This window comes from Cervus canadensis, chromosome X, assembly GCF_019320065.1.
Source record: "Cervus canadensis isolate Bull #8, Minnesota chromosome X, ASM1932006v1, whole genome shotgun sequence".
NCBI lineage: Eukaryota > Metazoa > Chordata > Mammalia > Artiodactyla > Cervidae > Cervus > Cervus canadensis.
Genome location: NC_057419.1, coordinates 129,966,650 through 130,029,995, shown reverse-complemented (window position 1 = coordinate 130,029,995; position 63,346 = coordinate 129,966,650). Strand labels below are relative to the sequence as shown.

At 43.5% G+C, this 63,346-nt stretch overlaps 2 protein-coding genes and 1 non-coding gene across 8 annotated transcripts; all 3 read right to left on the bottom strand.

Annotated features, from left to right (window-relative positions):
- Positions 1-6,547: 6,547 nt before the first annotated feature.
- Positions 6,548-10,048, bottom strand: LOC122435174 (testis-expressed protein 13D-like). 2 transcript variants are annotated; one of them, XM_043459131.1, is made up of 3 exons: positions 8,386-10,048; positions 7,860-7,904; positions 6,548-7,605 (listed from the first exon to the last, which is right to left on the bottom strand). In XM_043459131.1, the coding sequence occupies exons 1-2, from the start codon at positions 9,359-9,361 to the stop codon at positions 7,873-7,875; spliced, it is 1,008 nt and encodes a 335-aa protein (XP_043315066.1). In that variant the 5' UTR covers positions 9,362-10,048; the 3' UTR covers positions 6,548-7,605; positions 7,860-7,872. The 2 variants fall into 2 exon arrangements, with proteins under 2 accessions (XP_043315066.1, XP_043315065.1); XM_043459130.1 differs by lacking the exon at positions 7,860-7,904.
- Positions 10,049-13,916: 3,868 nt separating this feature from the next.
- ATP1B4 (ATPase Na+/K+ transporting family member beta 4) lies at positions 13,917-52,652 on the bottom strand. 5 transcript variants are annotated; one of them, XM_043458829.1, is made up of 9 exons: positions 52,242-52,650; positions 48,061-48,319; positions 44,009-44,137; positions 43,635-43,739; positions 40,253-40,449; positions 39,556-39,612; positions 36,093-36,188; positions 35,238-35,364; positions 13,917-14,239 (listed from the first exon to the last, which is right to left on the bottom strand). In XM_043458829.1, the coding sequence occupies exons 1-9, from the start codon at positions 52,302-52,304 to the stop codon at positions 14,211-14,213; spliced, it is 1,062 nt and encodes a 353-aa protein (XP_043314764.1). In that variant the 5' UTR covers positions 52,305-52,650; the 3' UTR covers positions 13,917-14,210. The 5 variants fall into 5 exon arrangements, with proteins under 5 accessions (XP_043314764.1, XP_043314763.1, XP_043314761.1 ...); XM_043458828.1 differs by lacking the exon at positions 13,917-14,239 and adding an exon at positions 31,771-31,826 and having other exon boundaries at positions 48,073-48,319; positions 52,242-52,652; XM_043458826.1 differs by lacking the exon at positions 13,917-14,239 and adding an exon at positions 31,771-31,826.
- TRNAG-CCC lies at positions 20,853-20,925 on the bottom strand. The gene has a single exon. It is a non-coding gene; the product is annotated as a tRNA-Gly (tRNA).
- Positions 52,653-63,346: the final 10,694 nt, after the last annotated feature.

The following is a 63,346-nucleotide window of genomic DNA, read 5'->3' as shown; positions in this document are numbered from 1 at the left end:
GAGATAACTGAGGTTTGAGCTGTTATTTAACAAAAGTCCCACAAAGTAAGGGATGAAACTGACATTTGAGCCCAGTTCTGTCTGCCTTCAGAGACCGTGTTCTTCACCACCATGCATCTTGGCTTCTAAGAAAGAATAGATTTAAAAAAAAAACACACACATACCTTACATTAAATGGTTACAGAAATCTGACTTCTGTACTCTTCTGTCCTGCGTGTAGTCACCCTATAAATGTTCTTCAGTATTCTTAAAATAACTTGAGTTTAGTTCAGCCCAGTTGAAGTGAGAACGAATGTGGTGGGAGCATGCGTTGTGAAAGATCAAACCAAGGCCAGTTTGTGCTGCACCTTGTTAAGCCCTGAATGTCACTGTTTTTCAGAGTAGCCTCATCTAGTTATTCTGATCACGTATCATTATCATTCTGTCCTCAAACTGTTCTGCACCATGAATCATTCTGACCGTGCATTAGTATGTTTAAGAGACTAAATGGATCTGTCTCCTCACTTTACCTAAATTAATGTCATCCCTACCCCCCAGCCATCCCCTGACTTTTAAGTGCAGTGTAGCCCTGACACTTGGCAGTCCTTGCTGGGTGGGTCTGAGCCCCAGTATGCAGTTCCTCCTACTATCTAGAGCCTTTCTGAGAGGGCATTGAAACATGTATGTTACCATAGGTAAAATAGATAACCAGTACAAGTTTGATACATGAAGCAGGGCACTCAAAGCTGGTGCTCTGGGACAACCCAGGAGGATGGGCTGGAGAGGGAGGTGGGAGGGGGGGTTCAGGATGGGGGAGCACATGTACACCCGTGGCTGATTCATGTCGATGTATGGCAAAAACCATCACAATATTGTAATTAGCCTCCAATTAAATAAACAATTGAAAAAAAAAGAAATCCTCCTTCACATTTGTTGTTAGTCGCTCAGTCATGTCCGACTCCTTGTGACGCTATGGACTGTATAGCCTGCCAGGTGCCTCTGTCCATGGGATTTTCCAGGTAAGAATACTGGAGTGGGTTGCCATTTCCTCCTCCAGGGGATCTTCCTGATCAGGGATCGAACCCACGGCTCCTGCATTGCAGGCAGATTCTTTACTGCTGAGCCACCAGGGAAGCCCTTATTCGCCTACTTGTTTTCCAGACATAATGTGCAACTCTTCCGCACCCACCTTATCTACTCTCTTGTACTCCCTCCTCTCCAGCCATACTGGCCCTCTTGCTGCTCCTCAAAGACCCTAAGGGTGTCTTCCTTTCGAGGCCCTTGTGTTTGCTCTGCCTTCTACCTGGAAAGATCCCCTAGCTATCCTCATGGCTCATCCTCTAGTCCCATTTAGGTCTCTTCAAATGTCACCTAGTCAGGGAAGCTTTCCTTGACCACTCTATAACTCCAGTGTTCCCCCCACACCACTTCCCATCCTCTTTAGTCTGTTTCACTTATATTACTTACCACCCGTTACCATTTGACATGCTATTTGTTTTACTTGCTAATCCGTATTTCATGTATGCTTCCCACTAGAAGGTAAACTTCACGAAAGCAGGAATCTACAATGTTTACTAGGCTGTTCCAGTCTCTAGTACCTGACACACGGTTCACACTGAATAAATATTTGCTGATGGATAAGTGGTCATTTTTTGTAGTAATAGCTAAACACTTATTAACTCCTTAATACCTTGTTTTATCAAATCTAAGATGCTATCAGTTGTAAGATAAATAAACTGTGAGAGGCCTACTGTTTTCAAAAATGTAAAAAAAATGTACATCTTAGAGTTGATATGCATCAGGCACTGTGGAGAGTACTATTCCTGCATTATAACACCTACCATTAATCCACTGAATGCATCTGGGATTCAGACCCAAGCAGTCAGAGCCAAGCCGTAAGCATTCTACCATTACAACCTCCCTTCAGTATGACATACTGCTGCTTGTGTCATCTTCAATTCCAAAAGCAAAAGTCTGGCGGCTATGATTTTCCATTTTAAAGCAGACAGTATTTAATATTCATGTTTCCTTCTTTTTAAATGCTACATAGCATAGCATGGCAGGTATATCAGAAAAGGATTTGCATCCTTGCTTTTGACACACAGCAGGGTGATAAGTAACTTGAACAAGTTATTCAACCTCTCTAAGCCTAGATTTCTCCATTTGTAAGATGGAGATGGTACTATCTTCTTACTATCTTGTAAGGTTCTAAAGGGAATTAAATAAGATAATGCCACCAAATTTACAAAGTAAGCTCACATAAACTTGAGCTTTTAAAAAATCATATAGGTTGGAATCTTATATAGAAAGAGGAAGTGAAGAGAGAATAGGGCTGAGATAAAGCCTTAAGGAGCAGAAATCCACTCAAACTAGGTTATAAAAAGAGCAATGAATTATGAAGTGATTGTATAAGTCTCACAGAATCCAGTCGAAGAGGTACATTTGAGACACAGAGGAATAGAGTTAAATTATAAAGCTTCAACTGAGAATAAACAGGTGATAACTACCAAGAAGATTTAGAAAAAAATGAGTGATAACTTTACTGCATTTAACACATTTATTAAGATGTATTATAAAGCTCAGATCAAATGTTAGATGGATATAATAATAGACCAACAATTTAATGGACAACATATGTACACACACTCTATTTGGTATTTGATAAAGATGGTCCTTTCAGATCAATGGGGAAAGACTGGAACATTGAAAAATGATGCTGAGATACTAGGGTGATTATTTTGGGGAAAAGTACATTGAGACCTACCTCATAAGTACCAAGATAAATTCAAGGATGATTAAGGATTTAATTTTGAAAAACTGTAAAAGATACAGAATCAGATATAGGTAGTTGTCTTTTATCTCAAAGGCCTTCCTAAGAATAAAAGAAAATGAATAAATGACAATGGAAAAGATTTCAGTATATAAAACTAAAATACTTCTATCAAAATGCCACCACACACAAATTTAAAGATAATCTACAAACAAGGGAAAATACTTGGCATCCTAATGACGAAGGGTTAGGTTAATATCCTTCCTTACTATCAAATAAAAGCAAGGTGAGTATTCCATGAGTACACTTAGGACATGAATAAATCATGACAGAAGAAGTACAAATGGATAAGTAATTTCAAAAAATACTCCATCTTTCTATATAAGCAAAGAAATACAAATCAAACTAAGATCTTTCAAACTGGTTAAGATTTTTTAAATGATTATATTTACTGTTAGATTTTCTTCTTGTAGCTCAGCTGGTAAAGAACACCTGCAATGCAGGAGACCCATTGGGAAGATGGAGAAGGGAGAGGCTACCCACTCCAGTATTCTTGGGCTTCCCTGCTGGCTCAGTTGGTAAAGAATCTACCTGCAATGTGGGAGACCTAGGTATGATCCCTGGGTCAGGAAGATCCCCTGGAGAAGGGAAAGGCTACCCACTCCAGTATTCTGATCTGGAGAATTCCAAGGACATGGGGTCTGTGGGGTCACAAGGAGTCAGACACGACAGAGCAACTTTCACATTCATATTTATTCTTGGGCATGGTGCAGAAGACTCTGCACACTAATATTGTTGAGAGTGAAATGAAAATTTGAAAATAATCTAAATGCCCAATGAGAACTCCTTAAGTACAATAAATTGAAACTCTGACATGACAGCATTTTACATGACCATTTAAAGTTACATTCTCAAAATAATTCAAATATGAGACAGTGTGCCTTACTGCTAAGTGAGACAGATATAGGAAAGGAATATGTACTGAATTAATCTGTTTTGGTAAATCTCTATGTATCTGTAACTGTTCTGCCACCCAAAAAGTGCTTCTCAATTCCTATACCTTCCCCCATGTGGGGTGCAGAGCCCACCATAGAAGGGATCCAAATTTGAGTCACTACTTTTACAGTTGAGGAGGCTACAAAAAAGTATGTACCATATTGTGTCTTGGTGTATATAAATATGTGGTTCTATATACACCTAAGTGTGTGTGTATGTAAAGTAAATATAAACAATAGTTACCTCCAGGTTTGGGGATTGTATATGGTTTTAATTGCTTTTCCTACTTCTGTTTTGGTGAATCCAGTTTACTTTGATAGTCAGAAAGGGCCTCAGAAAAATAATTTCCCAAGAGAGTGAGTTATGAATCTCCTTGGTTCTCTCTTGCATCTTGCTCATAAATAAGTGTTGACTCTGTGAGAGGACAAAGCCTTCACTCCTGCCAGGTAGCAGGGCTCTGCCCTCATTTGAAACTTGTTTTTATTACAGAAAACTTGAACATTGCTCATTAGTCTGGCTAACTGGCATTTGCAATGCATTGGGCACAACTCTCACCTGCAGAGGGATGCAGCACACCTATCATGGAGCAGTCTTGTTGCCTCCTACCACAGCTGAGCGGGCTGCTCCCCATCCCTACACTTACCACTCGCTGCCTGCAGAGGCCCCCAGAGGAAGGGTCAGCTTGGAGCCACTGCTTCTGCAACTGTGTGAGACGAATGGGCGTGGAAGTGTTCATGGCAAGGGGCTCTATGGAGGCGGGGCGGGGAGCGTGGCAGCCACCCTACGCTGCTCCGCTTTCTGCATCACTCTCCCTGTAACTTTCAGCAAGCTGACACCCCTAGAAGCTATGTCCACACTCCTTCCAGCACCTTCTTTTGTAGCATCAACACTCCACAACAACCAACCCTGACTCTCTGACCCCCTCCACTCACTTCCCTCTCCACCAGACTGGCTCTGTGATTCAGAGTCCTTCCATTATAGCCAGATACATCCAGCAAGGTATTGACAGACCCAGTTCACTGCTAGTAACTGGTAAGGGTACAAGGTTGAGGTTCTGATATAGCAGAAAGGGCATGGAGTTTGGTGCCAGGCGACGGGTTAGAACCCATGCTTCACCAGCTCCCAACTAAATGACTTTGGGTAACTTACTGAGTTGCCACATTTGTTAAAATGGGAGTAAAATATCCTCCTTGAACAACTATTAACAGAGGCATCTGTTATACCTATACTTTACAGAGCTGTCACCAATGAGAGTAATAGCCATACAGTGTCACATGGTGGTCACTCTCTGGTATGAGAAGTCACACCAGGGGCACCCTTTATACCCATTACCCCGTCATCACAGAGATCCTAATGGTGGGGGAAGGGAGCCAACACTTTTTGGGGATCAGAGAAATTCAGTAGCTTGTTTTAGGTTACACAGCTAGTAATTGGTAGAGCAGGTGTATGAGCCCAGTCACCCAGGCTCTTAAACAACTTACTGCCTTTACCTGTGTGTGTCCAGCTTGGGCACAGCCAACCTTAATGATTCTGGCCAAAGCTTCATGCAGGTTGCTATGAAAAAAAGTCAGCCCTGAAACATTAGGTGATTATATTGAGCTACAGAAGAGTTGTACCTGGAGAATCTGGTTTCTTCCAGTTCTACAGACATTCCAATGGTCATCAGAGTGTGTTGTGGAGCCTTAAGTGAGCCAGCCATAATGAGATCCAGGGTGATTTGTTCCCATTACACTATGGGTACAAACAAAGGTTCTCAAACTTTAGTAAGCACCAGAAACACCTGTTAGACCCTACCCCCCACAACTTCTGGAGTCAGGAGGTCTGAGGTAGAGCTTGAGAATTTGCATTTGTGATGAAGTTCCCAGTTGATCCTGATGCTGCTGGTTCAAAAGCCATGCATTGAGAACCGCCAGATTAAAATGTACTATAATATTCCCATCTCATCTGTGTCCTGTCCTCCAGAGTTCCAGGGAGTTATCAGCATACACAAGTGTATCACAAAACCAGCTTCCAACCCAGAAAACTTAGCTTTGTGTTGATGCCCTCGACGGTCCCCTTCCTCCCCAGTACCCTCCTGAATAACCAAGGCCTCCCGGTTATCAGGACCCTGGGAGCGAGGACGCTGGTGGGGCAGCTTCATGTCTTTTCTCTGCCCCATGTGTCTCTACACCAAGCAGGGAGCCAGACTCTACCCCTTTTGCCTCCGGGAACATTCGCCATGTTAGCCGACTGGCTAAGCCTGGCTCTTCTCCAGAATCCTGAGCACCTTGATGGGATTGTGCATAGGAGGGAGGGGACAGTGCCTTGCAGGGCAGAAATTTCTGCTCAAGGCACTTCTGGGAGACAGGGCCTCAGAGAAATGGCTTCTTGGTGCAGGTAGGGAGGCTGGACACGAGGCACTAGGGCTCCCAGCCTAGGCAGAAGCCCCCTCCTCCCCTCACCTCACCTCTCCTCCCCTCTTGTGCCCCATGGGCCCAGGAGTAGCAGAGGAGCCCACCTTCAAGGACTTGGACAGTGAGGGGAGCAGGGACAATCACAATGGACTGAAGACCCGACAGAAGTCCCTCCCCCCAATTCTTGAGTAACTCGCAGGAAGAGGAGGGGCCCTTCAACAGTGAATGAGATTGAATTCTCCAGTCACCTCAGTGGGATGGAGGGAAGAGGTAGATTTAAACCGCTGCTTCTGAGCAAACCTGCCCCTCGGTACACACAACACAGAAGACACAGCTGGTAAGTGAACATTCTTTATTACTAGTTAGAAGCAGAAAACCTCTGACAAAGGCTGAGCCTTGTGAGCTGGAATCTCCTGGGGGAACTCGAGGACACCTCTTGTTCAGACTGGAGCCTGAATTGACTTCCAGTCTCTGGGCAGACCTTGGCTCCCTCTGGATTGCAGCAGCCGCCTCAGGGGAGCAGAGCACCTGAAGACACCAAGTGGAAGAGAAGGGCCCAGGGGCGTTCTCAAGAGTGCCTATCCCAGTTCAGTTCTATTTTTAATCTAGTTCAAGAAAGCACAATTCATAGCACAATGAATGTCCCAGAAAACACAGTTTATTCTTCATCTACTCTTGACTGAAAAAGGGCTTGGGATGGGAGCAGCCTGAGGCTGAGGGCTTGAGTGTGTAGCAAGACAACCCAGTGGTCTTTCAGAAAACCAGGAAAATAGTTGTCCCTCTCAGGGGGGAATCAGCAGGAGTATGAGAAAAGTCCTGCTTGTACTTTTGTGAGGCTACAATATATGCCCCTGCTCATTTATTTCCACTGGGATTAATGTGATGAGCAGTTCAGTCATTCAAATTCTTCCACGAAAGTCTTTTTGATTTTGCCCCCAGAATTGTAGAAATGAATCTTGACTTTATTTCAATTGGGTTTACTTAAAAGCCACACTATATGTAAGGCAAAGAAGTCATACCTGATATAATTGGTATGCCAAATTAGGCTCTCTCCTGTCATGTAGCCTATTTCCTCCAATTGAGTTAAAATGTGTGCACCAGATAACAACATACAGTAGTAATTCTTAGTACATACTAGACAATAAATAACTGCTTGTTCAATGAGTTAATGAATGCAATTTGACAAACTTGCTAAATCCCTAAAACTTAATACTACCCTCCCACCCCTCTTTGAAACTCTGTCATTCCCTTTTCCTCAACAGACGCATTAAGCTTAACAAAATGTCTGCCCTCCCTTGTTACAAGATGTGTGTCAGAATGTCTTCTTTCCTCTGATTCTTCATTCTTTTTTTCTGCTCCAGTCAGCTGAGATCTAAGGCGAAGGTTGCTGCGAGCTGGAAGGGCATTTTGTGGCAATTCACACATGGGGAGCTGGACCTTCTTCAGCCTCACACGGAGGTCCTGGAGCTTACAGACACAAAGAACAGGCCCAAACCAATGAATGTTATAAAAACAAATCAAGGAACAAATATGAACATGGCTGCAGTATACAGCATAACGATAGCCTTCTCAAGGAAAAGCAGTGTTCCTAGAATAAAATGTATCTTATGTTCTAAAAGCATGGTTATTCTCAGCCAAAGACCTGGTATCATGGGAGAGAGAGGCTAAGAAGAATACAGGAAGGAGAAAAAGAGAATGTTTAATTACATCAGTCGGTATACCTTAAGGTGTCAATCAATTGGTAGTCTCCATCAACAGTCCACCACCTGTGAATTTAAATGCCATTGGAGAAATTTTCCTTTCAAAATTAACATATTCATTAGAATCTCATCTTTCTTTGAAACAATACACATATATACATGTATACACGTATAATGTGAAAGTGGGGGAAGAGATCCATAGGTAGAAACATATTGTGTTAAAATGGTTATGGCTTGTTGGTAGGATAATGAAAATTTTTGTTTGATGGGTTTTCAAATTTTCTATGATGTAAATAAAAGTTTTTGATCAGAAGGGGACCTCCACAAGTTGATTACTCTCTAGAATATGCCTCCATTCTTTTTCTACATCCCTGAATTCAGTGAGGAGCTTCTTTGGGGCAAGACTTCCCACCTCAGTTAGCATCTAGATTTTCTTGCATTCATCCCAAGCCAAACATCAGGAAAAATTAATCCCATTCTGTACCTTAGGCAGTCCCAACCCCTCCTCCTAAGGATCCCTCTTCCTAGGGTTTAAAGGCTTTCTTACCATCTGGCGTCCTGGGCAGCTGATCCTGAGGTTGTTGATTCGTTGGGCCATCTTGGAAGTGCCCCACAGGGTTTCCAAAGTGGGGACCTTCTCCTTGGCCCTCGATCCTCTGGTCCCACGGCGGGGCGACCTCTTCCTGGGACACAACTACAGGCCACATAGCAGGTGCATACATCACCCCAGCAGGCATCTGGGGGGCCGGGTATGCTGTTGCGGGGGCAGCGGCTAGTTGGGCTTCTGGGAGTACCCTACGTGGGGGAGGTAGTGGGAATTGGAAGGGCATGGGGCACGGCATGTGCATGGGGCATGGCATGGGAGCTGGGGGTTGAACAACCTGGACCCAGGGATCCTGGGCTCCCTGCACACTGCCTGCCGAAGCATTCTGCGCCTCCTCCCTCTGGGCCTCCAGCTGCCTGCGCTGCGAGGTCGCGGCCAGCAACTTGTTGCGCTCCTCAGTGGTCAGGGGCCACGTGTCAGCCCGGAGCTGCGGGGATCGAGAGCTGACTACGGCCGCCTGGGACTGCCTCTCGGCCTGCAGCAGCTGCCCGCGCAGGGCCTCGCGCTCGCTCAGCGCCTGCTGCAGGTCTTGGCGCGTGCGGCGCAACTGCATGATCATCTGCTTCCGCTCTTCGCGCAGGCGCTGCAGCTGCGAGGCCAGGGCCCAGGCAGCCGTCTCGCGCTCCTCCACCTGCTCCTGCAGCCGCTGGATGCGGCGGGCCTGCTGCTCTCGCTGCCTCGTGGCCACCCGCACGCCCAAGGCCAGCGCGCTCCAGGCACAGGCCCTCTTGAGGTTGCGAGGCACATGCGTGTCGGCCAAGACGGACTGCAGCTCGTCCTCGATCTCATTCCAGGGCCGCGAGCGGTAGCTCACGTAGAAATCTGAGCCGCCGCCATTTCGGAGTACTTCTTGGTTGATGAACGTAACTACGTCGCTGTGGCGAAAACCGCTCCTGGGATCTCCGAGGTCCAAGGCCATGACCTCCGCGGCCTAGTCTGCAGAGACGCTGCAGCTGTGGTGAGCGATGGCCGCTAAACCGATCCGCCTCTCGGCTCCGCAGTCCTCCTTCAGCCCTAGCTCAGTCCTGGGGTTCGCCTCCTTGCCCTCACACCCACGAGTCCCCTAACGAAGACTGGGGTGACCCGCTCCTCACACCGCGTGGTGCATCAGAGCTCTGGGCTCTGAATGAGGCTGCAAGGCCTGGTGGGAGCCCCGTCCTCGGCCTGGCGCCCCCTGTATGGCGGCAAGTGGAGCGCCTGCCCCTGGATCCAGCGGGGACGCCCTTTCCTTGGCGCACCGCCTCCTACAGGGCGGGCTAGCTAGTGACCGCAGTGCGCCGCACGGAGAGTTCGCGTTCCCAAGAGATTCTGAAACACCTGGATACTAAAGAATTTCGAATCCGGGAGTCAGTTGAGTGGGCGGGGTGCGGGGGTGGGGGTGGGGTCTTTTGGTTCAGCGCCCTCTGGCTCTACCGTCAGCCGCTCTCTCACATTTTCTATGTGGTTTCAACTTGTCTGTACTCTTCCCTAATCCTAAAGCAGACAGCCTTGGAGTTCGGCTCGTCAAGAAAATCAAGTGGTTGAACCATGAAGCCCCTTGGTTTTCCTTGCTGAACCCTATCTTCAAGCTCTAGATCCCAGTTCCTCCTATTCCATTTTTTCAGGGACTTCACTACATCTTCCCACCCCCCCCCCCCCCCCCCCCCCCCCCCCCCCCCCCCCCACTCCACCCCCACACCCCCACCCCACCTACTCCACCCCCACACCCCCACCCCCACCCTACCCACCCCCACCCCTACCTCACCTCACCCCATCCCCCACCCCCACCCCACCCCCACCTCACCCCCACCTCACCCCATCCCCCCCACCCCACCTCACCCCACCCCCCCCCCCCCCCCCACCCCCACACCCCCACCCCCACCTCCCTCCACCCCCCCCACCCCCCCCACCCCCCGTATTTCCTGCATCTCAGCCACGCTGCACCACCCCTGTGCTGCTGACTATTTTTCTCCCAGGCAGGAAGCCTGTTCAGGTTCCCTATGTGCTTGGAATAATTTCCTCCCTCTAACCTATGTCCTGGACTTTCTTCTCATTAGAATAGTCTATACTAGGTCCCCTTCACCGTGCTCCCTTTACCGTTCAACCTGCTGCACTTTGGTTTTCACCCTACAAAAACTCTAGTGAAAAAAATCTCTCATAAGGTCACCAGTAGTCACTACCTCACTACAAAAGCAAGTGGATACTTTGATAGGTTTTATGTGATTTTTTTCAGTAGGCTTTGATTCTTTTTTTTTCTTTTTTTCATTTATTTTTATTAGTTGGAGGCTAATTACTTCACAACATTGCAGTGGGTTTTGTCATACATTGACATGAATCAGCCATGGAGTTACATGTGTTCCCCAGGCTTTGATTCTTTTGACCATTCCCTCCTTGACACTCACTCTATCCTGTCTTGCTTTCTGTGACATCAAATTCTTCTGATGCTCCTCCTGCCCCTCTGGCTTATCTTTCTTTCAACTGTTCTTCTCTGCCCACGACTCCAAAGTTAGTATTTTCCCAGTTTTGTCTTCAGACCCCTCCTCTTTTCATTCTGTTTGTTCTCCTTGAATGAGTTTATTCACTCCTATGTATTATTTTATTTTCTCTGGACTTCAGCCTCATCAGCTGTAAAATGGGAATATAGGTAGGCTCTACCTTATAAGGTTGTGAAGATTAACATGTTTAGAATATGTTAATTCTTATTACAATGATTACATAGTTGCTGCTAATAAAAGTCATAATAGTGGTAATGGTGGGGTGATGGTTTTAACAGTCTATGCCCAGTTACAGCCCCAGATCCTGTCTGGTTATATATATATGCACATATATGTAGAGAGAGAGATAGTTGATTTATAATATGATATTAGTTTCAGGTATATAGCATAGTGATTCAACATCTTTATAGATTTTATTCCATTTATGGTTATAAAATATTGGCTATGTTCCCTGTGCTGTACAATAAATATATCCTTGTAGCTTATTTATTTTATACATAATAGTTGGTACCTCTTATTCCCCTACTCCTATCTTGCCTTTCCCCCTTCCCTCTCACCACTGGTAATCACTAGTGTGTTGTCTATATCTGCGAGTCTATTTCTTTTTTGTTATATTCACTAGTTTGTCTTATTTTTCAGATTTTTTAGATATAAATGATAATATACAGTATTTTACTTTCTCTGACTTATTTTATTAAGCATACTGTCCTCCAGGTCCACCTACATTGTTGCAGATGACAGAATTTCATTTTTTCTTATGGCTGTGTAGTGTTCCATTGTGTGTGTATGTGTGTACCTCAGATCTTCTTTATCAATTTGTCTGTTGATGGACACTTAGGTTGCTTCCATATCTTGGCTGTTGTAAATAATTGTAGGTAATGCTGCTATGAGCATTGAAGTGTGTGTGTCTTTTTGAATTAGTGTTTTCATTTTCTTTGGATATATACCAAGGAATGGAATTGCTGGATCGTTTGATAGTTCTATTTTTAGTTTTTGGAGAAACCTCCATACTATTTGCTACAGTAGCTGCACCAATTTACATTTGCACTAACCGTGTACTGCAGTTCCCTTTTCTCTACATTCTCACCGATACTTGTTATTTGTGGCCTTTTTGACAATGGCCATCCTGACAGGTGTGAGGTGGTAGCTCATTGTTTTGATTTACATTTCTCTGATGATGAGCACTATTGAGCATCCTTTCATGTGTCTGTTTGCCACGTATATATCTTCTCTGGAGAAACTATTTAGGTCTTCTGCCTATTTTTTGAATAGGTTGTTTATTTTTTGATGTTGAGTTGTATGAGCTATTTATATATTTTGGATATTAACCCCTTATTGATCATATCATTTGCAAATATGTTCTCCCATTCAGTAGCCTGTCTTTTCATTTTGTCAGTGATTTCCTTTGCTGTGCAAAAGTTTTTAAGTTTAATTAGGTCCCATTTGTTTACTAGCCAGAGCTAGTGCCAGCCTGCTGGTAGGTAAAGCCAGGTCCTGGGATCTGGCTACAGGGCCTGGGGGGGGGTCCCACAATTGGTTCCTGACACAGCAAGGCCCAGAGTGTCTTGAAGCTTATATTGACCCGCTTGTGGGTGGGACCAGGGCCCAGTCGGTCCTAGTGCTGGTTCTGTCCTGCTGGTGATTGATCTGGGTCTGTAGGCTTCAGGACTGTGGTCTTCCTGGGGCTGGTGTTCACCTGCGGGGGGTGAGGCTTGTCTTGAGGCTAGAGGAGGCTTGCTTGTGGGCAGGGCCTGGGCCCATCTAGTACTGAGGCTGGAGCTGGCCTGCTGGTCAGTGACTTGGGTACATAGGTTTGGGGGGCTATGATTTTCATGGAGCTAGTGTCCTCTTGCTTGGGGGGGAAAGTCTAGAACAGGCTTGCTGCTGGGCAGGGCCTGGGATTCTGGGGCTGGTGTCTGCCCGCTGTTGGGTAGAGCTGGGTCCCAGGATCTCTGGCCACAGGAACCTGATGGTCCCTGGTCTTACATGTGCACTGGCGTGTGGGGCCTGCTTCTGGGCCCTCTCCTGGGCAGAGCCTAGTCTAGGGGTGGCTGTGGGCTCAGAGGATCTTAAGGCAACCTGTCTGCTAGTGCATAGGGCTGTGCCCCCTCACAGATAGTTGCTTGGCCAGAGGTATCCCAGTACTGGTGCCTATGGGCTGTTGGGCGTGAGTGGGGCTGGGTCCTGAAGCTAATAAGCTAGAGGGAGGATTCCAAAATGTGCTTGCCAGCACCAGCGTCCACATGGTAGAGAGAGCTCTCGGAAATGGCTGCCACCAGGGTCTGTGTCCCCAGGGTGAGATATAGTTGCCTCTTGCCTCTCCAGGAGATTCTCCAGATCAGCAGATAGGTCTGACCAAGGCTCCTTTCAAATTAGTGCTTCTGCCCTGGGTCCCGGAGCATGTAAGATTTGGGTGCCCACTTTAAGAGTGGAGTCTATTTCCTCCAGTCCTCTTCGTCTTCAGAAATTGAGCCCAGCTGGCCTTCAAAGCCAAACCTTCTAGGGGATCATCTTTCCCCGTGCAGGACCCCTGGACTGGGGAGTCCAGTGTTGGGCTCAGACCTCTCACTTCTTGGGGAGAACCTTTGCAGTTATAATTATTCTCCCTTTTGTAGGTCACCACTTGGGGGGATGAGACTTGACTATATTGGACTCCACCCTTCATACCCCTCTTGTTGTGATTTCTTATTTATATCTTTAGTTGTAGATTATCTTTTCTTGTAGGTTCTGAGCTTTTTCATTGATAGGTGTGCTGTAAATCATTGTAATTTTGATATGCCTGTGAGAGGGGATGAGCTCAGGGTCTTTCTACTCTGCCATCTTGGCCCAATCCCACAATTTTATTTTTTTTAAATTTATTTTATTTTATTATTATTTTTGGTCACACTGTGCAGCATATGGGATCTTATGTGGGATCTTAGTTCTCTGACCAGAGATCAAACCCGCACCACCTGCAGTGGAAGTGCAGAGTCTTAACCACAAGTCGAAGTATTCCCAACCTAGACATCTCTCTTAAACTTAAGATCCATACATTTTTGTTCCCTTAACATGTAGCTATTGAACACATATAGAGTCACTTTTTGAAAGTAAAATTGACAGATATTATAGATTGTTTGGATGGGGATTGTAAAGATTGAGAGGAAAGAAAGGAGACAAGGATGACCCCTAGTTTTAAAGTTTGAGCAGTTGTTTCAGAGATGTGGTTTGTGATGTCTTTTAGTGACCAGACTAGAGATATCAAGCAGGCCTTCTGGGATATACAGATTTGGAGCACAGGGAAGAAATCGATGGTACTTAACAACCAAGGACTTGAATGAGATCTCCTAGGGAGAGAGGAGAATAGAAAACAGAGGACTGAGTCTCAGGGCACTCCAATTTATAAATACACAGTTATAGTATAGTCAGTTATTAAAAGCACAAAAATGATTCTGTGCTAATTTCTATTTAACCTTTAAAACCAGGTAATTATGATGTATGCCATTTCAACCATAGAAAAATAGGAAAAACTCCCCCAGATCATTTCGTATAGCCATTATCATATAATATCTGATGACAAAAATATAGTACCAAAAAGAATACTATTGACCCATCTTATTTATAAATACAGCTGCAAAGAGATTGTACCATTTATATGTTACTTTTGGTTCATATCCAAGAACAATTCCTTGTCGTGAGATTCTTGCATTATATATGAAGGAGTATAATAACTCGTGTTCTTGCCTGGAGAATACCAGGGATGGGGGAGCCTGGTGGGCTGCCATCTCTGGGGTCGCACAGAGTCGGATATGACTGAAGCGACTTAGCAGCAGCAGCAAAGGTATATTAAAGATGCATATTGTAGGTTAAAGATACATATTCCACAGCATAGAAAAAGATGGGCAGCTCCCCAGTTCATTTTGTGAAGCTGATAAAGCTAATAGCCAATCAGAAAAATAGTGTGCAAGTTAATATTGTATAAATATACTGACCCATCTGCAAAATCCTACATATCTGAAAATGGACAGTATCAACATTCCTATGACAGCAAACCTTACTTTCTTCCTTGCTAATAGAACCTCTACATTGCTTAGTCAGTGGCATATGAACCCTGGGCAGGGTCTTGTGATTGACTTAGGGGTGGACATGTAACCCTGTGCTGGTCAGTGAGATATATCAGGAAATTTGCTGGGAGTTTCAGGGAAAGATTTTCCTTTGTGATTAGATAGAGGACCAATAAAGTGAAAACCTTTTACCAACGAGCCCTCATCCTTAGGATGCCAGTATGAGCTTGTGTTGTTTGCAGCTGCAGCAGTTACCTTGAGACCAGGAGGGGAGACATGGCAGACATATGTTGTGACCATCATGTAAGGTGAGCCTCCATCCCAGATTTGGTCCAGATGTCCAGACTGATGACATCACATGCACAGTAAGAGGGTTTGAAAAATGTTTATTCTATTAAGGAGCTTTCTGGGGGAGAACAGCCAGAGCTCCCGAGTTGGTCCAGAAATGGCTTGAGAGAGCAAAGAAAGACTGGCTGGGGATTTTAGTTGTAGTTGGAGTCGGGGCTGTGGTGACAGTTCCTGTGTGTAGGTGGGGGCTTGTGGTCTGAAACTCTTGCCATAACCAAGGGAGAAAGCAGTGAGGCTTTCTTCTTAGCTTTCCCAGATGAGGGGGTACAAGGGGAGAGTGAGAGTGGAGGCCTAAAAGCTGTCCGCAGTCAAACATCCAAAAGCGAAGTCAGACACTTCATGATAATTTACTCTAATGTTTGAGTGTGACAAAAGTGTAAGACACTTCATTTAATTGAAGTTTATTATGGCACTCTATGTGGCCTGAGGGCTTCCCAAGTGACTCAGCAGTAAAGAATCCATCTGCCAAGCCAGAGACTCGGGTTTGATCCCTGGCTAGGGAAGATCCCCTGGAAAAAGAAATGGCAAACCACTCCAGTATTCTTGTCTGGGAAATCCCAAGGACAGAGGAGCCTGGAGGCATGAGAGAAGGTTGCTAAAGCTTCTTTTGTGAAAGGAGTCTAGCCAAGGGGCGCTATTGAGAATGGCTGTTGTATTGTAATTTTGACAGAATCTAGAGCCTTTGTTGGAAGGGGCTCCATTCGAGGTGGGCTGATTTGCAAATAATTGCATAAATGGGCTAAAGGAAAAATTGTAAATAAGGAGTATGTAACCTCCAGAACCCAAAAGGCCTAAAAGATACTGGGCTTGTTTTAACACTTTGGAAGTTGAGAATTAATAACTATTTCTTGACAGTGTCAGGTACAGAGGGGTCCTCCGTTTACCAAATCATTTTCAGGAATTTATGGAGGTAGTGGGGTCTTGCACTGTGTGTGAGGCAATGGCCTAGCCCCCTTTTTGAGCTCCCTTGTGATTATGTGTTCGTCCTGAATAAATATGCCTAGTGAATAGCCTCAGAGTAGGATAAAGCCATATCTGTGCCCCTGGAGAAATCTGGATGCAGTTAAGATCATTTTGCAAAGATTGTGTGCGATGGCAAGACTGTTGATGTGCTCCATAGATAACCAGGTAAAGGTGTATCATGTACCTTAGGAGGTGAAGGGAGACTACAGGTGAGAGACTTTTGAAATAGAGACTGAACAGAATGTATCAGTCAAATCTGTTACAGAAAAATATCTATCATTTGCTTGGACAGAGTCAGTAGTTTCAATAATTTTGAGTATGGAAACCTTAATGGGTGGGACCACAGCACTGAGGCCACAACAATCTACAGTGGGGCATCATTCATTCTTCTTTCACTTGAAAGTCTTTAATACTAAAAATTATACATTTTTCTTTATTCACTTAAGACTTATATAACATATTTTTTTCCCTTGGTGGATAATTGCTTTACAATGTTGTGTTGGTCTATGCCGTACATCAATGTGAACCAGTCTTTTTTTTTTTAATTTTTTATTAGTTGGAGGCTAATTACTTCATAACATTTCAGTGGGTTTTGTCATACATTGATATGAATCAGCCATAAAATTACACGTATTCCCCATCCCGATCCCCCCTCCCACCTCCCTGTCCACCCGATTCCTCTGGGTCTTCCCAGTGCACCAGGCCCAAGCACTTGTCTTATGCATCCCACCTGGGCTGGTGATCTGTTTCACCATAGATAATGTGAACCAGTCTTAATTATTGTTGTTGTTCAGTCACTAAGTCATGTCCGACTCTTTGGACTGCAGCACGCCAGGCATCCCTGTCCTTCACTATCACCCGGAGTTTGCTCAAACTCATGTCCATTGAGTTGGGATGTCATCCCCTTTTCCTCCTGCCTTCAATCTTTCCCAGCATCAGGGTCTTTTCCAATGAGTCAGTTCTTCTCATTAGGTGGCTAAAGTATTGGAGTTTCAACTTCAACATCAGTCCTTCCAATGAATATTCAGGGTTGATTTCCTTTAGGATTAACTGGTTTGATCTCTTTGCTGTCCAAGGAACTCTCAAGAGTCTTCTCCATCACCATAGTTCAAAAGCATCAATTCTTCGGTGCTCAGCCTTCTTTAGATTCAGTTCTCACATCCATACTTGACTACTGGAAAACCATAGCTTTTTCACTATACGGACCTTTGTCAGCAAAGTGATGTCTCTGCTTTTAAATATGCTGTCTAGGTTTGTCATAGCTTCTCTTCCATGGAACAGGCATCTTTTAATTTCATGGCTGCAGTCACCATCTACAGTGATTCTGGAGCCCAAGAAAATAAAGTCTGTCACTGCTATCACTTTTTACCCTTCTATTTGCCATGAAGTGATGTGACTGGATGCCATGATCTTAGGTTTCTGAATGTTGAGTTTTAAGCCAGCTTTTTCACTCTCCTCTTTCACCCTCATCAACAGGCTCTTTAGTTCTTCTTTGCTTTCTGCCATTAGAGTGGTATCATCGGCATATCTGAGGTTATTGATATTTCTCCCAGCAATCTTGATTCCAGCTTGTGCTTCATCCAGCCCAGCATTTCGCATGATGTACTCTGCATATAGGTTAAATAAGCAGGGTGACAATATACAGCCTTGACATACTCCTTTCCCAATTTGGAACCAGTCTCTTGTTCCATGTCCCGTTCTAACTGTTGCTTCTTGACCTGAATACAGGTGTCTCAGGAGGCAGGTAAGGTGATTTGGTATTCCCATCTCTTTAAGAATTTTCTACAGTTTGTTGGAATCCAGCAGTCAAAGGCTTTAGCATAGTAAATGAAGCAGATGTTTTTCTGGAACTCTCTTGCTTTTTCTATGATCCAATGAATGTTGTCGATGTGATCTCTGGTTCCTTGCCTTTTCTATATCTACCTTATACATCTGGAAGTTCTCGGTTCATGTACTGTTGAAGCCCAGCTTGAAGGATTTTGAACATTACCTTGCTAGCATGTGAAATGAGAGCAATTGTACAGTAGTTTGAACATTCTTTGGCATTGCCTTTCTTTGGAATTGAAATGAATATTGACATTTTCCAGTCCTGTGGTCACTGTTGAGTTTTCCAAATTTGCTGATATATTGAGTGAAGCACTTTAACAGCATCCTCTTTTAGGATTTGAAATAGCTCAGCTGGAAGGAATTCCATCACCTTCACTAGCTTTGTTCATAGTAATGCTTCCTAAGGCCCACTTGAATTCACAGTTCAGTATGGCTCTAGGTGAGTGACTGCACCATTGTGGATATCCAGGTCATTAAGATCTTTTTTGTATAGTTTTTCTTTGTATTCTTGCCACCTCTTTTTAATTTGTTCTGCTTCTGATAGGTCCTTGATGTTTCTGTCCTTTATTGTGCCCATCTTTGCATAAAATGTTCCCTTGGTATCTCCAGTTTTCCTGAAGAGATCTCTAGTCTTACCCATTCTATTGTTTTTCTCTGTTTCTTTGCATTGTTCACTTAAGAAGGCTTTCTTATTTCTCCTTGCTGTTCTTTGGAACTCTGCATTCAGTTGTATGTATCTTTCCCTTTTTCATTTGCCTTTTGCTTCTCTTCTTTTGTAATTATGACTGATTCACATTGATGTATGATTTTATATATATATATATATATATATATATATAGCTTCTCTGGGTCGGGAAGAGCCCCTGGAGAAGGAAGTGACAACCTATTCTTGCCTGGGAAATCCCATGGACAGAGGAGCCTGGTGGGCTACAGTTCATGGGGTCGCAAAGAGTCGAACATGACTTAGCGACTCAACAACAGCATTAGTCACAGCTTAGGCTGGAATCAAGACAGATGATTCATTCTAAGACACACAGATAGGCCTGGGCCAAGACACACAACCCAGGGTCATTCACTTTAAGGAGGGCTCTGATCCCGTACTTCTAAATGCCAATTAATTATTGAAACTTCTGACTTAGTTAAATCTATAACAGAGCTCTGTAGGATTCAGCCAATGCAGCACAGTGCAGCACAACTCAAAGGGCAAGCTAGCCAGCAGGCATCAGAGTCAGTTAGCAAGCCAGAGCAAGAGAAGACACACCCCTGCTGGTGGTGATCATTGTCTCAGCATTCTGCTCACAGTGCTGACTGTGGACACCCTACAGAGACAGCATGGACCCCCACCCCAAATTTGGTTTTGATGTCAACCCTGAAATTGCTTACATAATGAGGCTTTCTGGGGCAACCAGGGCAGGCATCTCAAACTGATCTGAAATGATGTGAGAGAGGAAGGAAAGAAAGACTGGCTTGGGATTTTTTCTTTCTTTTTTCTTTTCTTAATATTGGAGTGAGTTGCCATTTCCTTCTCCAGGGGACCTTCATGACCCAGGGATCAAACCCGCATCTCCTTCATTGGCGGGCAGATTCTTTACCACTAGTGCCACCTGGGAAGCCCTGGCTGGGGATTTTTATGGTGGTCTGGGGAGTGGTGGGCTGGAGTGAAGGTTTCTGTCCATGGGTTGGGGCCCGGGGGTTTGAATCTGTGGCTGGTGCCAAAGAAAGGAGAACCCAGGCTTTCTTACCAACTTACCAAGATGTGAGGCACAAAGGGAAGAGGGAGGGTGAAGCTTAAAAGCTGTCAACAGTCAAACATTGAAAAAGGGATTCACCTCCAACTAATAAAAAAATAAATAAATAAATAAATAAAATAAAATAAAATTATTTTGAAATAAAAAAAAAGAAAAAGGGATTCGACTTTATTAGAGCAGTATGGAAAAATGAGAGAGCTGGGTCCTTGATGAGTTTATTCAGCCTCTCAAAAGCCTTGGAAACACCTGCTCTACACTTCCACTGTTGCTGAATAATTCAGTGTCTTTATGGTTAACAGGCTATTTTTAATTAGGCTTTCTGTTAGTTGCAGTTAATTCTGAACTGATTTAGTGTTGAAAATATTATATAATCCATTATTATCATTTTAGATATATTCAAGGAATACAAAGGTGGTTCGGTATAAATAAACCTGTACTCGTAATTCATAACAAAATGAATTAAAGAAGAACATCATGGATCATATTAATAGTGTACTTTAATTGCTTTCATAAAATCCAGTAACTATCCCTGATAAAAACACAAGGTAAAATAAGAACAGAAAGACCTACCTAAAGGCTCCTTACTAAAAACAAACAACAAATATCATTCTGAAGAATGAAACACTAAAAACATTTCCAAGATAACCAAGAATTACACAGGAATGCTATTATAATTGTTCTTCCACATATTCTTATTCTAATCAATGCAATAAAGGAATAAAATGATTTAGTATAATAAGTATTGAAAAAAATCATAACTTTTTCTGGTGTGAGTGTATACCCAGAAAATCCAAGAGACAGTAATAAATACTAATATGATTGATGACATCATCAAGGTTGCTGGATACAAAGTAAATATTTATTCGGGCATTTGTTTATTTATTTTAAAATATATATTTATTTATTTGGCTGTGCCAGGTCTTATTTGCAGCATGCAGGATCTTTACTTGTGACATGCAAATTCTTTAGTTGCACCATGTGACCTCTTAGCTGTGGCATGTGGGATCTATTTCTCCAACCAGGGATTGAACCTGGGCCCCCTGCATTGGGAGCACAGAGTCCTAGCCACTGGACCACCAGAGAAGTCCCCAAAGTAAATATTTAAAAGTTAAATTTTCTTTGTATTAGGAACAAATGAGGATAACTAGAAATGAAGAAAATATTTCATTCACTGAAATGACTTAAATTATAAAATACTTCATAGTAGATTGGTAATGAGTTAGTTTGTTTAGGTCCAACTACATTTCCCAGAATTCCTTTCCCAGCTAGGGTGGGACACAGGAGAGATTATTGTGGGGGACTTGGAAGATTGAAGGGAAGCAGTAGCCATTTTGTAGCTTGAACACATTGTTTTTTTCTGCTGACTGACTTCAGTGGCACAAGACAGCAACTGGGTTTGAAATTGTCCCACCTTCCCCTCAATTCTCCTGTAACTTTTCCGAGTCCTGGGTCAGGTTTGTGAGTTTAGTTTTGTGACAGTGTCTTGGCCTCTACAGAGGAAACAAGAACTGACACAAGTTCCAGTTCATCCTCGGGAATGCTAGCGCATGCTTGTGAGGTCCAGTTTGTGTTTGTTCTCCCCCACACTTCATATTTACGTCCATTTTGCCTTCCTGACTGTCTGCACTGTGGACTTCACGTTCCAGCATCAGATGTGAAGATAGGAGACTTCTTAAGTTACAGAAGTTACAGAGACTTCTTAACTAGTTCTCACAATTGTGTAAGGTAAAATCTCTATAACGAATCCCTTAAAAACTACACACATACACTCACATGCACACCCACATGTATGCACATGTATACATACACGCAGAGTAGTCCTACTAGTTTAATTTAAGCCTGACTGAAATACTTTGAAATAAAATTTAACAAAAAAGGAGGTAGACTTTTGCTACCAGCCAAGACGGTGTAGTAGAGACTGGATTTACTCTCTTATTACAAAAAAGATGATGGGATGGGGAACACATGTAAATCCATGGCTGATTCATGTCAATGTATGGCAAAAACCATTACAATACTGTAAAGTAAATAGCCTCCAACTAATAAAAATAAATGGAAAAAAAAAAAAACAAAAAGATGACTACATTTTTACAAATGGACACCAGATATGAAATAATGGTTTTCAAGTCACTGAACATTAAGTAATGAAGGACAGTGATCCCTGAGAAATCGGAAACAAATGAGGTGATCCCCATGTTTGCTCAGCATACTGTCTGGAGAGAGTTTCCAGGACATAGCATAAGGAGAGGGAATCAGGCAGAAACTGAAAAACTCCATGAGTTGAGGAGAGGGAGTGAAGAATCTGGGGGACACTAAGGCAGCCAGTATTTGCAAGACAGAGTAAGACTATATACATATATGTATATATATGTATATAACTTCAGAGACCTGCAGAGGGTCTTCTCAAGTATTGATGTGCTCACATGTGAAAAAACTACTCAAAGCTAAGGAATTAATCACAAAAAAGGATTAGAACACAAATAAACATGGAAATAGTGCCTGTTACCTTAGCCAGACTGGTAATAATCTCACAATTCATGGAACATTGGGTAGAATACTGAGGTTCTGGCCTAGGTGGTGGAGGATATTTAGACTCAAACTGAATACTGCTCTCAACCCACCTAAAATATCATAAAAGCAAGATCCAAAGGATTGAACTGTTTCCCTGTAATAACTTAAGTGTCTCTGAGGAAGAAGCTTCAATAATTGTAGGATTACAGAAACAACTAGTACTCAACAAGTTAAAATTCTCATTGTTGGTTATCTAATCAAAAATGGCTAGGCATGCAAAGAAGCAGGAAAATGTAAGTCATAATGAGATGAAAAAAAAATCAACCCATCAAAAGCAGCCCCAAAACAACAGAGATGTTGAAATTAGCAGACAAGGGCATTAAAACAGTTGTTATAGCTACTAAAACAGTTATAACTATAACTCTGTATGTTCAAAAGTCGTAAAGACATGTATAATATAAAAAGACAAATAAAATCTATGAAATTGAGAACTATGCAATTTGAAATAAAAATATACTGAATGGGACTAACAGTAAATTAGACATTGAAGAAGAAAAAAATAGTAAACTTGAAAATATAGCAATGGAAACTATCCAAAATGATACACTCAGGAGAAAAAGCATCCAAAAAAATGAACAAAGCATCACTGAGCTATGGTAAAACTGTATTTGTGTAATTGGAGTTCTCAAAGGGAGTTCAGAAAATTGGTAAAAACTTTCAAAAGTTCATGAAAGCTATGAACTCACAGATCCAAGAAGCTCAAAGAACCTCAAGCACACAAAATATTAAAGAACACTACACCAAGGCATATATGATTAAATTGCTCATGAGTGAGAGAGAAAATCTTTTTTTTTTCACCCCACTGTGCAGCTCGCAGGAAGGCTCTTAGTTCCCTGACCATGGTTTCAACTGGAGTCACGACAGTGAAAGTACTGAATTGTAACCACTGGATCACTAGGGAATTTCCCGAAAAAATCTTAAAATCAACCAGATCAAGGCATGTTACATAAAAGGATGATAGTAAATTTCATAACAGAAATTATGTAAGATGACAGAGGAGCAAAACCTTTAAAGTCTTGAAATTAAAAAATGATTGTCAACCTAGAATTTTACCCAGTGAAAATATTGTTAAAAAACAATTTTTACTCAGTAAAAATTAAAGATCTTATTGGCTCTATTCAATGGTTCATGAATCGGACAGCATCCCATCTAGTAGAAAGGCATTTCCAGGAACTGTACAAAATGAAAGATTTTTATAGGCAGAAGGGAACAGGAGCAAGGAAATTATGCTAACAGATTCGTTGTGGCAAGGTCAGTTTCCTTTAGGGGATGGCAGGGGTCTATCAGGAAGATTGCCTTACTAATACTGATCAGGTAATTCCTGACCGATTGGTTTAATATTCCATTTTTGGGAAAGCTGAAACTGTAGTTAAGTTTTGTTTGGTGATGTGAGGCTTAGCATAAGTGACTCCATTTGTGACCTGTTGTCATATTTTTAACAGTATCAAGAAAGAAGGTGAAGTACTTATTCAGATATACAAAAGCTGAAATAATGCATTATTAGCTGACCCATACTGTAAGTGTTAAAGGGATTTCTTCAGGCAGAAGGAAAATGATAGATGGAAATGTAGATTTCTACAAAGGAATAAAGAACACTAGAAATTGTTACAATAAGGAGATATACATACATATATGATTTTTTCTTATTATTTAAATCCCTAAGATAAAATTGACTTAATATTAACAATCTAGTGTAGATAAAGCAACCCTAAAATAACAATAGAGAGCTAATGCTAATAAAACCAACAAAGGCAAAAGTGAAATAAGAAACAATACGCAATTAATCAAAAATAAGGCAAAAAGAGAAAAAGGAATAAATGGGGCAAATACACCACTGAAGTTGTACCCCAATTAAGTCAGAGATTCTCAAGAGAGTGGATTTATTTATTTTTTTAAGAGACTGGATTTAAAACCAAGGCCCAATTGTAAGTCGCCTGCAAGAAACACACTTTAAATATAAAAATACAAATAATTTAAAAGTAAAAGAATGGATTTAGCAATGATTTATTGGATTTGACACCAAAAAAATGCAGGCATCAAATTTTTAAAAATATATAAATTGCACTATGTCAAAATTTAAAACATCTTTGCATTAAAGAAAACAATCTTTGCATTAAAGGACACATTAAAAACACAGATTGAAAAGGAATCCTCAAAAAAAAGAAAGAAAAGAAAAGGAATCCTCATGGAATGGGAGAAATATTTACAAATCTGATAAGGGGTTAATATGCAGAATATATAATGAACTTCTACAACTGAATGATTTAGAAAACCTGATTTAAAATACAGGCAAAGGTAACAAGATGGTGGACTAGGAAGTTACAGGCCCTCCTTTCCCCACAGAGACACTGAGTTACACTGAGTTAACAATAATACACAGACCAGAATACCTCTGTGAAAACTCTAGAGACCAGTTGAGAAGCTACAGCAACTAGGCCCTTATAAAACCAAGAGGGGAAAAAAAAATTTAAAAAAAATAAAAATAAAAAAATAAAACCAAGAGGGATTCCAGTGAAAGAGTAGGAAAATTCATGCATTTTGGTTACTCGTTCATGTCACTCCCTCTGTGTAGCAGAGTACAGAGTAACCAGGAGGAAAACCTCCATAGCAGAGCACCTCCCCCCAGAAGGAATAAAAAAGGAACATATGTCCAACATCCTGACTTGTCTGGGACTGCCAGAGGGACTACTTTCTGTCTTGTCTGATTCAAAACGCTGATGGGACCAGCACCACGGTTTGGAAGCCACTGAGAGCAGGTTTGGGCTTCTCAGGTGGAGCTAGTGGTAAAGAACCTGCCTGCAAATGCAGGAGACATAAAAGACATGGGTTCGATCCCTGGACTGGGAAGATCCCCTGGAGGAGGGTGTGGCAACCCATTTAAGTATTTTTGTGCAGAGAACCACATAGAGCCTGGAGACCAAAGTCCATAGAGTCGCAAAGAGCCGGACACGAACGCATGAAAATAGACTTGAAAGTCACTGAGAAGAAAGATGGGCTTCCCTGGTGGCTCAGAGGTTAAAGCGTCTGCCTGCAATGAGGGAGACCTGGGTTGGATCCCCTGCAGAAGGAAATGGCAACCATGTTAGGACTGTAGTTCTGCAAGCAGACACCAGGGGGAGCAAGAGATCGGAAAAGGTTTGAGAGGTTTCAGAACTTGGAGCAGCGATGCTTGAAGAACGTCTTCCCTTGCAAGAAGCTAGCGCTTAAAGATTGGGAGAAGTGGTGGTTTTTCAAATGCCCAAAGCCCAGCAAAAAATTAACAAGAAACAGAGAAACATGGCCCAATCAACGGAACAAAATAAAACTCTAGGCATCAACCCTAATGAAACACAGAGCTGCTTCACACTCATTAGCATGGCTACTATCACAAAACAGAAAATAACAAATGATGATAAGGACTTGGAAAAATTGGAAGCTTTGTGCACTATTGAAGGGGCTGTAAAATGGTGCAACTGCTATGGAAAATTATACGGACGTTCCTTTAAAAATTAAAAATAGAAGTACCATATGATCCAAGAGTCCCACTTCTGGGTGTGTACCCCAAAGAATTGAAAACAGAGTCTTGAAAGGCTATTTGTTCACCCATGTTCATAAGAGCATTATCCATAATGGCCAAAAGGTAGAAATAGCCCAAATATTCATCAACATATGAATGGGTTAACAAAATGTGGAATATGCATACAATGGAATATTATTCAGCCTTAAAAAGGGAGGAAATTCTGTCATATGTTACAACATGGATGAACCTTGAGGACATTATGCTAGGTGAACTAAGCCAGCCACATGAAGACAAATACTGTGTAATTCCACTTATATGAGGTATCTAAATTCATAGAAACATAAAGTAGGATGTTTGTTAACCAGAGGCTGGGAGGAAGGGGAAAAGAAGAGCTTCTGTTTAATGGGTACAAAGTTTAAGATTTGTAAGATGAAAAAGTTTTGGAGATCTGTTTCACAAAAATGTGAACTCACTGAACACTACTGGACTCTACACTTAAAAATAGTTAAGATGGCAAATTTTTTGTTGTGTATATATATTTTTTTGGCCACAAAAAATATCCTAGAGGAATAATCAGAAGTGTGCAAAGGGATTTTAGCACAAGAATGTTCATTGATATTTAATTTTTTATATCAAGAAAAAATAAGTAACAACCTTAATGCACAATTTGGAATTGATTAAATAAATTTTGATGCATCCATACTCTGGATAGTACATAATGCTATTTAGCTATTAAAAGTCATGTTAAGAACAAAGAAGTGATATATGTTAAAGTAAATGTAATATTAATAACAATGAAGTGTGGTGTTTATAACATACATAGAAGAAAAATGCATGATAAATAGCACTTAGATGAAATGGAAGTTAATTATTGTAAAGTTCCTATACTATACATGAATTGGTGTAATATTACTTGAAGGTAGAGAGTGATAAAGATTTCTACAATGAAACCCTAAAGCAAGGTCTAAAAACACACACACAAGAAACAAATGAAGCAATAATAGCTAATAAGTCAATAAAGTAGAATCATTTTAAAAACAATTAATTCCAATGGAAGACAGAAAAACAAGAAAGGGAGAACAAGAAACAGATGGGACCAACAGAAAACAAATAGCAAGATAGTAGATTTAAATACAACCAAATTAGTAATCACATAGTATATAAATGGTCTAAACAATTCAAATGGTAGAGATTTTCAGTATAAAATATATAACTACATAATTAAATATATAATAATTTTTTCTTATTACTGAAATCTCTTTAAAAATGGTTTACTGTTTAAATTAAAATAATAACAATGTGTTGAGCAGCTTATGATATATGAATCAGTAAAATGTATGATAACAACAGCAGAAAGATCCACAGGGGAGAAGTCGAACATATGGTTCTATGGTAAGGTTCATATACAATATGTAAGTGGTATGAAATAACTTAAAGATAGATTATGACGTTAACGATATATACTCTAAACCAGTGGTTCTAAATCAGGGGTGATTTTGACCCCTGGAAGACATTTTGGAATGTCTGGAGACATTTTTGGTTTCCACAACTGAAGGGGATACTACTGATGTATACTGGGTAGAGGCCAGGGATGCTGCCAAACATTCCAAAATGCACAGGATGGTCCCTGAAACAAAGAATTACCTGGACCAAAAAGTCAACAATTTTGAGATTGAGAAAACCTGCTATTAACTCTGAAGCAACCATTGAAATAGAATCTTTCTTGCAGAAATTGACAGGCAGGTCAAAAAATTTACATGGAAATTAAAGGTATGCAGAAAAGCTAAAAAAAACCTTTTCTTTTTTTTTTTTTTTAAAAAGAAGAACAACGTTGGAAGACTCACACTTCCTGAGTTCACAACTTGCTCCAAAGATTTTGGCAAATCTTGTATTTGATAAAGGTCTAGTATCCAAAATATATAAATAACCCTAACAAATGAAGAGTAGAAAGACAAACTAAAAATGAGCACAGGATCTAAATAGACACCTCTCCAAAGAAAATATACAAATGGCCAATGAGCACAAGAAAAAGAAATGCTCTCTGTCCTTAGTCATCAGGGAAATGCAAAATGCAAATCAAAACCACGATAAGGGAACTTCTCTGGTGGTTCAGTGGCTAAGACTTCAAGCTCCTAATGCAGGGGGCCCCGGGTTTGATTCTTGGTAAGGGAACTAGATCCCACATTCTGCAACTAAGACCCAGAGCAGTCAAATAAATATATATTTTTAAAAAACATGATAAGATGCCACTACAATCCCAGTGGGATGGCTATAATAAGAAAAAAATAATAAAAGTGTTGGCAAGGATATAAAGAAGTTGGAACCCTCATACTTTGCTGGTGGGACTGTAAAATGGAGGTGCAACTGCTTTGGAAAACAGTCTGACAGTTCCTCAAAAAGTTAAACATAAAATTACCATATGACCCAGAAATTTCTCTTCCTCTATATAGAGATGGATAGATGGATAGATAGATAGATAAGTGATACGTAGATAGATATTCTCATCCTTATTAAAAGGCACTCTCCATTCCCCTTCCTTCCAGCTCTTGGCAACCACAGATGTATTGTGTCTTTATGGATTTGCCTATTTTGGATACATCATATAAATGAATGAATATAAATGAAATGAACATGTGACCTTTTGTGTTTGGCTTTTTTAGCGTAATGTTTTGAGATTCATCCATGCTGTGGCATGGATCAGTATTTCATTCCTTTTATGCCTGAATAATATTCCACTGTATGGATATGTTATATTTTGTTTATCCATTCATTAGTTGGTGGACATTGGGGTTATTTCCATTATACATTATTCCAACAATATTATGTAGTTTTCAGTGTGTAAGTCTTACACTTGTTTTGTTAACCTTTTCCTAAATATTTTAAATGGAATTGTTTTGTTAATTTCATTTTTGATTTGTTCACCACTAGTGCAGAGAAAGACAATCAATTTTTTTGTGCTGATATTTTATCTTGCAACCTTAGTGAACTTATTCTCTAGCTGTCATAGTCTTTTTTTTTTTTTGTCATAGTCTTTTAATTCCTTGGATTTTCTATATACAAGATGATGTCATCAGTCAGAGGATTGGAGGGGAGGGAAAGGATGTTACCCTCATCCTGTGTCTTATTTGTGAACATATTTGTTCAGATGCAAGTCAAATACTTTTATGATTCAAGTTATTAATAACTTTTATGAAGATTGTATCATTCTATTCTGAGAAGAAAACATTTTATGGAAGCCAGACTTTGAATGCAGATTTAAATAATGGAATTCTCTTTGGTAAAGACAAAGTAGAATAAATCAAGATGGTTTCTTTCTCTCTCTTTCCACCTTGCTTTTTTTTTCCAAGCCAAAGGTGTTGACAAAATGCCAGAGTGAAAGGACTGTCAGGAACAACCATAAGTAGATGTAGGATTTGACAGGACACTGACAAAATGCAGTGGACAGCTATTCTAACTTCCACTCATGCATCTTTCTTTGGTAAAATCACTTTAGTTTTCCTCAGGAGGATCACCTCTCCCTGACTTTCACTCCAGGCAAGCTGAGTGGTATTGATATCACCCCAAGCTCCAGGGCTGGGCATGTGACTCAAGCCTGGCCAACTAGAGAAGTTTCTCTTTGTGGCCACAGAGGTTGGTTCAGGGATGGACACAGAATCCAATTCAAGCCAATGAGAGACTCAGAATTTTTACTTGAACTATCAGGGAAGAGAAAGCTACCTTTTCAAAGGGAAAGTGAAAGTGTTAAGTTGCTCAATTGTGCCAAACTCTTTGCGACCCCATGGACTGTATAGCCCACCAAGCTCCTCTCTCCATGGGATTCTCCAGGCAAGAATACTGGAGTGGGTTGCCATGCCCTTCTCCAGGGGATCTTCCCCACCCAGGGATCGAACCCGGGTCTCCCAAATTGTGGGCAGATTCTTCACCGTTTGAGCCACCAGGGAAGCCTTTCAAAGGAAAATTAGCCTTTGAGGACATAGGCCTGATAGTGCTGGCAGCCATTGTACATATCTTGATTTGTGGAGCCTGGGAATGATGGAAAGCAGTATAGAGAGATGGAGAAAGACTGTTTCCTAATGAATAGAGTTCCAAGATTTGGTTATGCCTGAAACCAAAGTAACCAGGACCTGGACTTTTTAGTTATATGATTCAGTAAATTTCTTTTTATCCTTAAGTCTATTTGAGATAGTTTTTATTCATTTGTTTTGTGACTTACAAGCAAAAGAGTTTTAAATGACATACCAAAGGATACCAGATTAGGAAAGTATGAAGGAGGAAACTGGAAAAGGGAATGAATATTAAAGAACAGAGAAAAGAGTTTCTATCATAGGAAAACCTACTGCCTCTGACTCCAAGGCTGTGGAGCAGAGGATGCATGAAGACAAAATGCCCTAGTCACTGGAGTCGGTTCAGTAGATGGTTCTAGCACTCTGCCAGGCTCCCAGGAGTCTGTGCTCAGAATCTCAAAATCTTGGTGGCTGTGCTAGATGTTTTGTGTTTGACACTCCAAAGTAGTCCCCCCTCCCCTTTCCACCGTGCGTTCTTCCTTGGGAGACTGACCTGTATGGACCACACCAGAGGGCTTACTTGCCCTCTGACTTTTGGTTGGGTTTGGGCAATGGGAATTACCAGCAGGAGATCAGAAGGAGGGAGGAAGATTAAGTCAAGGTATGTATTCTCCTGTTTCCCTACCTACTAGGTCACCTTGAGATAGCTTAGTTCTCTAGCAAGGTCACCAGTTCTCTCGAGGTGGTCAGCTGTACCCTGCTCAGTCCTGGGTTTTGGGAACCACTTCCTAACCCCGTCCCTTAGGACCTAGGGAAGGTTAAGAGTTTAGCTTGTACTAGCCTGGGTTATTGTGCTATTCTTTATGGTTCCCTACATTGACACATTTATAATTAATCTCTTTGTAAATAAATCCTCTACCACTTATTCTATTTTGTCAATATGCTGTCTATTTCTTATTGGAATCCTAACTGATGCTATGGCTAATCAGGGGCCTGTGGAGAAGTATATCTTGAATACAGGGCTGTCAGATTGAGAGCCTACCACATCCTTCTTAAAACTTTTAGATCCCTCTATCAGCTTTTCTTCTTTCCTAGCCTACAACTAAAGAACTGTGTGAAGTAGGCAGGGCTGTTCTGCATTTCAACTCTTATTTTCCTTGCCCTTTGCCTCCATCTACCCTTCACTCCACTGAGGGTGTGAGACCCCTCAGTACATACACAGACACCCAAAATTATTTTCTGCCTGGATAAAATCACATGGTAAATCACACTTCTGCATGATTTGGTTAAATTGCTTTATCATGTTTGAAATTAGTAAGGAAAAAGGACTCTAACACAGAACCTAGATGGGGGAAATACATTGGAATCACAGACAACCCCCCCCCCCCAATTCAAACCATATCTGCTAGTAGACCTTAGCCCACGGCAGCTTGCAAAGAAAGAAGGGGTTCCTACTGCAGCCTAGCCTCCGAGTCAAATAAGGGAATGGAAATATTTCTGTCTTTAGCTGCAATTACCACTAGAGATTTGCTCTGGGAGACAGTCTGTGGTCAGATGTGCCCTGAAGTCACTTAACTTGCAGTTTCTCTTTGAATTTCTGTTCCTTTTCCCTGCCTCAAAGTTTCTCGTCGCGTTCTTCTCCTATGCAAACAAACAGAATAATTTATACCAGAAACTCAACCTTGATGAAGAAAGGCAGTTTACTCTGACAAAATAGCCTTCCAAGAAACTGGAGCATGAATGTTGCAAAAGGAAAAACGCTTAGAAATGGAACAACTTTTAGTTTCATCCTCCTGTGGCCGAATCCCAAGAGTCGGGGGAAAAAAAGGTGGGAGGGAGAAGAAAAAAAAGTCTTAAACTAATAGGCTGTCAGTTGTCAAGTTTTCCACCCACATGTCTGCCCGATATTCCTGTGGGGAAATCAGTGGTATAGTTTAGAAAGAGGAAATCATACACTCCTTTTTTATTTTAATTTATTGCTGTCAACATCTCCCCAAGACAATATTAATGTTTTCTACATGAAGATTCCCAGCAAACAGATGCCTAAGAAAGGTAACGTTAGAATAATAATTTCAAGGGCTAAGAAGTAAAAAATCCTAAGTCTAGCATGGACAAAAATCATGAAGGCATTTGGAAGTAGTATTTCTCATTGACAATCAAGTAAAACCAGCGCAATGCAACAGATAGTATACAAATCAAATCCTGGTACAGCACCATTTAGTGGACTATTTAAATTAATCCACTGGAAATTTCTTCAATTGTTAGAATCCAGTTTTAATGAATATATTATAATATCCAGTTCTGTATAATAAAGCTATTTTTAAATGTCCTGGCTGACATTCCCAAGTATTCTACTTCTATTCAATATTGCTTTGAAACTGTGGAAATGATGGATTCCGTTGAATGAGAAATACTGTATGACAAAAGATTCATAATTCCTTGTCTGTTTAATAGTCAACGTATTTAACAGGATAATGTATTATGTATAATATATAGCACCAGTTGAATTCCTGTGAAATGTTAACTATTCTAACTCAAATTTGACATATGTTTTAAAATGTTTGGGGTATCATTCATTGATTTTTTAAAAGATGGTACTTCCTGGTAAGCAGCAGCTCAGAGTAGAAAGAGCACTGGACCTGGAGTCAGATGCAATGCGGGTTGTTTTCACTAAACGCTCTCTAAGTTCCTTTCCAGATCTACTGTTCTATTAATCTGTTACTACTCAATCTCGAGACGTTGATCATTTGAGGTGATTGTTAGGAGGTTTTCAAGTTGTTATCTTCAAGTTGGTTTCTTTTTAAAGGTTAGCTTTGAAAGTCGAATTTGGTAAGGAAAGGAGTTGAGGGGAGACAGTTGCGTTGTTTTTTGTATTTTCCACAGATCTGCTGTCGCATGTCTTTGAATCACTTGTTAATAGCAGTCAGCTCCCCTTGACTGTCACTAAGAGTTGGAAAGGTGTGTGGGAAGGAGATTCCAAAGAGCAGCAGCAGTCCTTTCTGCCATAAGCCAAGAGAGAAGCACTACCTGAGATACCAGATTGCTGTGATGTTTACACAAGTGGTTCAGAGTCCCATGATTAAATACCACGGACTTTCTTAGGAGAGTTCACTTAAGCAAATGTTGCTTTTGTTCTTAGATTTCCTTCTTCCCCAACCCACTTATATCTACAGCTCCACACCAGTGTCTGACAAGTAGAAATCACAAGCCTAAAATGTCCAGAATTGATCTCAACACCTTCCTCTCCAATCCTGCCTCACTCATGTATTCCGAGTCTTAATCGACAGTATCACCATCCCAGTGGTTCTTGCCAGGCTCAGAACCTTAGTGTCATTCTTGATTCCTTCTCCCTCACTGCCCATTCCCCAGTCTTGTCCCTCTGCAATGCACCCTTCACAATGTGGCTGCCAAAGTGCTCTTTCTGAAAAGTAAGTATCACAAAGATTCCCTGCATAAAATGCTTTTGTTTGTTGTCGTTTAGTCACTAACTCGTGTCCGGCTCTTTGTGACCCCATGGACTGTAGCCCGCCAGGCTCCTCTGTCCATGGGATTTTTCAGGCAAGAATACTGGAGTGAGTTGCCATTTCCTTCTCCAGGGGATCTTCCCCACCCAGGGATTGAACCTGTGTCTCCTACGTATCTTCTGCTTAGCAGGTGGATTCTTTACCACTGAGCCACCTGGGAAGCCCATAAAATGCTTTAATGACTCCTTTTCTCCTACTGGATAAAACTCAAAGGCCTCTTTCAGTACCTGTATGCCTTTCTAGCCCAGTCCACTGCCCCTCCCTGCCGTTGCTCTGAGCCCTTTACATTCGAGTTACATGAGCTGCTCACAGTTACCCAAACACACCATGGTCTTTCATGATTGTGACTTTGCATGTGAAATTTCCTCTGCTACTTTCTCAGCTTGAGTTATTTTTCCTCATGCTCACATAGCATTCCCACATACTAATATTAAAACTCTTGTCACACTATATTGTAGTTACTTCCTTACTTGTTTGTCCTTACAACCAAACTGTCAGTTCCCTGTTTTGGGAGAAGGTAAACATTGTAGAGGAGATTCTGACTCTGGATATTTCCAGGTGGCCTTCAAGCTTGCTTTGGACCCTGAGACACTATGCTTTTCTCTGACACTCTCTTTTTTTTTCTCCTGGTCCCAGCCCTTCCCCTAGTAGAGACAAGCAGCGGAATGGTCATAATGGCCAAAGATAAGACAAAGCAGCCTGGCTGATCCACAACCTGGATAAACATCTGCCTCGTACCATTTTTTTTTTTAAGAAAATGAAAAGCTGGCTAATGGGACTTGAATATAGGGTGGCCTGGCAGGAGATTTCTGTCTTACCATGTATCGGCTGGGAGACCCTGACTTCAATCCCCAAAGGCGTGGCAGAGGGTGTGAGGGTGGTCAACACATCCATCCCTGAGGTCTCAAAGAACATCACACTACTGTCAAACAAATAACCCAAGAAGAATTAGGTGGTGGAGATCATCCTTGTCTTTTCCTTTGCCTGAAGCTGAGACCACCTTTCTGCGGGGACATTTGCCTTTGGATGACTACACCATAAAGCAAGGAATCTAATAACAGTCACATCCATGTGGTAGGTGTTCACCCTAGTTGCACTGGGCCTCACCTCCCCAAAGAAGTCGTAGGGAAGGTCTATGTTCTGGTCTATACCAGAACAACATCCAGTTATCAGTGACTTCTGTTCCAGTTGGAGATAATCTAGTTGGTGAAGCAGTATTTAGTTGCCCATGACCTATTTCACAAGCACCTTTGGACACAGAGTTCCCTGGGCATGGTGGCCCTAGGTGTATTCTGGATTGGTCTGCTTGGTGATTCTCAGGGCAGGACCTTGCCAGGCAGGTTAACACAAAGGGTTAGTTATGAGCCTGGTTGGGAGGAATCTCACCTCTAAAAACAACACATTTTTAGAAAACATGATGAATTTATAATCGTTACAGAAATTCTCCTTCATGGCTACTGTGAATTTTATCAAATACTATGTTTACACTACAATGAGACTTCTAGCAGCAAGTACGGGTTTTAGTTTTAAGTGGGGGAAAAGGAAACAAATATCATCTATTTGTCATCAGGAGAGACTACCTTTAAAAATCAAATAGTTCCCACAATGCCATTTTGTACATATGTCAAAGGCAAGGAAAAATGGTCTACTGTCTCAGGTGTCCATCTGGCTGTGTCCTGATTGAAGAAAAGAATTCAGGTGCTACCAGGGTAACGTGAAATAAAACAGAAACAGAACTGGTGGGAGTGGCCCCCCAAAGTTCTTAGGTTTCTATGTTTAGAGTAAAGATTACCCTACCCACAAAACGATCATTGATGACGTCATTTATGATGCCCTTGCCCTTCAGCTGGCACTGCACGGGCACCGCCTGGTTCTTCACTACATCTGTGAAGTGCATCGCCACCAGCGGGGAGGTGTAGTTAACCTGTAGGTGGAAGAACAATGAATTCTAAGTGGGAGGAGGGGAGGGGGCGTGGGGAAGGACAGTAGGATGGATGTGATTGGATGGTCAGTGCAGGATGGAATAGACTCCACAAAGGGAACTGTGTAAATCCCATGATGCCAAGTCACAGGTGGCTGAAGCAACTGAGATGCTCTCTCTGCCCTGGGACTGGGGGAAAATGACACGTTTCTCTCATAAGTCAGTGTCAGTTGTCTGACTGTCCGCTGGGGAGAACCAGTTCTAACTCAGCATGATATGGTTCTCTGGGTATCAGACCATGAATCAAACCAGAACTAGTATTTATTAAGTCTCCATGATGGCGTTGAAGCCTTCACTGCCCCAAGACTCCAAGCAGGAGAAAAAGGAACCCGATCATTTGGGCATCATTGAGTGCAATGGTAAGTGATTAGTCTGCTCCTGGCTCTGCCATTCATTAGCTGTGTGACCTTGGGCAAGTCACTTCCTCTCTCTGGACCCTCATTTTTCTATCTGTAAACTGAAGGAGTGAGGCCACACCATGTTTGAGATTCCTTCAGATTTGGCAAGGAGCAGTTGGGATAGAAATTGGTGGAGTGAACTCCTGGTCTGGGCCAGCAGCTGTTCACCCCATTGCTATTACTACCTGCTGCTCCCTAATTCTCATTGATCCCAGTCAGCCCTGTCTCTGAGCCCTTTCTGACAGCAATGACTAAAGGGGAGTACAGACTTACATGAGTCAGTTTGCCATAGTAAGGGTAGTAGCGGAGGTCAAAAGAAGCCGACTCTGGGTAGTAATTGATGGATCGGATGTCGTTTTCATCACCTCTCTGTAAGTAGAAGCAAGTATGTATCAGGTGCTGGGTCCCTGAGTTGGAGCCTGAGCTAAAGGGGCCTGAGGCCCAGGTGGAAACACTGTGTGTGTCCATCTCAGGAAGATCAGGAAAGCAGAGTGAGGCATAGCTCAGGCCAGACTTATTGCCAGAGGAATGTTTCCAGGGAGAGACTGGGTTTTGGCTTTGCAGTTCAAAGAATTCTGAATAGAAGGCCCAGACCATGGGAGGCTGAAGGTTCTCAGTGTAGCTCTGTGCTGGCTCCTAGGAGACTCAGGCGGAAGGGCTCCGAGGGGCTCCAAAGGGCTTGCAGTACCTGGTGTTGCTCTGGCAAGAGGGCCTACCATGCCAGCCCGTCTGCAAAGAATCATACTGGACCTGGCACCCAGCCTTGGACTCTGGAGCCGAGGCAGGTGTAAATTAGAACATGCTCTGTAAATCTCACTCTACAGCACCATGCACGTGTGTGCTCAATTCTGGGGGAGGTCAAACCAGGAGGGGCACAGGGGCACAGTCTGGACGTGGTTCACCTAAACGCGCGTCTCTGACCACATTCCCTGAGGGCCTTCATTACAGGGGGTGGGGTCAGGAGGATAAGCAAAGGGGGAATGATTAAATAAACAAGTCCACCCTCATTTAACTTCTATGTAGAGTACATCATGTGAAATGCCGGGCTGGATAAAGCACAAGCTGGAATCAAGATTGCCAGGAGAAATATCAATAACCTCAGATATGCAGACGACACCACCCTTATGGCAGAAAGTGAAGAAGAACTAAAGAGCCTCTTGATGAAAGTGAAAGAGGAGAGTGAAAAAGTTGGCTTAAAGCTCAACATTCAGAAAACTAAGATCATGGCATCCGGTCTCATCACGTCATGGCAAATAGATGGGGAAACAATGGAAATAGTGAGAGATTTTATTTTCTTGGGCTCCAAAATCACTGCAGATGGTGCCTGCAACCATGAAATTAAAAGACGCTTGCTCCTTGGAAGAAAAGCTATGACCAACTTAGACAGCATATTAAAAAGCAGAGACATTACTTTGCCAACAAAGGTCCACTAGTCAAAGCTATGGTTTTTCTAGTAGTCATGTACGGATGTTGAGAGTTGGACCATAAAGAAAGCTGAGCACCGAAGAATTGATGCTTTTGAACTGTGGTGTTAGAGGAGACTCTTGAGAGTCCCTTGGGGTGCAAGAAGATCAAACCAGTCCATCCTAAAGGAAATCAGTCCTGAATATTCATTGGAGGGACTGATGCTGAAGCTGAAACTCCAATACTTTAGTCACCTGATGGGAAGAACTGACTCACTGGAAATGACCCTAATGCTGGGAAAGATTGAGGGCAGGAGGAGAAGGGGACGACAGAAGATGGTCCACCAACCTGATGGACATGAGTTTGAGTAAGCTCTGGGAGTTGGTGATGGACAGGGAAGCCTGGCATGCTTCACATGGGGTCACAAAGAGTCGGACACAACTGAGCAACTGAACTGAACTGACCCTCATCATAGTATGTCAGGCAGGGCTTTCTGCCCATGCGTTAGGTTTGTCCTAGATAGTCAAGGTCTGGAGGTTAGTAAGAGACAAATAGTGAATCACTACTAGCAAATCACTCACTCAGGTCGTGTGATTACTTCTATCAATATACTATAATGGCTTAGTATAAACTGAACTCTCCTTAATTTATTCTAGTAATTACCTCATCCTGCTTGACTTCCACAAGTGGGTGTGGATTTGACCAGTGTTGATTATTATAGAATGTATAATGACTCAATTTTTTTTAAGACAGTTCTCAGCAAGGTTTGATGTAAGCTGAAAAATGAATGACTTCCACTAGGGAACTCTCAGTTCATTTCAGTCGCTCAGTCATGTCTGACTCTTTGTGACCCCATGGACTGCAGCACACCAGGCTTCCCTGTCCATCACCAACTCCTGGAGCTTGCTCAAACTCACGGCCATCGAGTTTGGTGATGCCATCCAACCATCTCATCCTCTGTCGTCCCCTTCTCCCACCGTCAATCTTTCCCAGCATCAGGGTCTTTTCCAATGAGTCTGTTCTTCCCATCAGGTGGCCAAAGTGTTGGAGTTTCAGCTTCAGTATCAGTCCTTCCAATGAATATTCAGGACTGATTTCCTTTAGGATTGACTGGTTTGATCTCCTTAGGGAACTCTAAGCAGGACTCAATCCAATTACTATGCTAGTTTAAGACTGAGTTCGTCTTCATGGTTTATTTATATATTCTAAAAAGTAATGAAATTTATTTTTGGTGAATGGTGTGTGGAATCAATTCCACCATTTGTAGTCATACCTCTCATGTGTGTATATTTATACATGCTCACGTATATGTGAACAAAATGAATGTCCTTCCTACCTTGGTCACTGGGCAAGCATGGCCTGACCTTTCAAAGCTCATCTTCAGTGTCATCACCTCCCATGTGGAACTAACCTTTCCTTCTTTTATGTCCCCACTGCATCTGTATTACTTGACTGCCTTGATTTCAGAGGCAGATTCATATTTATCTTGGCACTCCCAACACCAGGCAGAGTACCTGGTACTTAATAAGTGATTCATAAATTCTTGCTGAATGTGAACTACTGCTGAATAAATGCCACCTTTTGCTGCTTTCTGATCTGCCACCATCAAGACTGGAGTTTTGAGTGGCATTTCTGGTACTGAGAATGGGATTCCCTGGCTTCACTTATTTGTAAGACATCTGCCCAGGACTGGGGGTACAGTGGCTGTTAGCAAACAGGAGGCAGCTACTGCCAGTTTAAGAAGCAAACCCAAGATCTAGGGCTTTTTCCTACAAGGGAGCTAATTGGCACAGATGAGATAGGAGTTAATGGTCCCTTGAAGGACAGTTAATTAGCATATTAATGGAGTTCTGTTTATACTTCCTTTGTAGTCATTTGTTATTGCAACACCCAGTGCCACTGGTCATTGCTGCAAAAAGTGAAATTCAGTTTTAAAAGCAGGGACTAATGACTCTAATGATAGCCGCTTGTTTAGTTCAAAGAAACAAGTAATTAGAGCTAAAAGCAAAAGTGTAAACAGAATCCCAATTAATGACTTGGCACATTGTTGTTCCCTGCCGTGGCCCTTAGCTGAGGTTCAGTCCTTGGCTTTCACAGGTATAAATCAGCACACACACGCACACACACAAACACTACACACACAAATACACATGAATGGAATGCTTTCTGGAAACAGGGAGGACTGAAGGTATAAATGGAGGCCAGTTATGAAAAGATTAACCCTTTCCCTGACCCTTAGCCAACTGTCCATGGTAAAGCCCTTGGAAGAGATGACCCACCTTTTTGCACGAAACAGATGTGCTAACAGTACTTATTCAAAAGGGCACTTTACCTGAACTTTGCAGGAAACCTTCACAGGGTCTCCACGCTCAGGACGAAAGCCAACAATCTAGCAAAAGAAAAAAGATTAACAGATTTGACAGTCAAAAAGTGGGGCTTTTCTAAATTCCCCCTAGAGTCATCACTTCTTTAGGCACAAACTTGATCTATTTGTCCTCTCAGAAATGTTACAGAAAGCAGCAGATGCAAAATATCTTTAGAGCTACACAGCTCAGCTTACTCCTTGTTTTATTTGTGGCTGATATTCATACAATGTTAACTGCAGCAAGATTATCCTGAAGGTGTAAAGAACAGACTGGTGTCAAAAGGAGAGCATGCCTGATAAGGCTCTGCCACCCCAAGGCATGGCAGGAGAGGAGGAAAATGCATTTCTCGTGATAGAAGAATTGCCCCCCCACACCACCTTCATGTCAGTCCCCTGTGCCAAACAGCTCAAGATCTCATTCCTTATACAGGCATCCAAGGGCAGGTTCAGGGGTGCTGGAGAAGAATCCAAATAGAAAGTATTCAGGGAGAAAAGGAATTATTACTCGGTAGGTTTATCCAGTTGTTTGTATTACTGATGCTTTTGGTAAAAATGACCAAGCTTAACAGTGTGTGAAGACAGAACCCAAGAGACATGGAGTGGCCAGAGCCCTCCTACCCAACTCATCCACTTTTCATTGCCAGAGTATCATGGGCCAATATACCCGGTTCATCTTTAGAAGGATGCAAGGCTGTCCAGTAGAGTAGCCAAAAGTTGGGTCTTCCAGGCCAGAGCAGTTCTTCAGGAAGGAGCGCTTAAATTGGCAGGCCTTCTTGTCTTCATCCTCATCACCGTCTTGGATGAAGTACTGGCCGGGGGGACAGTCTACATTCATTTCCTCTTGAAGACTGTCATTGTAACCTAAAGCATGTGGGGGTGGCAAAGGGTCATGTTAGGTGCTGCAGAGAGGGCCAGGTTTTCAGTAGTTCTCCTCCCTGGTTTCCTTTCCCCAGCTTACTTGTGCTCCTCTGAAAGCCCACTCAGTCTGTCTTAGACCCTGTGACCTGGCATCAGGGGCTCCAGGCCCTTCATCAACAACATCTCTCCATGAAGCCTTCTGGGCTAGTCCCCCTAGTCCACTTGGATTGCCTGTCCCCTTGCTTCTCATTCTCTTGGAACTTTTTCCATATCCGTCTCTGGATTATATTATGTTTGTCACTCTATAACTCTTCTCTATTTTCCATTATTTCTTTTCTGACATGGTAAATTGTAAACATGGAGGGCTGCCTCTTCTATTAATACTTCTGGGAGAGGAAGAGGCGCATAGTAGGCGGATTTTGGAAGAAGGATTGAGTCATATCGAGGCATGGGATATACATAGAGGCAAAGCACGGGGGTTATATCTCTTTAAGTTCAGTCTAGGAAACCTCTCTTTGAGGTTGATCAGAGGCACCCAATGCGAGAACGTGAAAACTGTGTGTTGTGAAACAGGAGGAAGCAGGAGGAAGAAGAGGAGGAAATAAACCAGCTCCTCATTCTTTATAGAGGGAAGTTAGCACTGAAAAATAGAAACTTAGGCTGAAAGACAGGAAACAATGACAAACGTAGGGTCTCCACTGAGAGGGTGAGGGGGTGAGGTCTTGTCTGCTGAGACCCAAGGGACTCAGAGTTAGTGTCCCTTTCCCTTGCGTGGAATTTAGCATGTGTCCAAGGTACACATGGCTTCCCTGATAGCTCAGTTGGTAAAGAATCTGCTTGCAATGCGGGAGACCTGGGTTCGATCCCTGGGTTGGGAAGATACCCTGGAGAAGAGAAAGGCTACCCACTCCAGTATTCTGGCCTGGAGAATTCCACGGACTGGGGTCCATGGGGTCGCAAAGAGTCAGACACGACTGAGCAACTTTCACTTTCACTTTCAAGGTATAGGTATCAGGCTGAAAAGGTCTGTGTGTGAGCTGACTGGGCTACTAGATACCATAGAACTGGGCTTTAGAAATAACGACATTATTCCCAGTTTGGTTCTCAATGATGAAATCCAGTTACTCCTATTAGATCCTACCTCCATGCATTTATGTTCCAAGTAGCTCAGTTTTTCAGAGGAGATTGTGCCACCAGAGGTAAAACTCCAAAAGTATTGCTGGACCCTTATCTAGACAGACTGTGACTTGGGCTTGATATTAGAAGCAACTGGGAATTTTAAATCTATTTCAGTTATGGCTAAGCTTTTATTTTTCCTTTGACAAGTCTACATTCAATTCAAGGTTTTGTTTTAATCTCTCTCTTTTTTTAATCTTTTTTTGAAGAACAAGAACTATGTTCAAATAACTTTCTAAATAGAAACTCTAATCACGTGTTCTTTGTTTCTCTTGAGGGTGTTCCTTTAAAAATAATGTGACATGAGCATGACCCTTATTGCAAAATCTCTGTCCTCACAGGAATGAAATTGATACTCTGGGATGTCTATTTCAGAGATGTGTTCCTTTTAAACAGGGCATATTATCTACACTTAGGAACTAAAGAACCCAATGCTTTTCCTAATGTTTCCCACCTCTGTCATCAGGTCAGAATTGATATTTCTGCATCTTCTGTCTTCTCAGAGGAATTTCCTTAGCAGAGATTCTGATAGTACATTTGCAATCGCTCACAAGCATTTTGAAAGAAGAGAAGATACTGTGCTGGCTATGATGCCCAAAACATTTTGGGGAGCCAAAAATGGGACTCCATGGATTCAAAAAGAACCATGCCTCTGTCATTTTACAGGTGAGGATTCTGAATCTCAGACTTAATCAAGATGACACTGATACAAAGCTGAGTTTCTAATTCCTGGTCATATGGCAGCAGAAAAGAATTGTGAAAAGCAGCACTTCTCAAGCTTTAAAGGGTGTAAAGACCACCTGCAGATCCTTATTCAGCAGGTCTGTGTGGGGCCTGAGATTCTCCCTTTCCAGCAAACTCCCAAATGATACTGATGTTGCTGGTTCCTGGATCACATTTTGAGTAGCAAGGGTGTCAAGAACAGAAACAAGGGTTTAAATTGAAACACTGGTTCGGCTACTGGAAGACTTTGATCAGGTTTCTTCCCCTTTCTGAGCCTCAATTCCCCCATTTGTAAACTGGGGACAATAGACTCTGAGATGCAGGGTTAAAGTTCAGTGACAACATTTATGCATTTAAATAACACTTCCTATCACTTAAGACAATCCTCTTAGTTCAGTGCCTGTTCTGTAGGCCACCCCCATCACTGGGCTTCAGCCAGGCCAGGACAACCAAACCAGTCTAACTGGCTTTTCCCCCACTAAAAATAGGTGCAGTTAACCCATGGATTTACCTTGATAGCTGGAGAAATACAGAGATTGTGGGCTCTATGTTTAAACTTAACCAAGTTGCTACCTCAGTTTTCACCCTGTGTAAGGACTTCTTAGAAAGCCATTCATTTGCCCCTGAAAACATTATCTGATGATACTATAGAGGTAGGCATCTTGAAAACACTTGCTATCAAAATGTTGGAGTGACTGCCACCCAGAGGTTTGTCCTCCAACTCCCTTTTGGACTGCTATTTAAATAAAGAGCCTTAAATAAAGGCTCTTTAAGATGGATCATCCTTTAAGATGGATCCTCTCCAAGAAATGAATTCTCTCACCTTGAGAAAACACAAGAGGTAAGAGTTTTCCTGTTCTGGAGAACACTCTCCTTCTCTCATCACCACCCGCCCCCTCCCCGGAATTATCTTTTATAATTGATCATTATTGAGCCATCTGGATATGTCCAGGACATAACTAGGTGCTCTAGGGTATTCCAGAAGAGAAAGCAAGTTCTCTGTCCTAATAAACTTATCACCTTACTGGCTTATATGCTTTCATATAAGCATATAACTTACCATCTTTGGCTTATATACTTTAAGGCAACATACAGTCACAAACTACAGTACTTTTTTTTTTTTTAACTACAGCACTTTTGATTGTATCTACAGGTGCTGAGGGGGACGCAAGGTAAGGAAAAACCAGAATGGGCAGTGTTAGTTAAGACTGGGATTTCAGAGCCAAGTGATTTTTTAGTTCCCACCGATCACCTTTCCAAAGATATTCTCACCATTCAGAGGCACTTACCCTGGAGAAACCCATTTAGACTAATCACATAATGCTGCCAAGTGTCAGGTTCAGAAACGTTGAAGTTGAAGTTAAGGCTATGGGCGAAGGGTCTGATCATAACTCCTGGCAATGAAAACAAGTCTTGGATATATTAACCCATTCTTGAGATAATTTTTTGTATCAATTCCCATGAAACCATTCCCCCCAACCCCCTCCCAGGCAATCAAAATGAAAAGGACCATAATCTGCCAAGTACCATTTTACTTTTACTCCTAATAATTGAATCCCTAAGTCATTACCGGGAAGAGCCAAAGTTAATTGAGGCTGAACATGCCGTGCAAGCAGATTTCTGTCCAGGGTGTTCGGACAGCTCAGGGTATTTGGGCACTCACCAGGAGGCTTCACCCTCTCAGTGAAAGTCGGCATGTAAGGACTGATGGTCAGAAATAGCGTGTACATGCAGAGAGTGATCACAGCAGCCAGGGAGGCATAGAAGAAGAAGTAAATGACTAAGATCAGGCCTGCAGAAAAATCAGAGATGAGGGTGGTCAGTGCTGGCCAATAAGCCCTGCATCTGCATTTGAACTTATAAATCAGAACCAGCGCAAACACGTGACATGGCTTTTTTTGTAATTCCCCAGACTCAGTATGTCCTTGTTTATTCAGATGTCACCGATTTGAAATTGGTGAGAATTGTGTCAGAGGTCTGACTGCAGTTTTACCTTTACAGCACCTCCGATGGAAGGGCTTGCTGAGCAAATGATGACCATGAACGAGATTACAGGGGAACAGAGTTTAAAGTACTGCAGAGGGCAAATTGCTTGGGAGTCCTCTGGGCTATGGTCAATGTCCTACGTACAAATCATTCTCTGCTATTCATTAAAGCAGGTGTCCTAAAGAGTTCTAGCCACTTGGTTCCGGTGATTATATATATTTGCAAGTGATGAAAACAGCATTTCTTTTCACATAGTCCATAATTCAAACTTTTGACTCATTTCCACTGAACCTGACTCTATTGAAGGCAAAGCAAGGTTTCACTTTATGTACTTCAAATCTTATTCATGTTTGGCAAAAGTTTAAGTGACTCTGATTTCAAAAAGAACACTAACACAGGATGGGGAAGGAAGGAGGGGGCAACTGTACTTACTGATGCCTGCCACCTGTGAGCTCTAACTGTGCACTTGGGCAAGATATAGAACCTTTGGGCACCCCCTGATTCCTTGCAGATAAAACGGTGATAAGTTTAGCACTTCCCTCATATTCTGATCTATGTCCCTAACAATATTTGAAATTCAGCCTCTCCTTCCATCCTGTGCTGATGCTACCACTTCCTAGCTGTTGAATGTTAGACATGCTATCTACCTCTCTGGGCCTCAATTTCCTCATCTGTAAAATGAGGATAATAATAGTACTGACTTCTTAACATTGAATAATGCATATAAATAGCATAGCACAGGGCCTGGCAGACACTCAGTGCTCTATATATGACACTCTTCATCACTGTCATTATTATTATTACCATAGTTTCCAGAGGCACAGTTGTATGAATTCTTCCTCTGTGGGCTGGATCAGGACCAGGTTTTCCCCGGGATTAGGCAGCACAGAATGAGTGAATAAGCATGCCCCTCTTTGGGGCTGTCTCAGAAAATAGCATCCAACTCTGCTCACAGCAGTGACATGATGTCAGAATTATGGATTTGAACCATATCATGAGCTGGAAACCGGAACAAACTACCTAACTCTGCTGTACCCCAAACCAAATCCAAATGTCAATTTTTAAATTGAACCATGAACCAAATAAAATTAACAGCCCCCAAAAAGCGTCGGGAAAAGGAGGAAAAAAAATTCCTTAGGAATTTCACTGGAGGTGAACCTTTATGTTTTCTAAGATGCACTAAAGCGGAGCTGGAATATAAACACCTCACTTCAGTTGGAGTCCCCGGAGAAGACACAGCAGCACCTCGTGTGCCTGTGGCACCTGGCTGCTGCCCACTGGCTGGCCTGATGGGATGTGCCCTGTGCCCCCTCCTCTGTCCTCATCCTGGCAACCCATCCACAGCTGGAACCATCCTGGGGGACCAGAAGGCTCAGTTTCATGGATGAAAGGAAAGCAATAGAAGACAGCTACATTCCCCTGGAGACGTCTTCCTTCTTGCTCAGGATGTGTGGCCGGGAAGCTGTAGATGGGAGAATGGCACTAGCAATGCGTCCCCTCAGCTTTGCCCAGGAGTCTCTGCCCTGGAGCCTGTGATAGGCTGTCTCAGCTACACTGCACCACCCCCACCCCCGGCAAAACCAAGCACTGTACCCACCTGAACCCATTGATCCCTCCAACCTTTTCTGCTCCAAATATCCAAATTTTACTTGGGCTGCTCCTCTAGGTAATCCAGGGTTCGCCCCTGAATGCCCCACCCAAGCCTGGATAGACAATTATATCTTGAATAGACAAGATACCTGCAATCCCAACTCTTCAGTCCTTCCACTAAAACATCCCATCAGGTCCCGAGGCCCTACCCATCAGGGCCTTGCTCACTGCTAGAGTTCATGAAGTCAGTGTGGTGTTCTGGCAAGAGAAGGAACTCCAGTGTTCATCCAACCTGGGTTTGAATCCCAGTCCTGCCGCTTAATAACTGTGTGACTTTAGGTGAGTTACTTACCCTCTCTAAGCCTCAGTTTCTGCATTTGTAAAATGGGGACAATAATATTACTACCTCATAGACTTCTGGTCAGTACCCAATAAAATAACATAGCTCCTATGAATAGAAGTTGCCCAGCTATAAGAGGAAAAGCCCAGAATATAATAACAGTCTAGGTGAATATGTCTGTCATGTTGATGTCCAGGCTGGATAGGGTTAGTAAGTGCTTAATTGGCACCTAGTTCTCAAGCAAGAAGACAGCAAGGCATGTGGTGACCTGGGCATTAACATCACAATTTGCCGTTTGCCCAGGGTTAGCCTTCTGAGACCCGCTTCCCAGAGGCCTGGATATGCAGTGTCCCCACTGCCACATCTCCCCTGGACACTCGAACCTTCCTCTCTTGTCCCCTCGTATTGGCTTATGGATTCTTCTCTGCAGGCACAGTTTGGGTCAGCTCATCTGGTTAAGTTCCAATGGCTGTTTAAGGGTTAACGCAGGGCTTCCTCTCCCAGAACCACACTTGCATTTCACAAGGCCTGTTTTTCCAGTCCTCTTTAGGCAAGCCAGAGACAGCTGTGCCCCCTTTAGAGCCCCAGCGAGTGTCCTGCATTTGTCTGCAGCTTCCAGAATGTCGGAATGTTCCTTGAAAGGTACATTTGTTCCAGTCGAGAGTTGAGAGTTCGAGGGATGGGCAGGGGTGGGGCTGGGAACTGAAGAGGGGTGAATGGAGGTGGGTGTTGTTTGGGGCCCCACCCCTGCTATTCCCAATTCCAGGAAGCGGGGCTGGCCGTTTCACCCTGACTGAGCTGAACTAGAAACATCAGCTACAAAGGAGAGAATTCTCAGTTAAAGGGGCCTTTAGAAGGCATGAATGTCGACTTCAGCAATGTAGATTCTTGGCACTGGGGGACTCTTATTTCATCCATAGACTTATCTGTTTTTCCTTCCATGGGTTAACTGAGTTCAGACCAGCAGCTGCTCTTTTCCTGGGATGTGCAGAGAGTGTGGCGAGTGTGAATTTTACCGCAAGCTAAGTCTCCTGAGAAGGATCAGCATTAAGAGTTCAAGAGGTGAGTAGGAGGGACCCTGGGAGAGGAGTGCTGGGGAAGCTGTGAAGTAACACGGTGGCTGCATGTGGACTGCAGTTCTGCCATGGATCAAGAGATACAGGAGCTTGGGCTTAAATCACTAGAAATGATCCCTTTAACCCATTTCTCTCCAAACACCCTGGAGCCGTAGAGTACCCACAACCTGGGGCCAGCGGCAGCCCTGGCTATCCTTCTCTGACATTACGGGGTGAAATGATGAGACCGTACAAACCCTTGGTCAGGTTAGCAGGGACCTCAGTCTCGTATCCTAGGAATAGTCTTCTGCGTAATACTTTCGATTTTACCATGTTCATATCTTATCGGAGTCTCAGGCTGCTCCTGTGAGAGAGAAAGGGAGATACTGCTTCCCTCATTCAGCAGGTGAGGAAACTGAGGCTCAGAGAGGATAAACGATAAATGATAAATGACAGGGCTGGGGCTTCCGTAAAATCTGTGCTTTTTCAACTCATTCTTACTGTCTCTCTGCACTACAAAATGCTGTTGAGCCCAGTGGATTTCAGCTACACAATCATCTGTTCACCCACTTGGAGTTTGTCCTGATGAGATCTGCCCGTTATTTCCCTAGGCGTTGATCCGGTTACGTGAAGAGCTAAGAGAAGTTTGCAGACAAGCCCATCCAACGTGTGGTAAAGGAGTTCTGGACGCCAAGCCGAAAGCAAAGGACACCCGACTGGGGCATTGGGACCACTGGGACTTACTCCAACTCTGACCTGTTCGGGCCAGAGACGTCCTTTTCTCCGGATCCCACAGGTATTCATTCACAATCTGCAGTTTCCGCCACCAGGCACTGTCGGTTTCCTGACTGTGACTCTCTTCCTCCTCCTTTTCATCCTCTTCTTTCTCCTCCTCTTCTTCCTCCTCCTCCTCCAAATCAGGTACCACCATCACCCTAGCCTCCTCTTCTGCTTCTTCCTCTTCATCTGCTAAGTAGTTCTGGTTCACTTCATCCTGATCATCCTGAAACAGTGACAACACACAACCCCTTTTTTTGGAAAAGAAAATTTCCCATGGCACATCCCACCAGCCGAAATAAATGAAAAACAACTCAATATTTGGAGATGCTTCAGATGTCCACTTACCCAGAAACATACCTGTTGTTACAAGAGGCAGATTTCTTTCTCTCTGTTCTCTTGCAGGAAATATCCTTTCTATGACCCATTTTGACCCAATATTCTTTCCATAGAGGTGCAAGTGTTATTCTCGGCTGCAGGCATTTGGGCTGTTCCCCTAGGACTGTTCATGTCATTACTGTGTCCTGGGGCCATGGCTTCCCGTTAACTTTGGCCTGTCAGGGCAGACTGAGCTCAACACTGGATGATGGGGGAGTTTTAGACACTTGTGTCTGTGATGGCACATTCTCAGTCCAAGGCAGCTTTGTCCTAACACCCTGGATGCTTTCAGCTGCTCACCCTCACCATCCTAAGTTGTGGCTAAAAATAGCTTGGAATAGACATCAGGAGGAAAAGCCAGCTGCTGTACCCCTCCTCAAAACTTAGACTGTCTTCCCCACAGAAACAAGAGATTGGGGGTGCAGTTCTTTGCTGCTTCTCTGACTATTGCCCATGCTGGAACCTCTGCCTGCCAGAAGCAGGTTGGACAGACCACCTGAGGGCTGGGACGGCAACTGATATTGCCTTCGTCTTCCCCACCCCCAAGCCCATACCCTTGGCAGAAATCTGGGCACGTAGGAAATGCTCAGCACATATTTGTTGATTGACTGATTGCAGCCATTACTTGAGATCTGAAACTGTAATCTTCTCCAAGTGGTTCTAAGAAAATCAAACAAAAAAAGAGAAAAACCCAGACTTCACCAAATGGTATTTCAAATGCCTCCCAGCCACAGGCTGGCGAGTTGGATCTCTGCTGTTTGTGGGTCTGCCAAGGCTCACTGCAGCAGCAGAAAATGAGGCCACCCTCCCTTCTCTCTGCCGTCCAAGTCTGAAGAGCGGCAGGGCCTGTGCACCTGTTGGGGGGATGTGTCCAATGATAGAGGCCAGGGGCTCCATGCCGCCGTCTCCCTGCCTGATTCCTCAAAGGCCGTTTAGAGGACACTCAGCTGAAAGGGCTGACGTGGGGGGCGGGGCGGGGCAGGCCAGAGAGCTAGATTGTTCAGGATCCGTAAAAGTGAGACAGAATGACAAGGCTCTACTGTCGGCATTCAGTCTGCCCAACGCTGTCTAGCTCTTGATTACAAGCACTCTTGAATTGCTCTCTAATTTGTTCAAAGGTACAGTCTTATGTCACGTGCGTATCAGACCTGACGGGGACCTTGAAGATTCACTTGTCCACGTGAGGCCCAGAGAGGCAACAGGATGTAGCCAGAATCATGCAGCTAGTTCACGACAGAGCAGACAGTCTCTGAACCCATGTCTCGCAATATCCCTGACAACGATGTTTCTCCCCTACCACTCTGAGCACAGGAGCTGAGAGGTGGTTGAGCAGATTGACAGAACACAGCAATGTGTTAGATTCTGTGTTCCCAAGGGGCTGAAGGTGCTTACAACTGGAGATTTCTAACTCTTGACAAGGACTCACGGGGTAAGGCTTAGGAAAATAAACCCCCATCACTCAATGTTGAACGGATTAATACGTGTTCTTAAATCTCTTTCACTTGTGTGTGAACATAGGTACCCATTTGACCTCCAGAATTACATTCTGAGCGCCTGGGGTGGGGGTAGGTGGGACGGGGCCATATTTTCTAACTCCTTGATGGCCCTCCACAGCATGGAGCCTGCGGCTAGGTAACCAGTGGGCACCGAACAAACATCAGTGATGACTGCCTGGCTGAAAACTCCTGAACCATGCCCTCGCCAAGGCGCTCATCCGGACTGTAGTGGGTAGTCAGTCATCCTGGCCTCCAGAGAATCTGATGTAACTGAAAATCTCGGAGAATTTGAAGTGTAACATTTCAAGATGAAGGAGTTTCTGTTCCCTTTATATTTTCGGGAAAATCTTTTCTCTCCTAGTCGCCTGTTTTGCTTGCCCTCCACCCCTGCTCCACAGAGGAGGCAGCTGGCTTTGGCCTCTGCCTGATCTTATTTGTAGATATGAGCTCTCACGATAATCCCATTAAAGATGGCTTGTCATTAAAGCTTTACCCTCCCGGGAAGAATTAACCTTCTCAAAGCTAATTTCCCCACAGCTCTCACACTGCCTGGGCTTCAGGAACCACAAATATCTTTCCCCCTTGCCCCAGCTTCCAGGTATAGGAGAACCTCACAATGTACAAGAGGGGCACTTTGGGGGCAGCTCAGTGTTTAATGGAACCCAGTAGGGAATCCTTTTGTAATGAGAGGGCCTGTTTTTGTCTGTTTCCTAAAGTGGCACTGACCTCCTGTGATAGTGTGTGTGAGTGTGCAGAGATGGAAGAGTGGGTGTGTGCTGGGGCCGTGGTGTTGCCCTAAAAGGAAAGAGTCTGAAGGGCAGAACATGGCTCCATTTTGAGCACTCTAAATATATAAACATATAAACAAATACATAAACAAACAGTATGACCCGGAAGATAAATTTGTGCCCTGCATTGAGTGACACCCTGTAAACATTCAAACGATTGATTAATTTTAAAAGAGACATTAGCACACAATTATTCACTGCATCAAATCCTCTCTTTGTAAACATGATCAAGTGTTCCCGATAAAGCAAGATCCCCTGATGCATTTAAAATCCAAAACGAGGGACAGATAATTAAACTCGTACACAACACTTTAGCAGCATTATAGAGAAAAGAATCCAAATAAGGAATGATTTTATATGCCCTACAGGCTGTGACTGCTCTGAGAACCGGAAGCGACTTTGGGGAACATCAAGAGAGATTCTACAAACCGTGGCTAGAAAGTTCCGAGAAGCCCTCCACAGGTTGGTATGGGGTTAGAATTTGTGTCTTCCTCTGCCGGCTGTTGAGAGTCTCCACTTAGCTCCCTGGCTGGGGAGTGGCCATTCCCCAAGAAAAATGGAGTAAGCTTTGTTTCTTCCTGAGGCTCAGATCACAGCCCTCTCTGGGGGAGATTTCAGAATATACTTCCCAGCAAAAAAAAAAAACACTGCATGTGGCATATACTCATGATATCTAGCAAAGTAAATGCAAGGAAACTTTGGGTTCAAAGAAAATTTTAATGCGTCCTGGAGATAAGTGGTGACATTGAAGGCAGGGTGTGTGAGTGTTGGGCAGGGCGGGGTGGCAGGCAGGAGGCCATGGGTGCTGGAGGGTTAGGGGGTTGCATACTGCAAATATGAAAGAGCATAGGATGAGAAATGAGGAAACCTGCATTCTCACTTTGGCTTCTGCAGTAAATGGCCAGTACCTCCCATGCCCTGAGCCACAGCAGTCTCCTTTAAGTGATGAGGGTATTCTAGAGAAACGATGTCTAGGACTGCTCCCAGCTTCTGTCTAGTATTCCAGGATTTTAGCTATAGCTTGGAATTTCAGCTTTAGAAAAAGAGTAGCTGGGTTCCTCAGAAGCTCCCACCCAAAGGGACTGAGACAACTGGGTAGGCAAACAACTCTCATTTCCTCTTTCCCTTCCCTTCTCTCTTGGCTCCATTTCCTGCTATTGGAATGAAACCTCTACTCCCAGACTCCAAAAGGTCTGTTCAAATTCTTAGACTCCCACGAAAACATTGTAGAAGGCCCCCTCATTCTCTGGCCTCTCCCCTGTCCCTTATCTTTGTTACACAGGAGAGGAGCTTCCTCCTTCAGTCTAGCCATTCAGGGTGCAATGGGGTCCCGGGAGTCACTGCTCACGCTTGAAACCCTGGGCTTCCTTAAACTTCACTGTTCCTGCCCATCCTAAAGAGAAGCAGCCATAAGTCATGACCTACACAACCCCCACCCACCCCATTCTAAAGGGACAGCAAAAATATTCTGCTCCCCAGGACTCACAAGTCTGTAGCGATAACCGTAAGGCAAGGTCGGAGCCCTCCTGGACCGGAGCTGCCTTCTCATGGCTGTGCAGTGGGCAGAGGCGCGGCAGAGGCAGGCGAGTGGCCGAGAGCTCCGGAGCTGCTGCTGGTACAGGAGACACTGGTTGCTGGGGCTACTTGGCGTCTAGTAAAAGTGAACCCTCCTGGCATGAGCCCTTCCCCAAAATAATCTAGCATGCCCCTCTCTCATTGGTTGGCCCCTTCTCTGAATCAAAGGAAAGCCCTTATGGAAAAGCAAGCTCATCATTACAGGGAGGGGGAGATATTCTGGGTCACAAGGATGAGCAACTCACCCCCCCCGCAGCTTCACGTCTTCCCACTCCCTGCCCTTCTCTAGCGCCTGAGCCACTATGGGCCCAATGGCAGTCTTCAGTTGTGTCCTTCTCCGTTGAGAGCTGGATATCAGTGCATGCAGGGGGTGGGGCCTGGGTGGGAGTTGGGGGTGAGGGGAGTTGGCCAAGAATAACTTTCTTTTTTCATAAGGATGATCTCATGCAAAAGGATCTAAGGTGTCAGGAAAGATTCCCTTTGCTCTCCCCACCTCCCCTGCCCCACACTAAGCCACCTATAATATTCCTTATTTGTGTCAATCCACCAGCCCCTTAAATATGGATTATGCATTCTGATTTTAGAGGCCAGGCTCCTGCTTGGTCCTCCCCCCCCACCAAAGAGGGCCTTTGATATAAAGAAACCTTTTTTCTCTCCCACATGTCAGAATGGCCCCATCAGCACTGCCCCTCACACACACACCCCTTGGAATCCTGGCCAAATTTCTGTAGTGGTTGAGATCTATATTTATCCCTTAGCATCAGGGCAGGGAACAAGCCAGAACTTTGCAGTGTCGGTTTCCCAGACATATATAACTCCTGAAGCCAATGTGGGATCCACCAAAAGGAAAATTAGTAAAAACAGCCAAGAACATTGTATAGCAGTTTTGGTCTGTTTGGTTCACCCCACTGGAGCCTGGGTAGCTAAAAAGGCCTAGGAGGAATATGTGATCCTTCACAAATTCCCGCCCCCTCCCATCACACCCAGGTGACTGAGAATGTTGCAGGCATTGATATTCTGGGCATATTGATAACCAGAAAAATCAGCCCAACCACTTAGAAAGATCGATTTTTTCATAATGCCAACCTAGGCTGTTCTAATGAAGACAGCTTCAATAGTGGCTAATTTAAAATAAAGACTCCATTTACTAGAACGTTACTACTCAGGATTCTTCTTTAACAGAGTCTCCTCTGATACTCTCATTTCATGAGAAAGAGAACACTGACAAAGAAAAGAGAAGCTCATTCGTCTTTTGGGATTTCAATGAAAGCAAAATATATTCCAGGGGTTACCCTGGTCTCAGTAGACATTGAGCTTTACCTCTTATGCTTTCTCCACTTGAACTTTGTGTGTGATTCCTGATGTTCAGTATACATGAGAAACTTGAAGCTCTTGGAAGCCTCAAAAACCAAACAAAGGATAGATACATTGGTCTTCTCTTACTAAGGCAGAAAAAAAGTGTACAATTATGTTAGCAAGATTTAAAAAGTCAGGAGTAGGGGGTAGCATTATTCATGGTAGCCAAGATATGGAAAGAGCCTGAGTGCCCTGTCAACAGATGAATGGACGAGGAAGGTGTGGTGTATATACATGCATATGATGGAATATTACTCAGCCATGAGAAAGAAGGAAATTCTGCCATTAATGACAACATGGATGGACCTGAGGGCATTGTGCCAAGTGAAATAAGTCAGACTGAGAAAGACAAATGATCTGTATGATCTCACTTTATGTGGAATCAAAAAAAGCCAAATTCATAGAAATAGACAGTAGAATGATAGTTACCCGAGGCTAGGGAGACATGGGGGAATTGGGGAGATGTTGGTCAAAGGGTATAAACTTCTAGTTTTGAAATGAATAAGCTCTGGAAATCTAATGTGTAGCATGGTAATTGTGGTTAATAGTACTGTGTTATATACTTGAAAGCTGCTAAGAGAGTAGATCTTCCGTGTTCTCATCATAAAAAAGAAATAGTAATTATGTGATGTGCTAGAGGTATTAGCTCGCCCTATGGTGGTAATCATTTTGCAATATATATGTGTATCATGGAAAAAATCACATTGTACACCTTAAACTTACATGATGTTGTATGGCAATTATATCTGAATAAAGCTGAGAGGAAAAAAACCAACAGTAGGAGACAAAAGGGGGTTTGGATTAATGTGAACTCAGGTAACAAAATGTTCCATTCTCCAGAATCTCTCATTCCCTAGCATTCTGGGTGATTTGGGGTTTGCCATATACTTAAGATATTTGCAATGTACTTTGACTATAGCCCAGGCTGCCTTCTGGAATGCCAGCTGTTGGGTGGGGTACAATAACAAAATCCCATAGGATCTCAAAGACAGAAATCTGTCTGAGCTCACACTCAGAAGGCTAAAGGAGAAACCATTCCTGCCAATTTGAGGGAAAAAAAGCAATCTGCTTAACAGGACAGCAGACTGGAGCCAGAAGTGACCAATGGAGCTGCAAATGAAGCAGTGGCTACAAAGGCGAGAGAGGAGGGAGGAAGGAGAGGCTTTGAATTTGCTACCGAGTTTAGAGGCAAATGATTCAAGTCAGTCCTTTTGCACAGATGTTAGCAGCTGCTTCTGTAAGCCCCTTTTCCTGCTTGCCTGCCTCAGTCAAACCACTTGGTTGCTGACGGGGAACAGAAACAATCTTATGGACCTGGTCGTCCTGTTCCCAGGAAGGAAGAGAAGGTAGCACTTCTGAGAGATTCTCTCCTGCCACGAGAGAGGCTAGTTTATGGCATCTGTTCTTGTGAGCTATTTACACAGTTGGGTGGGGGTGGGGTGTGTCCCTGCTTGGAGTTTGGCTAAGTCCTCGGGGAGCCTCTAGAAGGTCATATGCAGTGGCATTATGAGTACTGCCTAGAACCCCAGTCCCTCCCAGTGACCTTGAGGACTCTGAAGTCACGGGTGAGGGAACTCCAGGCTGGCCGAGGAGCTGAGGCTGCCATGAATGCTGCCCAGCATAGGGTGTCATCTTCAAAATTCATGGAGGAGGGGGAACTCATTCGAGACTGCAAAGATCAGGGAAGGCTTCCCAGAATAGGCGGGGTTTGGGCTGGACCTTGAAGGGCAGTCCTTCAAGCTGGAATGGCTACTGCTCGACTTTGATGATGCCAGTATGGTCCCGGGTGCCCAAAGTTCTCCCCCTCCCGAACAACTAGCCTCTGAGTAGTGGCCAGCAGGCGTGGCCAGCGGGCTCACTGGCTAAGGCCAAAGGGTTTCTTTGACCTGAATGGTCCAGATAATGGCCCCGGATCCTTATTTCGCTGGGTTCCAGGAAGAACCCTTAGCGCATCACATTCCTGAGCAGTTTCCATCTGTCGAGTACAGTTATACAGTGAGAGATGCTTTCATTTCGAGGGACTGAGGGCCCTAAGTTGGTGACTGTATCAGCCTAGACCCCTGGGGGGAAAATGAAGGCTTGGGAAATAGTGAGGTCCTTGTGGAGTTTCAAGCCTATTTCCAGTGGCTAAAAGGCACTAATGAGTATAATGCAGGCAAGAGACGTTGGTTCAAACAAACAACTAATTGGAATTAAGAGAAGAAGTGTGCAGAGGCCCCTAATGAATGGATATGCTAATTGGTCTTCTTTGCTAGCCCCTTGGGCTTTGGCTGTGACATAGACTAGCCTATTAGACGCCTGCTCTGTAATAGCTGCTGAATGCTAGGGCCCTTTATTGCCATGGTAACATTGATGTCGAGAGTCTAGCTGAGCCCCGGATCTCTTAATTTACTACTCAGGCGGCTACAATTCTTTGGGTTTTATTATTCTTCGTGCCCCGGGTGCCAGAGTGGCAGTGAATCATGCTTATTCATCCTCTGCACCGCCCACGGTGTCTTTGAATAAGTCAGGGTGTCTCTTACTGTGGGTGATGAGCAGATTATTAAGTTCGAGCCTATTTCTGCCTTAGCTGCACTAGTGCCTCTCAGAAACCCAATGTACCTCTCTAACCACTTGCTTCCTTGCTGTGTCACGTGGCTTTTGGCAAGCTGAGTGATGGCACTGCAGTGGGCCCATGGTGGCCCGGCCTCCCAGGAGCTCTGTGCTTGCTTGCCGGGTGGGGTGGGGTGGGGGAAGCAGAGCAATACAGGTGGGACAGGAGCAGCTGGGAGAGTGACCCTTGCAGACCCATGCCATCCAAAGGGGGCAGTCAGAGGGGGAGGAGGGTCACTGCAGAGAAGGTCCTGTCTGGGCACTGTGGTGCTGGAGGTTTCAGTCTCTCTAGGGTCGGGGGACAAGCCTGCATAGAAAAGGAGATCCCTTATTCTGAGTGACTCCAGAGGAAGGGAGCAGCCCCCTAAAGCCAGGAGTTACTAGGAGGATGGATTTCGCTTTATTTTATAAGAGATCATTGTGAAAAAAAAAAATGCTGGTCACAGGCACCAGCTGCCTCTGAAACTTTTGCATAACTTTATTTGCATTGTTGTTTAGTCCCTCAGTCGTGTCTGACTCTGTAGCACTCCAGGCTCCTCTGCCCATGGGATTCTCCAGGCAAGAATACTGGAGTGGCTTGCCTTTTCTTTCTCCAGGGGATCTTCCTGACCCAGGGATTGAACCCAGGTCTCCTGCTTTGCAGGCAGGGAGATTCTTTACCTCTCAGCCACCACAGAAGTCCCAACTTGTCACTGGAGCTGCCCAAACTTTGGTTTCTGAGTAAGAGCTGTTCTGAGCATGTGCGGCCAGGGGGTGAAGAGTAGGATGGAAGGTTTGCTCGATGACCTCTTAGGACTCCTCCAGCTATGGAATCTTTTGTGTCTATATATGACGTTGTTTAATTTGTCAGGACATATGCTAAACTTGGATGATACTTTATATGTATGTATGCTTGCTTTAACAGCACATATGCTAAAATTGGGATGATATTCTATATGTGTTTGTCTGTGTCTATCTCCAGCCAGAGATGAAACCTTGCAACAGGTGCAGAAATATTTTCCTGACACCCCTGTCACTAAGAAACAGGCAACCTGAAGCTAAAGATAAATCATTCAATAACCCCCCCTCCCCAATTACAAATGACTCTTTTTTTTTTTTTACAAATGACTCTTACTAGCAGGAGAGAATCTTGGTTCCTGTGGTTTTGTTTGTTTTCTTTTTTTCATTTCACTGCAGCATTTGACTGGGCATCCTCATGGGAGAATTGGCAGACTAGAGAAAACTGCGGGCTACACAAATTTGGAGCACCTTTACAAGGCGGTTTTTTTTTTTTTTTAAATTGTTGTTCCTGTTTATTGGGAATGGAGGGTGTAGGGTGAGAGGGAGAGGTTTTCTTGACCTAACTAGAATCTAAGAGGTAGCATTTTCCCCTGTGACAAGCTGGACAGAGCACTGTAAACCTAAAGGCAGTCAATCAAGTGTGCAAAGCTCAGAAAGGGGTTGTTAAGCAACACCGGTCTTTTCCACCAAAGCCCGCAAGCCTGTTGATTATCAAGCAGCAGCCTTTCCCCACACAAAGGACAATGATATTAATCCAACCTGAACCCACTCTGGATTCAGCAAGCACCAGTCAGAAATCACAGTGGCTCTCAGCTGCCTCTTAAATCAAAATCAAATTCATAAGCAAGAGCTTAAGGTCCCTCCGTCAACATCCCCGTTCGGTTACTCACTTGCTGCAAGACCACAGGAATGCCAATTGATCTCGCTGTTCTCCATCTTGAAAGATAGTCAGTCCAGTGTCCCTGCTTCCTCATGCTTAGGGATGCTGTGGGCCTAGAGCTCTTCAGAGGAAAATGGAAAGAGAATTCTGAAGTCGGTGGGATTCATTAGGGAGTAGAACTGGGTGTTTAAAAGCATATGCTTTTTAATTGGTACTGGATTTGAATCCAGTTCCCACTTTTTTTTTCTACTATGTTTTAATTTATTAATTGAAGGATAATTGCTTTACAAAACAGTTCCCATTTTTAATAGCTGTGTAACCTTGGGGAAGTCGCTCACTTCTCTGAGCCTCACTTTTCTCATCTGTAAAGTCACCTGATTGGCATAGGATTGAATGATGTAATTTACATACAGTGCTTGGCTTAGTCCATCCCACTATTATTATTACTGATAACGATACAAATCAAACAGACAAAAATACCTTGTCCATTTTCAAGGACTCTTCCTCACAAGGCCAGTGACCTGAGTAAGGGGAGCAAGCTCCCTTGGGTTGTAGGCAGTGCCCCCATCTGGTCTACTAATGTCTCTCAAGCTAGGGATTTGGAGCCAGGCAAGAGGGAGAGGGTCTTTGGAGGTGGAGTGAGAGGTGAAAGGTGAAGGCTGACATGCTAAGCCTGAGGTATTTTGGAGGCAGATCAGGCCTTGGAGGACCCTCATTCACATCACACCATGGAAAACAGTGGTTCAAACTTCAGTGCACTCAAGAATCACCATAAGAGCTCATTAAATATGCTTATTCCCGATTACTCCACAGAGTACTCCACAGATTGCTTATTAATTGCAAAGGAAACAGGTAACTTTTCAAAGGAGAATTCTAGAAGACACCACCTTAAATAAGGGATCAAGGGATCAAATTTAGCATCACCAATAACAGGGCAATGGCATGTGAACCTCCTGATGTGACACGCTGGGAAGTAAACAACATTACTCCTGTGGTATTCTTGCCAGAGATGTTTAATACGAATCTAATCATGAGGAAACAGTCAGACAAAGCCAGACAGTAAACAAGACAGCCAACTTGGACTCTTTAAAAATATCAGTATCATTAAGGAAAAAAGCCAAATGTACTGTTCTAGAATCTAGATTAGCAGAAACTGAAAAGACAGTAAAACGAAATCCATGATTCTTGATTGAATTACAAATAGCTAGGATGTTTGGGAGAAAATTTGAGAAATTTTGATATGAGTCAATATTGAACAATGCTGTTTTGTCAATGTTACGTTTCTTGGATGTGATAATGGTATTATTATTTTGCAAGGGAATGAGAGAATGCTCTTGTTCATAAGAGATACATGCTGAAATTAGATGCAATTTTAGATGCAAAACTTTAGATGTAAAGTGGCATGATACTTGCAATTAAATTTCAAATGTTGGAGCTGAATACATACAAATACATACATGTTTTTATGTGTGTATATAGAGAGAGCATATGTGCAAATCTAAAATGTTACTGTCCTGGTTAATTTCCAGGAAGGACGTGCTGTTATTCATCATAGTTTACTTTCAGATTTTTCCAAATAAAAAGTTGGGGACAAAACATAAACCCTTTCCTACAATCCCATCCTTCCCAGATATGCCTTCTCATAGCCCCAATGTTCCTTGAACCCCAGTTCTTAGATGCCTTATCCTCTACCACATAGCACCAAGAGATAGTTGCAGTTAAGGAGACATGAAATCAGGGAAAACATCATGAAGGCAGCTACATCTGAGCTTGGCCTCCAGGATTGGAGCAGGATTTTGCTAAACAGAGATAGCAGGAGAAGAACTTTGCATAAGGAGATGACTACTTGAATGAAGCTTGAAGAATATAGAACAGAGGTCCTCAACTTTAGTGGACACAGAGTTATATGAGGAGCTTTTACCTATGCAGACTCTCTGATCCCAACTCCAAAATTCTCATTCTGTAAGACTGAAATAGAGCCCATAAATTTGAAGTTTTAAAACACTAAGATGGGTCTCCTGCAGGGGTCTGAGGAACATGATTTGGGAAAGACTGGCACGGGCAGCTGCCTATTCCACACGCACACACAGAACTGACCCTGTCTCTCTTGTGTTCAGCCAAATCTCTCATAGGTGGATTGTCACCAAGGCTGATGTAAACCTTCAGGGGAAGTCCTCTTTACTAGACCTGTCAGTCATGGTGCCTGCCGTGTCCACTACTGTGCTCACTGCCTCCCGGTCAGGAAAGCAAATCCAGCTAGTTGTGGCCTGGGGTGACCTTGACTGTAGCAGGAATGGGCCCCCACAATTTGGTGACAGGTAAGTGCGTGTGTGCATGCTAAGTGGCTTCGGTCGTGTCCAACTCTTTGCGACTCTGTGGACTGTAGCCCGTTAGGCTCTGTTCATGGAATTCTCCAGGCAAGAATACTGGAGTGGGTAGCCATGACCTCCTCCAGGGGATCTTCCCGACCCAGGGATCAAACTCACATCTCTTATGTCTCCTGCATTGGCAAGCAGGTTCTTTACTATTAGTGCCACCTGGGTAGCCAGGCACAGTTCTGTTCAATAGGATTGACAGTAACAAGCTAAGGGAGTCAGACCAGCAGCCTGTGGCACTGTCCCTATAAGACTACAGAGGGAGAATTTCCCAGTCCCTGGCAAGAGGACAATAGAACAGACTTCCAGAGGGAATCAGGGACATTGTATAATAGCACGATGCTGATGACTGAGCCACTTTGGAATCTAGTAGTTCTCTATGCTGTGTGTATCTTCACCGTAATCTTTTCTCGAGGTCTCCTAAGTAGACCTCTGTTATCTAAGATAAAAGAAGTAAATTAATGTGTCTTCTCTGAAGTTTCCAGTTCTTGGAGAATTGCTAATGCCCACACTAGCAAGAAGGAAACTGTCTCTACGGCACATTGCTGTTCACCTGAGGAGCCTGCAGGACTGAAATAAATTGTTTCCTTGTCTTTGGCCTCTTCCAACAGACCTACAACTCAAGAGGAGAAACCCTGAGCCCACGTGCTGGCGACTCTCCTTATCTTATAGATGCCTGCGTCCCAAATGCCTCCCTCTCTTGTCCCCAGTTGTCCATGCTTGGTTCAGGATGGTGGCAACTCCAAGTTGTGTAGCCCTTTTCTGCAACTGTTTGCTTCCCACCAACCCTGGCTCCAACCCAAGCGCAGCCCAGCTTGGTAAATCCACGCCCAGAAGTCAAGGAAGTGAAACAGTCCTCCTCTGTTCAGGTAAGAGCAACAGCTGCTAGAGGGGTCAGGCAGGAGATAGCTGAAAGCTGTGCGGAGGTTTTGTCTACTACTCCGCCAGGGGGCCATTTGGCCAGGAGGACTGGTTATGTGGCTGGACTCTGAAGCCCAAAGACACCTATATGTAGATTTTGCATGCAGAGAATTCATGCAAAAGAAGAATTCATGGTCCAGTCAGACTTCAGGACTCCCAGTCCCCAGCTCTGTGCAGTACACCAATCCTTACATCACCCTTCTGCCCTGCCTCAGTGGAAGGAAGCATGACATGTCTAGGCATGGCCCTTTCTTTTGGTAGGATGACAGAAGCTGTCAAAAGGAAGAATCCTCATCCTACCCTTCATCCTACTCTTCTACCTCCTGGAAACTAGGGCACCAGCCTCTGAACTCACTAAATATGCAAAGTATAGAAAGGGATGCTAGCCCCAGGTCTGCTATGAGTGCACAGCAGAATGTTGAACTGCTTAGTCACTTACTTTTTGGACCTATTTCCTTAAAGGACTCTTGTGAGGATGGTATATGATCACTCTGGTGCAAAAGCTAGACAAATCATCAGGTCTTCTGGTAGACCATTCCTCTGGGGACATGATCAGGGGGAATGACCTCACTGCTCCTCAGCCTCTGATTTCCCCTCTCCCCAACCCTGTGCTGGCAGCTGTAGGTCTAACTTTAGTGAATACAGAGAATGATGGCCTGACATGCCAACATTGTTGAAGATCAAAAGAGTTTGTAGATAATAAGAGCAAAAGACCTATATGAACAAAAGGGATATTTGGGACTCCTGAGATTAGAAATCTCTACTGAAGCCACTTTAATACAATTATTTCAGGGTTTCAAAACATATGGAAAATGGGATCTTGGGATGCCACCATTGTATACCCTCTGAACTACTACCTAGATGGCCCAGCAAGGATATAGGAGCCCCAGAGCCTTGTGAGGTAAAATTTGGCAAGTATCCTCCAAAGCACTAAACCTAGCTGGTTATTTATTTAATTTTATTAAAATGTGAATGTTAATTTACTTTCTTTTTTAAAAAGTTATTTCTTTATTTATTTTTTGGCCGTGCTGGGTCTTTGTTGCTGGGAGGGCTTTCTCTAGTTGCAGCGAGCTGGGGCTACTCTCTAGTTGCAATGCATGAGCTTCTCATCATGGTGGCTTCTCTTGTTGCAGACCACAGGCCCTAGGGTTTGCGGGCTTTAGTAGTTACAGCAATCAGGCTCAATAGTTGTGGCTTGCAGGCTCAGTTGCTCTGATGCATGTGGGATCTTTCTGGACCAGGGATTGAACCCATGTCCCCTGCATTGCAAGGTTTTTTAACCACTGGGCCACGAGGGAAGCTCTAGTTGGTTATTTATGAAGTATCAAAGTTGCTCCAGTTGTTGCGTCCTCTGGGAATTTTTGTTCATTGAGATGAATATGCCTGACAAAAGCCTGACTATTGTAAGAACCATAACCCTGAGCAAATAGTATGATTAAGAAGATGGGATGATAGATGAAGGACTCCCATTCACCTGGGAGACAGAGGGAAAGACAATTATAATCAGATACTTTAAACCTCTTTGCTTCACCGAATACCCCAATCATCCAGTTTGAAAAGTAAAATCAGACTTAACGACACAAAGGTATGGGGCAGGGGGGAGGACAGGGAGAAATGACATCATATGATGTAGCAACTAGCCCTATGTGTAGCTCAGGAAGCAGCAGCATCCTGGGAAAAGAGTGTGGGTTCTGGAGTCAAACAGGTATGGGTACCATTCCCATTTTTGGCACTTCACCTGTGTGACCATCAGGACCTGTGATGGCTCTGAGATTTTATCTTACTTGCAAGCTACCAACTTAGCCTGCCACATCTTTTCATGAATGCTGGCAGAAGACATGAGACTCCTGGGTCAGCCATAGTAGTGGCCAGAGTATAAGCATTTTCTTGTGTCAATTCCCTTTGCCCCCAAAATCTCAGAGGAGCTACTCAAAAAGGGCCAGGTGATGCTTGCACATGCTGGGGTTGTGTTACAGGAGAGCAACACTGACCTTAATGAGTCTGAATCTTTTAGGGTGAGCAGTAGGTTTGCCTTTCCACTGGCCCAGAGAGAGACACTGGATCTTCCAAAGCTGTTTACTGTACAAATATCTTGAAGAAAATAGTCCAGTA

Coding starts and splice junctions, on each gene's coding strand:
- ATP1B4 (XM_043458826.1), bottom strand. CDS start 52,304: ATGAGAAGGCAGCTCCGGTCCAGGAGGGCTCCGACCTTGCCTTACGGT. Junction 35,365..36,092: donor ACTATGGCAAACTGACTCAT/GTAAGTCTGTAC, acceptor TTCCACCTACAG/GTTAACTACACCTCCCCGCT. Junction 31,827..35,237: donor CATCAATGATCGTTTTGTGG/GTAGGGTAATCT, acceptor ATTTCCCCACAG/GAATATCGGGCAGACATGTG.
- LOC122435174 (XM_043459130.1), bottom strand. CDS start 9,361: ATGGCCTTGGACCTCGGAGATCCCAGGAGCGGTTTTCGCCACAGCGAC. Junction 7,606..8,385: donor GCTGCCCAGGACGCCAGATG/GTAAGAAAGCCT, acceptor TGTGTCTGTAAG/CTCCAGGACCTCCGTGTGAG.